This window comes from Mytilus trossulus, chromosome 12 (assembly GCF_036588685.1).
Source record: "Mytilus trossulus isolate FHL-02 chromosome 12, PNRI_Mtr1.1.1.hap1, whole genome shotgun sequence".
NCBI classification, from domain to species: domain Eukaryota; kingdom Metazoa; phylum Mollusca; class Bivalvia; order Mytilida; family Mytilidae; genus Mytilus; species Mytilus trossulus.
In genome coordinates, this window is record NC_086384.1 from 50,128,883 (window position 1) to 50,200,971 (window position 72,089).

At 31.9% G+C, this 72,089-nt stretch overlaps 4 protein-coding genes across 4 annotated transcripts; 1 reads left to right on the forward strand and 3 right to left on the reverse strand.

Annotated features, from left to right (window-relative positions):
* Positions 1-3,476: 3,476 nt before the first annotated feature.
* Positions 3,477-9,128, reverse strand: LOC134692539 (uncharacterized). The gene is made up of 2 exons (XM_063552996.1): positions 9,021-9,128; positions 3,477-5,437 (listed from the first exon to the last, which is right to left on the reverse strand). Exons 1-2 carry the CDS (start codon positions 9,025-9,027, stop codon positions 3,477-3,479), a joined length of 1,968 nt encoding a protein of 655 aa, XP_063409066.1. The 5' UTR covers positions 9,028-9,128.
* A 4,653-nt stretch (positions 9,129-13,781) lies between these two features.
* On the forward strand, positions 13,782-14,132 carry LOC134692540 (amphoterin-induced protein 1-like). The gene has a single exon (XM_063552997.1). The coding sequence runs from the start codon at positions 13,782-13,784 to the stop codon at positions 14,130-14,132; it is 351 nt and encodes a 116-aa protein (XP_063409067.1).
* A 7,375-nt stretch (positions 14,133-21,507) lies between these two features.
* LOC134692541 (toll-like receptor 13) lies at positions 21,508-21,981 on the reverse strand. Its single transcript, XM_063552998.1, has one exon. The coding sequence runs from the start codon at positions 21,979-21,981 to the stop codon at positions 21,508-21,510; it is 474 nt and encodes a 157-aa protein (XP_063409068.1).
* Positions 21,982-30,165: 8,184 nt separating this feature from the next.
* Positions 30,166-31,596, reverse strand: LOC134692542 (uncharacterized). Its single transcript, XM_063552999.1, has 2 exons — positions 31,380-31,596; positions 30,166-31,064 (listed from the first exon to the last, which is right to left on the reverse strand). Exons 1-2 carry the CDS (start codon positions 31,594-31,596, stop codon positions 30,166-30,168), a joined length of 1,116 nt encoding a protein of 371 aa, XP_063409069.1.
* Positions 31,597-72,089: the final 40,493 nt, after the last annotated feature.

The window sequence follows — 72,089 nt, forward strand, 5'->3', positions numbered from 1 at the left end:
CTGATCCTTAAAATCGCAATTCTTTTTCTTTGTCTATAAGCACGGTGATGCAGTCTGTATTTTCAATGCGTAGTCGAGACATCTTTAAACTACTGCAAATCATCCAAAATGATTTTCTTAAAGGAGCAACTACTTTATTTTTTAAAAAAGGGAGGGGGTCTGAGTCCGAAGTTTTTTTCTCTCGCGAAAGTTAATATTCATTTTTTTTCGATGGCACCAATTCAATATTTAATAGCATAATATATGGGGGAAACTTTGGATTCAGACTATTTTTTTCATTCTTATCATCTGTATAATCCGATTTTTTAATCAAATTTTGGAAAAAATCCATCCCCCCATTTTTTTTAAACTCAAATGGTCGTTCCCTTACTGCTAGAAAAGTTGTTCGAAAATTTGAGTTCGGTTCTACGTAATGAACATTTAAATGACATAAAGTTTACAAGTGTTAACTAATCTTATGTACAGGTAACAAAACAAGGTGTATAGATATGGACAAATCTTATGTGAAACTAGTGCAGATTACATTAAACCAAATGTAAACATGTTTAATGTACACGGCGTTTGGTGTGAACACGGCCAAAGGCCAAAGAAAACTAGAGAATAAACAACACGAACTCCACCAAAAAACTAGGGATGATCTCAGGTGCTTCGGACGGGTAAGCAGACCCTGCTCCACATATGGCACCCGTCGTGTTGTTTATGTGATAACAAATCCGGAAGGTAGTCTAATTCGGATTTATAACCTGCTGAAACATCGCATAAAACAAGGCATAAGATTATTAGGCATCCATACAGCTAGTGGTAGTTCTTCAGATATCCAGAAAATAAATGTTTTCAGGACAAAAGATCAAAACATTTAAAAAAAATATTCTATAACATCCTTTAAAATAATTTTTAAGAGAGAAAAACAGAGTAATTGAGTGTGAGTAAATGTGTTTATTAGAAATTTCTCAGCTACTGAAACAGATATTCGCCATTCTTTACCTTGTTTAGGCGGTACGTTAACTCCATTCCAGGGTTTAAGCTAGGATTTTGAGGGCTTTAGTCACTTTTGCGCGATATGAAAATCAACTTTTGTTTTTTCTGTAACAGCAAGGGATCAAGGGTATAGTTTACTAGCCTTATCTTTGACTTTGTCAGATTTAAAAGGACTAAGGCATGATTGGCAGTCAGTATTGTATGATTTGACTGTATTGGCCAAGTGGCGGATCCAGAAATTTATTCACTATTCACCATTTAAGGTGCGAATCATATTTTTGGATTAAATTTCATAGAGATTGATCCAATATCCACCCATTTAGGTGCGAATCATATCCCTGGCCTTCCATTGATACTGTGCTATGTACGCAATGTTTCGGGTTATTTTGGAAATGTTTTTATTCCAGGGAAACCTTCATCAGAGACCACCCCTTTTGTTTTTGTTTTGTTTTGATTTGTTTAGTTTTAATTTTTAATTATTTCTTTTTTATTACTATTTTACTTGAGTTTAGTTTTTTTTTAAATTTTATTTTAAATATTTCAAACAGTTTCTGAACTGTTTTTTTTTTAATAATTTCACTATATTTTTTTTATTTTTCTTAAATTTTTTAACCAATGTTAAATTAATTAATTACTCGTTTCAGAGTACGACTTTGTCCCCAGAAGAATATCAGTTCACATGTGTTGTTTACATGATGGTCATTATTTAGTTCCGCACAGTTAAATGTTTAGTAGGAACTGTGAGGTTTAGATAAATTATTGTATAGCTCGTTTAACTAATTCACCAGTGTTTCTGTTTCTTTTGAAACCTATTGATGGGTGGATATTGGATCAATTTCTATGAAATTATGTCTAGATCCCCCTACTCCGCCTCTGTGACCCTTTTATGAAATATTCTGACATGCGATGTGGAAACGTAGTTCACAATTTCTCTTCAGTTTGTTACAGAGGACATTCCTGATCAACAAAAGTTGGATTCAAGGAATAACAGCAGAAATTAACTTGCAATGAGTACATCACTGCGTAATCCGTATTCTTATAAAACGTTTAAATCGATATTTGGAAATCATTTCTAATAAGTTGGAACTGTATACAATCCTTTTTGGATAGAGTATAACAACTGATAGGAGGTTGTAATCAAATCAAGAAAAGTTCACATTTACTATTTTCGGTTTTAAAAGAAACGAAAACGGAGAGTGACAAGTGATTGATAAATTCAAAACTAGTCCGGATTTATCAGGAAATTAACATTGTTCGGTTTAATTTCTTTAAGTTAGAGATATATATTTGTATCTCTCGTTTAATTGATTCTAAACGATTTCGTATTTTACAATTTTAATGAGAGTCTATAAATAGTAATAAATACTTCCACGCATGCGTAGCACTCAGTACATGAAGTACTTGTTTAAATCGTGAAGACTTCCCTAAAGACGTTTGAATAAATTTTCTATTTTAAATGAAAATTGTCGAAAGTTTTTGATGGCAATTTATATCAATTATGACGCAAATGCATTCGAATGAAGAGTCTACGACAAACGAACTTCAAATTGTAATCGTTTGAGAAATATTGAAATTCAAATGCGAACTGTCCGGAGTAACAATTTCGATCAAATGACGAAAACTATAGTATACTCCTGGTTGTTGAAATTCCAACTGACTGATTTTCCTGGAATAATAATTAGGATGGTCAATTATGAGGTTTATTAATAATTAACGGATTAGTGACCCATCTGATGGCGATAATCGGATTAGTTGTAATCACAACTTGTAACACGTGTTAAAAATGTTAAATAACTGTGGTCTAAAACATGAAGACAGGTAAATTTATTGTTTTTAATGCGAAATTATTTTACACTTTTAAAATGTTAGTGATGAAAGGAGTTTGTCCAGTAAGACCCCTTTTTGGCCCCAAAATATAGCAGTTTTACAAAATTGTTTAAAGGTAAACTGTTAGTTACTTATTGGACAGTAGAATGCTTCTGCTACATAAATATGAGCTGGTTTTGACAATAGAATCCACATATATCGGATACTAGCACCATTAAGTCATGCTAAATTACTGAAATCTTCACAATCCCATCATTTTAGTTAAATTTTAGACGGTTTCCGTGTAAAACGAAAGTGGCCGCATTCGTGTTCATCCTAAATATTGAAAAGCAAGTTGTATTTGATGATAATACATAACATATATTATAATGGTTTAATGATGAACACGGATGCGGCCACTTTCAATTTTGATAAAAACTATCTGAAAAAGTGACATTTTTCGGCGCATTTGTAAGATTTGTCATATTTGAATTCAGATTGTTTTTAAGCACTAAGTTAGTTACAATCTTTCACATAAATTAAATGAATCGAATAAAATAGACACTTAAGTTTTTCAAAAGTGGTCAACATCTTTCGTCCGATGAACCTGGAATTTGAGGCAAAAATCGGTTCTTACCGGACCTTCTCCTTTACTTGAAATACTTTCCTCAATTCGAAAACCCTTTCGTAAATTACGTGTTCATCTTCACAATAATTGCGGCAGAATTCTCCGATTCATCCGGGTAGATTTTCAAAGACTGTAAGAAAGCTTGTCGTGCAGATTCCTTGTCGCCAAATAATTGTAAAGCAATTCCCAATAAAGTGTAGGCCTCCGCTGTACTCTTAAAATCTGCCATCAAATATCTTTCTCCTATAACAATTTTTAAATCTTGAATAGAATCCTGACAATGTCTAACATCATTGAGGTGATTATGACAAAGAAAACTAAGGAAATAAGCATACGCTGTGGATGGAATATAATATATGTCATTGCATCCCTCTATTAAAAGTTCTTCTGGTGTTAACGTTGAATTCTCTGTTAATTGTATCAGATCTACGAACAGTATTTTCCGAAGACAAGCCACACTCGTCTTAAAGAATGACAGCAGTTTAAGTGACTGGTAATGGATATGTGACAGAGTCAATCCCAGAAACAGTTTATCGGAAGAACATTTTGATATAGAATACCTAATGATGTGTAAAGCTTTCCTGTATTGCTTTGTTTTGTAAAAAAATGAAGCTACCATAAGCCATCCAGAAACAGCGTCATGATAGACATTTGTAAGAAGTGTACTCAAACAGGATTTGTACCGTTTGTATTGGTATTTATTATTGATAATTGCACCATAAAGTGGAAATCTTTGAGCTTGTTTACTGCATCGCTTTGATATGTAGTATGCATACAAGTGTTTTAATGAAAATTTATGACACCATATGCTGTGAAATAATCCGGGGTTGAATACATGTATATCTAACTCAGAATAAGTTTCGAAGATATCTATACCAACATGCAAAATTCTGGATTGCACTATTTTCTTAACGTCATTTACATATAATGTACATGGTTCAATTGGAATATTCCTTATCGATACAGTAAAGTTAGATATTTGATCTGAAAATAAAATGCATCGCCAACCATAGCTGTGTAACGTGTTTAATTTTTTTAAAAGTACATCACGAGCACGACCGTCTATTTTGTTCTCGAACATGTTGTTTTCTGGAATGAAGTAATGTGAACAAACCGAATGCTCAACACAATAGACTAACCTGCTGAAACATCGCATAAAACAAGTTATAAGATTATCAGGTTTCCATACAGATGATGGTAGTTCTTCAGATATCCAGAACATAATTGTTTTAAGGAAATATGAACAGAGTAAATCTTTACATTCAGAATCATTTGATATAACATCTTTCAAAATTATTTTCAAGAGAGCATAGCACATTAATTGGGTGTGAGTAAATGTATTAATTAGAAGTTTTTCAGCTACTGAAAAAGATACTCGCCATTCTAGATCTTCTTTCGGTGATCCGTGAACTCCGACCGGTACAAAAAGTACTCCGTGTTTTATAATACTTTGTATGACGTTATGACTCGGCCATGAGCTACCTGATCTTGTTATCCAATTTACAGCAGAAGATATCCACATTTTACCATGTAAAGAAAAGGCATGATCAAAAAATCCATTTCTGTCAGATATACACGGTCCATGAATTTGGTTGCCTTCTTTCAATACCAATAACATATTTCCCTTACATAATGCACTAGAAAAATAACGTTTACCATAATGTTCTTCACATAATTGAAAAAGACGAAACGAATCTCTGCTATAGTCTAGTCTTAATAAAGTATAACAAGGCTTTACATCGTCTGTATCCATGGACAAATAAGGTCTACGTATATCAAAGTCAGGTTGTACATTTTCAATAACCTCAACGAATTTGCTCACAAACATAATATCAAAATCACTTCCTCGCATGTCAAGTCCTTCTCCAATGCTTCCACTTGTTATTACTGTTTCCTTCTTGTTATTCGACAAATTGTCTCTCACCATGTTCATTAATCTGATTGTTTTAACATGCTTTTCCGTTCCTACGATATTTTGACATAAATGGCGGTAAAGAGCTTGTGATATGTTTGGTATTATAATATCTGTAATTAGAAAATTAAAACAAACATGGTAAGAACATAATTTTGTTCAAGGTATATATCATAAAAAACTGTACATTTATGATGCCTTCACTAGTTTTATTGACAGTTAAGTTCTCCAAAGTATAAACAATTATTTGTTTTGAACGTTAAACTTAAATCAAACGAGATATTAATATGCAGATGATGTATTATACACTTATTAGTAAAGTAAAGTTCAAAATAATTGAAATTGATCAGGGAAAAACTCTTAAATACATAAGAGGACTAATACATTGATATGAATTAATTAGAGACATGAATAAAACGGAATGTTTGAAAATTTATTTATTCTTTCGTACAGTAAAAAACGTTTTTGATTCATACTTTTCTCTTATATTGATTTTACCATTCTTTTTTTCAAAACTCCTATAAAAGTATTTATGACCCTTTTATTTTTCATACTTAAAGTCGTGCAAAATTGACCTACTTTGATTGAATTTTTTATAATATTTTGTTTTAAAGTAATCTCTCCCTGAATTGCTAAGTTGGAAAGATTGTTTTCTACAAAACCAAATATCTGTTTTTTTTTCAAATATACTAGTACTATAAAAGAAACGATACACGATTTTTTGTTCAAATCAAAGATACATTTTTCCTTTTATAGGACCAATATTGAAGGTAGACATATTTAATGACCATGGTAATACAAATATGTTTAAAGCAATTTTGTTTTGCTTTCATGACGTCACTTGGCGAAATTTAAACTTTTTGACAAAATTTTCATAAAACCACAATTTTAAAAACAGAAGTTCCAACTAATGATGACATTCTCATATTTAGAGGTAAAGACAACGTGTGCCATCTATTCTTTTTTCAAATAATACAGTTTCTTCGTTTATTTGTTTAGAAATCGTAAAAATGCATACATTATCAAATGATTTACCATAGACAGTATGTGTTAAGTGAAATTCAAAAAACGGTTTCAATCTTTAAACTAATCAGAATGGTTCCAAATTTATAGTGTGTTGTTTTCATATCTAAAGCGTTGATTTGAGACGAATTGTTTTTGGCATTTTTTGAGATTTCAAAAAAACTCTTTTTTTACCAAAAATTAAAAAAAAACATTATTTTAACCGATTTGTTACAACATGAACATGACTTGAATAGCATATTGAATATTTTTAAACAAATTAGAAAATTCATTTAGTACTTAGAACATTGTTTGTCGATTTTTTATCCAACTTTCTGCAAAAATAATTTGCACCCTATGTTCATTTACACGGAATTTAGTTACTTTCCGACAGGTTACAAGTTTCATTATCGTATGTGCATAAATAAAGGCAACAGTAGTATACCGATGTTCAAAACTCATAAATCGATAGAAAAAAAAACAAATCTGGGTCATAAACCAAAACCGAGGGAAACGCATTAAATACAAGAAAATGACGACACAACATTAAAATGTAACACACACAGAAACGAACTAAGCATTAGACAAAATCCGATGCAAATAACAAATATAAAATCAAAACTAAATACATGAATTTGGGATAAAAAAATTACCGTGACACGTTTTATAATAATGTGAATTCACACTCGAATACAAGAGGAAACAAACGACACAAAAGAAACACAACGTTAAAATGTTACACACACAGAAACGAACTATAATATAACAAAGACCATATTCCTGACTTGGTACAGGACATTTTTTAAAGAAAAAATGGTGGGTTGAACGTGATTTTTTGGCATGCCAAGCCTTGCAAATGAAAATACATTGCAAATGAAAGCTTTTTAAAATGGTGTGTCTCAATTTGTTTCATATTTTATACTTTTTGATAAATTTATTCCAAAGTCGTGTATCGTTTCTTTGTTAGTTAGTATACTAGTTTAAACATTGCATAAAAAAATTGTGTTTCAGTGTTTAAAAAACTGTGTCAAACATTGTTTGCCAATCTGTCAAAATATTTACAGATTTAAACAAAGAACTAAACCTTATTATGTAATGCTATCATACACCTAATCATCGTGATTAATAGTTAAATCATCTCAAAATAGCCTAACCTGTTAATATTTTGTTTACAATATAAATAAGTCATTTGTAAGCTATGGTGATGAAATTTCCTTTAAATTATATTTTTTATGTGAACACAGAATAGTATAAAATAAAAAGTTGCTCATACTCATTTCAAAGTTTGAAAGAATATACAAATTAACGTTGTTGCTAAACTACAATCTCGCAAGCCTGTTTTTATCTAGGTGCGATATGTGTTTTTCTGTAAAATCTATGTTCGTTCCTATTTTAAACAGACGTTCTAATGATTCCGAATACGCCATATACTTTAACTTTGTAATTTGGTTATAAATGGCAAGAAACATTGCAAATGGAGTATTTTTCAAACTACCTCAAGATATAAATAATTGTGTTTAAATACATGGTAATTCATATGTAAAGTTGTGGATATAAAATCGAGTTCTCTTTTATATGAAATAGAAAGTTCCATACACAATATCGTTCTGTATACAAAACCATTCGAAAGTGAAAAAAAATAGTTTAGATGTGCTAACATGTACATATAATACATTCACTGACCTATCTTGAACTCCAAGGGAAATTCAAAACGGAAAATCTATAATCAAAATGCAAAATCAAAACCGCAAACACATCAAATATATAGATATTAATTGTCATAGTCCTGACTTGGTACAGATATTTTCTTATGAAGAAAATGATGGATTGAAACTAGTTTTATAACTACCTAAACGTGTCACTTTTATGAAAGTTGCACAAAATGACCATATTTTGTCAACAATGTGTGAACAAAACAAAGAGACATATCAGCTGAAAATGTCAGAAATAGCGGTACATCAGTCAATAACAAATATGTCAACAAAGAAACACAAAAAGGCATATAGACAAAGCACATCAGCAACACTAAAAAAATAATCAAAGGAAGATGACGGGTTGTGATAATGATGTATTTGAGATAATTCATGTGTTTTAATCTATTCGTGGTTTTAAGATATTAGAACTTAAAAAGATTAATATATGATTTTTTTTTATATGAAATAAATTTAAAATGTTTACCTTTTATTCTCTTATTCTGTTATATACATATGGGGCTGATCCGTGGATATTCGTAATATTTGCTTTCGTTTCCAATTTTAATAATATGTAATGTACAACAAGTACACAAGATTTTACATTAAAAAAAAAAACAGCCGTTGGTAACTATTCTATCCCATTATTAATAAGATTGTCTATGTAAATTAAAGTTGAAATGTTTACCTTCCATTGTCTCAGCTTGTTGTAGGAATGTGTTTTCCCGTAATATCAACTTTCGTTTTTATTTGAATTACACGTAGTTATAGCACCTACGCAATACTTTATAATTTGCATTTAAAACCCCAGGTATATCAAACATGGTGAAAAGGAAAGCTAAGAAAAAAAAATGTGTACACACGTGGCAAATTAGGTATTAGTGTGTTTGTTTATCTTCATATTACACTTTAATATATGTCTGTTTACATGAACAGCAGACTGTTACTATTTTATCACATTATGTTTAAATTTGTTGTTTTAAATTAAAGGTAAATTGTTTACCTGCCATCCTTTCAGCCTGTTATAAGATTTTATATGAAATGTGTATTTCCGTTATACCAACTTTCGTTTCCATTTAACTTAAACCAACTGATAACACCTGTATGTAGACAAAACTATTTTGTAATTTGCATTCAAAAACTCAGGTACATTACACATTGTGACAAACTAAAATATCAATAAAAAATGTGTACACACGGGGAGAATTAGGTTGTATATAGATCTTGTTAACAGATCTGGTTTATATATCGGGTTTGTGTCGTTGTTCTCCTCTTATAGTTGATGTGTTTCCCTCAGTTATAGTTTGTAACCCGGATTTGTTTTTTTCAATCGATTTATGAACTTTGGGCAGCGGTATACTACTGTTTTTTTATTTATGTTACTGTTGATATTTAAGTTATTCAATATTTTGTAACATAGGCAGCAATTCATAATTAATAATAGTATATTAAAGATTAAAATGCCTTAATAGTTATCAAAAGTACCAGGATTATAATTTAGTACGCCAGACGTGCGTTTCGTCTACATAGGACTCATCAGTGACGCTCATATCAAAATAGTTATAAAGCCAAACAAGTACAAAGTTGAAGAGCATTGAGTATCTAAAATTCCAAAAAGTTTTGCCAAATACGTCTAAGGTAAAACCTACCTAAGAATGTGAATAAACACATTTAGAGTTGGAGTTACACATCTGCCTTATATTGATTCTAGATAGGTTCCTTATAAATAATTTATAAGTTTACAGTTTAGAGAAGGAAGTAGGTAAATTAGAACAGATCATTAATTATTTTGTCAAACCATTGATAACATGACAAGATATGTAAGTGATAATGTCAAACTTATGTGCACACATAATGTTTCTGGGAGGGATAAATGGAACTTTTTAAAACATCACTTCGTTAACATTCTATAAAATAAGATAAACGATGACAATATGTGCATTTCGACTATTAGTGTCTCGTCTAGGATGCTCAGTTAAATATTTAAATATTACTAAGTTTGCAAAGATTTAAGATTTAAAAGTGCCCAACTCATCAGATCACTTCAATGAAGAAAAAACATTTAACAAAAGCGCACACTGGTAGAGGAGTCCGGGCAGTTTAATGATTTTTATAGATTAATATACGCAAAAATAAACATTTCGAACACAACATTAAGGGTGGGGTGACACATATCAAAAGGGGAGAAAATAAAAAAAAACATGTAACAATTGACACAAAATATGTATAATACAACATAAAGGATGTTAATATCGAAGAACGGCAAAACTGAAAACCTTCTACTTTTTTCAGTGACCGCCTTCAACACGTTGAAGTTTATGTCACTTGACAACCTCATATGAGAATTGACAAGAAACAAGCAAATACAGTCTTCAAAGCATAAAATAGTACAAACGATGAAGCAAAACGGACTTGGTACTCGGAACTCAAATCTGACTTTACATGTCCAATCCCTTCTGAAGACACATATTTGATATTGACAAAAGTTAAGATTGATTGCACAATAACCAAAAACGTGTTTGTTTAAATTGAATACTTGAAATCTGCAGCTGGCATTTCAGTAACTGCTAGTAGTTTTTGTTGATTTATGTATTTTTATCAATTTGCTTAGCTTTTTTTGTTACCTTTTCTGACATCGGACTCGATCTCCCTTAAAACTGAGTTATACTGTGCGTATTGTTGTGTTTATGATTCTTATAAATTGACTAGAGGAATAGGGAGTTTAGATCTTACAAAACATGTTTAATCACGCCGCGTTATTGCGCCTGTCCAAAGTCAGGATCCTCTATCTCTTGTTAGTCTTGTATGTTCTTTAGTTATAGTTCATTTATGTTTGGAGTTTAATATGACGTCCATTTTCACTGAAGTAGAACATTTTTTTTATTTAGAAGGCAGCTAAATCCCGCCTCAAGGTGCAGAATGGTTTTCGCTGTGTTGAAGACCCATTGGTGGACTTCGGATGTTATGCATTAGAATCGGAATAACAGTACTGTAGCTGAAGTGTCGCCATCTGCAAATCGAAAATTGATGGTGGCAACTCTTCAACTACAGTTCTGTTATTCCTTAAAGATAAGCCTAACGAATCTTAATGTTAGTGTTCCAAAATATTCACACAAATGCAAAACAATGCAGTATCAAGTAAATTTTCAAATAAACACACTAAACATTTACAAAATATGAATGATGAACACAAAATAGAACATGTAAAACATTCCTTATCATGTTTGTGGTATATAGGTCATGCCAAAAACCATAACACAATGATAGGTAGCAGTACATGTATGAGGTCTACTGGAATTCAATAGCATTTGGTTTATAAATATGTCCACTGATTTTGGAGATTACTCTTACAAAAATCAAAACACAATATGTTCAATAAGATTACTATCAACTTCAGATGTCTGTTTTAATGTTCTTTTCAATACAAGGAAAATCATAATGTGTATATACTATTTTATATGAGTTATACTATCTGACGATAACCAAATATGGTTTAGCAATAAGGTTTATATTTGAATATGCGTGTTATTAAATTGAATCACTTCCTCTGCATACTCTTATACAGGTTAGTAGCAATATTCTGTAGTGTCGAGCTGTTTGAAAAAGCCATTAGTAGTACCGAAGCAAAATGAGGAATTTTGCAAACTTAGATCATTGATGCCTTCCGTAAAAACTCGTTTGACTTCTTATCGTCAATGTGGTTCATTATGTGCCATACTGTCTTGAATCAAAGTCCGTTGCGAAACCGGAAAGGCCGAAAGAATCCGATTAGTTCGTAATCATTTTACAACGTATTGAAACTCATAATTCAAAAATAAACACCATGGCGAAACAAATAAATGCAAAAACACTGACCAACCAAGCATATCAAAAACAGGAATCTCATGTGATGCTGCTCAACATAACGCACCATCGTATTGGTCATGTAGGTTAAATTGATCTGCAACGCAAATTTGTTTTTGAGGACCTCTAACTGCAGTTCATACATAAGAAGCTGTTAATAATAAAAAAAATAATATCAAGTATGTTGTCAGTTATTTCAAAATGAAATAACATTCACGAATAGTATTACGTTTACGTTTACGCATCGTTGTAAATATATGAATTTGATGAGACTGTCGTATAAGTGAGAGGTTTAGCACTATAAAACCAGTTTCAATCCACCATTTTCTACATTTGGAAATGCCTGTACCAAGTCAGGAAAATGACAGTTGTTGTCCATTCGTTTGATGTGTTTTGTCATTTGAATTTGCCATTTGATTAGGGACTTTCCGATTGAATTTTCCTCGAAGTTTAGTCTTTATGTGATTTTATTTTTAACACCTTCAATTTATCGTTGTTCACTATTTTAACGAAAGAACATATTTCAAACGAATATGAATAATATCTCTCTCTTTTTTTATAGCATTCTTATTACATGTATCTATTCGACATTTTACGTTGAATTTATCAAACCTTCAATTAAGTTTATAATTAATGCAATATATTCAGATCGTAATCTGCCTTGTTTTCTTTTTAAATTTGATGATTGTTTTAGTATTCAGATTTAAGCAAGTCTGTCAACGCAGATTGTTTCACATACCAATAGCGATTAATTTGTTTTTGTTATGCATTTATGGAATTTGCGATGGAACGTTGTAACAAGACTGCCGTTCGTCCTGTAGAGTTTGCGTTTCTCAACCGATCGTCACGTCACTTGTTGTATACATTAATTTTTTTTTGCAGGGGTAAAATCAAAATTGTTTTAAAATAAAGAGCAAAGGTCACATCGGTAATGTAGTAACGAGGGGATAATCCGCTTTAAGATATCATGTTAAAATTGAGATGCATCCTTAATGAACTAGAATCTTTTTGTTAAATTATAACTTTTAGTTTACTTATTAATATTTGACACTATGATTCGCTCTCTCAATTTTTACCTTTTTATTCGATCAAAGACAGTACATTTATTTCCTTTTATTTCCTTTTTTAGGGTTTGGTACTGTGGTCTTCAACCTGAATGAGATCATGCAATGACCCTGAATGTCTGTTTTATTTGTTGCCTTGTGTAATATTGTTTAGGAACAAAATAAAAAACAAACAACAACATAAGATTTAATCTTTATCTTAATCAGAAGAGACATCAAGTGCCTTTCAATTCTTTTATTAACTTGTTTGCACTAATTTGCTTCGAGTTTGTTTTGGCAGTGCAACTCATAGGGCGAGGCCATTCACCAGCTTCTTCATCTTTCTGGTCAGACAAGACATCCTGTTTTCGGGTCTAGCGACGTCTTAATAAACCGGAATTTAATAAAAGAAAATAGTAGAATTTTAATTGCATTGTCGCGTGTCGTAACGACAGGAAGCCTTACATGTTTGTTTTTCGTAATCTCAAATTTATGAAATGTAAATAGAACAAGTAGCTCGGGAAATTGCAATTGTTATCCTTTCCTTGTTTCCTTTCAGTGTATTAATTTTTTGTACAACAATTATTTTATTGTTTACTTCATCAATAAGAAACTTCAGTTACATGGATAATGTCAAAGGTTAATATTTGTTTTGTAATATTTTGCATGACTTGTTATATTTGTGTTAAAATCAACTTTATTAGTTTTATTATCTAACAGAGATATTCAGTAGTTTTATCGAAGTGTTTTTAGAAATGATTCTTTCTCAACTTTTGTCGTTTCTTTGGATTATATGTGTCAGTTCCCATTTTATGTGTTACCGAATCATTGTGATATTACATTAACTAAAAAAGGACATAAGATGTAACTGCAGCTCAATGGATTTAACACATATACCAGCAGATTGCCCATCAAACACAACAAGTTTATATTTGTCTAATAATAATCTGGACATTATATCAAGGAAAGCTTTCACTAAATATGCAGAGCTTAGATATCTGGATATAAGTGGTTGTCATATGACAACAATCGACCAATCAGCATTTGATAATTTATCACATTTAAAAGAACTGAGAATGTCACCACTAGATGATCTACAAGTACTTCATATATCACATGACTTGCTGTCAACGTCTTCAAAAGAGTCGTGGTCGGATTTTCATAATATAACAAAAGTGTTTAGTTATGGTGGACCGTCAAATGGGTCGTTTGCAGAGATATTTCTGTGATGAAAAATCTGAAGTATTTACATAGTCGTATTCAAATTCATGTTCTACGTAAATGTACGTTTCATGCCTTTGCAGAAACGCCATTAAAATATCTAGAGGTAAACGGCCATTTAATGACGATAGAAAAAGATACTTTTTAACCATTAACATTTCTTTCCAGTCTTGTAATTCCAATTGCACGTTTCCTAAAACTATCAAATACTTTGCCAGCTTTGCACGTGTTCAAAAAACGTCAAATGGATGAACTAAATTTAAACAATAATTTCAGAGTACACGGTGAATTCATTGTAACAACTGATTTATTTACATATATCGGTTACATTTGTGTGAAGAAATTATCTTTGACCTTCAATGGCATAAAAATTATCAATGCTGACGCAGTTCAGAAGATGAAATATAAACATTGTTTTGAGAGTTTAAACTTAAGTAACAATGACTTTGATTTTCACCAGTTGTTAACAATATGGTTTTTCAATTTGTTTACACATCTGAAGACATTAGACATGTCGGATAACAACATTCAATTTAATCAAAATAAAGTTAAGATAGATGGAATTAAACATACACGTGATAATTATGATCTATCTGATAATGAATCCTTTAACATCATTCCCTCATATTATCCTCCAGATATTGTATCATGGTTTCCTTCGACACTTGAAATCCTGAATATATCTTGTATCAACGTAGTAGGGAACCCAATCAACAGCCTTACATTTAAAGAAATCAAAGACCTGCAAATAATTGATTCATCATACTATTCATTGTTTGACTGCAATTACACATTTAACGGACTTCAGGACGTGTTAATACTTAATGTTTCACATTTCAAATGCGGACTTTTAAATCACAACCTTCTACAATCTGCCGTCAATTTGGAACAGTTGATAATGCAAAGCTCTTCACTATGTATCGGCCTAAACAATGATCACCACTGTCAATTCCTCCATGGACTCAAACGTTTACAGTATATAGACTTTTCAAGAAATGCATTTGAAGACCGATTTAGAATTTCAACATTTAAAAGTCAACTTGATAGTTTGCAATATTTGATACTTGAAGGAAATTTATTCACAAGTATTCCATTATGTCTGGAAGACTTTAACATATTAAGTTTTCTAAATATTAGAAACAACAAGATAGCCTACTTGACAACTGAGGAAATTGACGCCATTGAAGTGCTTTACAGAAAATCAAATAGAACAGTGAAAGTCTTATTAGATGGCAACCCTCTTGTATGTACTTGTGCTTCATTAGATTTTGTAGAATGGTTATTTACTACTAAAGTGAAACTTGACAGCAATGGTAGTTATTCGTGTGTCGGAAACGATGGAAATATTACAACAACAAATACAATTTACAATGACTTACGAATTATGCGAATAAGATGTATAACAACAGTTTGGTTAATTTTTTCTGCAACATTATTCTGTATGCTTCTATTGTTTATTCTAGTTGGATATCGTTACAAATTGCACCTACAATACTTTCGTCTATTCATCGGAATGGCCAATCCACTTTTCCGGAAGTCAAAAGGAGAGACACTTGAATATGATGTATATGTAGCTCATTGCGATGGCGACTATACATGGGTTTATGGACCTTTGCGCATATTTCTTGAAGAGAGACGAAATTATAAACTTCTACTATTAGAAAGAGGTGATGTTCTTGCTGGAGAACCTAGACATTTTACTTTATACAATGCCATTCCAAAATGCAAAAAGATAATCTTAGTAATTTCAAAAGAGTTTGTTAACAATGATTGGGCATACTATGAAGGTATTGTTGGAATTGAACATTTTCTAGGATTACAAGCAAAAATAATTGTTATAAACCTAGAAAATATAACCAAAACAGAAATACCGCAATGTGTTCTTCAAATGATGTCATTGAACGCCAACAACCACATTCGTAAAACAGACACATTAAATGAAAAAAAACATTTTCTGGCAATGTTTAGATCAAGCAATGAAACATTAATGAAAGACAGTGTTATTATGGCTCTTTTCAATTGATGCTATTAAACAATAGTTTGCATTGCACTCATGCTTTGTCAGTGTAAAGCATATGTAAATAACGTAGACATTAAAAACCTGCACGGTGGTACTGAAGATACGATGACAACTATATTTGTCAAAGGAACAAAATAAACCTTTGATATTAAAATACGGCTAGATGGGCTTGAAGGTATGAGCAACAACTTTCCCATAACAAAAATATACTACTAAAATTTGTTTTACCAAGATGATGTTATGTGTAAAATATCATTGTCGGTAAATCGCTTATATATATTTTGACTAAAAACGTTGCTTGAAACGACATTTTGGTCAATATACGTGAATTTTATTACTATTTTAGAGTATTTTACAACGTGTCATCACACGTAACTTTCTTTGCAAATGTATCGAGACTATGTTAAACTGTTTATTAAAATGTAACACAAAAGTAATCCTTGAATAAACTGACTATTTATGCAAAGACTAATTCCTTGATCTTATCTCATGTTTTACTTTTTTTTGGAATTTGGCGTCTATGATGCAGGTAATTCCAGACAAGTGCTTTAGACACAACCTATTTTTGAAGTTTTCCTTTCATTTATATAAATTCTATATAACTAGTTACAACAGTTATCAAGGGTACCAGGATTACAATGTAATACGCCATACGCGCGTTTCGTCTTCATTAGACTCATCAGTGACGCTCAGATCAAAATAGTTTTATAGCCAATTAAGCACAAAGTTGAAGAGCATTCCGGACCCAAAATTTCAAAATACGGCTAAGGTAATATATTCCTGGGATAATAAAGTCCTTAGTTTTTGAAAAAAAAATTGTTACAGGAAATTTATAAATATATACAAATAATTGTATTTAAATGAAAAAATACTATTTCACATAATTTTGTCAAACAGACATGCTTGATTGTATGCTTATCATGTGTATGATACGAACCATATCTGCTTTTTTAAAGATTTAATAATTTTACATTTGAAAAAAAAGTAGCTATATTGCATTCAATACAAGGTCAGAAATGTATGTGAAGTAAAGCGATTTTCTTTGTAATACCACTTCTGTATAGCAATATTCAAATAAAATATCTTACTCATTAAACATTACCTTATTCAACTGGTTAGAGAAGAAAGATTTAAGTAATACAGCAAATGCCTACACTTTGATTGGAATTGCTTACTTTGTTTCATGTTGAATGCTCGTTTACGTTTTTCAAAGCCCTCGAAACTTCCCGTATTGGTCCATCGCACTTTAGCGTGATATACTGCCGTACAGTATATTAGCAACCAAACAACCATCGAATTTTAGCGTGAGACTACGCCATACTTGAGTGTAGACCATTGCACTTCACCGTAGCCATCGCACCTTAGAGTCCTACATATACTAGTATAATATGTGTTGATGTAACTAATGTAATCTGTTGATGTATAGGGTAGCTTAATTTTGGAACCTTAAATCTTAAAATACCACTTAACAGATAGTCATTTTATATAAAATAAAATGTGTATTTCATTCTTTATTGAAAATTGTCTCACTGATGTACGAATTTATACTCCTTAAACTACAATTACTCAATCTTTTGTAAGCGAACTATTGGGCTATTCCAGAATTAGTCTGTCCCCCCCCTATGGAAGACATTGGAATTCCAGATTTTTTTTCCTTTATTTTTTCTAAAATTCCAAACAAATTTTCCATCTGGACAAAAAAAATCCAAACTTTTTGTCTATTGGTGCACAAGAAATTCCATGTAATTTTCAAAGGGGCGAATAATTTCCAGAAATTTTTTACTGATATTCATTAAGATTTTCCAGAACAGAAATATTTGGTGACCCATTATTTCCAGGTATATTACACAAGAGTATTGATCAATTCCCCATGTACATGTATAAACATGAAAAGACTTCAAAATAATGGGGGAGGGGCAAAGATCTGACACTGTCAGCAATAGTAGTTAAGAGAGCAGGAGCATTCAAAATATTGTACTGTTTTCAATTACGGTAGCTATTACACTGATAAAATTTAAATAAACCATGTATATGCCTCTTTTGGGGGTATACCGTATATAATATTCAAGATATAGATTGATAAAGTTATGCTTCCACTAGTATTATAACATGCGTATTGATTGATTAATATATTGTTTGAGAAATAAATAAACATCAATAGATAACATGAAGTATAGATAAAGAGAGACAATAGAAAACAAGAAGTAAAGATAAAAAGAAAGAATAGAAAACAAGAAGTATAGAAAAATAGCAAGTAAAATAGATCACATGGTGTCGGGCCCCTTATTAATATCAGTAATTTATATTATGAATATAAGTGTCAAGAATGGCTTGGGCTCCTGACGATGGACATGGCCATGGTCAATTAGTTGATTCTAATTGGTCTAAATAGATGTTCGAAACACCTAGTGATCTATGGAGTTGGGGTGCTGGGATAGGATATGATAACGATTTATTGAAATTTTAAAAAATCTACATATACATGTTATACATTACAGTAAAAATATAGAAAAGCGGGTCTTGGCCATTTTATGGTTTACTTTTAAATCAAAAGATGAAACCAACACGTTTCATAATTTAATGCGTCCGAAGCGCTTTTCTTGATTTACCTTTATAAGGAACGCTCAGAGCCAAATATTTGCCTTCCCATCCCTTTAAACAGAACAATGCAGTTTCATTGTAAATGCAAGTATAAAAACAGTAATGCCTATTTAGAATATTGCTTTAAATAATCCAAATGATATGTGGATTGTTATTTAAAGTACGTGCTCTTGGATCTAATAAAAAGACACAACAGTTACATTTTTAAATAGAAGAAGTTTTATTTATTTATGCATTTAAAGTGTGTCACTTATTCTTATCTTTATTTCGATTTATTCGAGTTCTTTTACCTGTTAAGATAGGTAATTTTATACGAAATAGATTTGGGTATATTGAAGTGGTTTTTAAAATGAAAGAAACCCATTATCGTTTAAATGCACATAAACTTTACTATTGCATGCAACGTTGTCACATTCTGTTAGAATATTTAATTTAATTTATATTGAACAAAATACACATGGGTTGCATGCGTCACGGTACAAGGAACTTATATCAAACACATATTTTACAAAATAGTTTCACATTTTTTCATGACAGTCACGTGATGTTTGTTTATTTTTTAACGTTGAGTACTTCAATATTGGTGATTGATGCGTTGAATTTTGGTACTTCCTATTTTCCTTTTTCGTTGGGTACTTGAATGTTGGTGATTGATGCGTTGAATTGTGGTACTTCCTCTTTTCCTTTTTCGTTAGGTACTTGGATGTTGGTGATTGATGCGTTGAATTTTGGTACTTCCTCTTTTCCTTTTTCGTTGGGTACTTTGATATTGGTGATTGATGCATTGAATTTTGGTACTTTCTCTTTCCTTTTTCGTGACTTGATAAATAATAGTTATACTTCCAAATAAATGTAAAATTTAATTAAAAATGATTTAAAAAATATTCGACATTTATTTTTGTTAGGGATTGGTGTTCCCCAGAGGTGAGGTGAAAGTACGACCATTTTGGCCATAGGGTCCACATGAACCTTAAACAAAAAAGTATGATAAATGTAATATATTAATGTCTTTTTCTTATTCTTTTCTAAAGCAAAGCTCACTCATTTAGATATCCCAGAATATTCAATGGAACAAGTTTAAATTTGAAAATTGTTTTAAATTATAATTTTATCATTTATCATTTATAAATGACACAGTTGTTATCACTACCGTTCCATGGCTTTATCCAAACATTTCCAGAAAATGTTATTTTCATTTAATGTGTCTGTTTTACGAATGTGGTCATTGGCATCCAATGCCATCATTTGAAGAACACATTGCGGTATTTCTGTTTTGGTTATATTTTCCAGGTTTATAACAATTATTCTTGCTTGTAATCCCAGGAAATGTTCAATTCCAACAGTAGCTTCATAGTATGCCCAATCATTGTTCACAAATTCTTTTGAAATCACTAAGATTATCTTTTTGCATTTTGGAATTGAATTGTTTAAAGCAAAAAGTCTATGTTCTCCAGCAAGGACATCTCCTCTATCTAACAAAAGAAGTTTATAATTCCGTCTCTCTTCGAGAAATAAGCGCAGAGGTCCATATACCCATTTATAGTCGCCATCGCAATAAGCTACATATGCATCATATTCAAGTGATTCATAATTTAATGCGTCCGAAGCGCTTTTCTTGATTTACCTTTATAAGGAACGCTCAGAGCCAAATATTTGCCTTCCCATCCCTTTAAACAGAACAATGCAGTTTCATTGTAAATGCAAGTATAAAAACAGTAATGCCTATTTAGAATATTGCTTTAAATAATCCAAATGATATGTGGATTGTTATTTAAAGTACGTGCTCTTGGATCTAATAAAAAGACACAACAGTTACATTTTTAAATAGAAGAAGTTTTATTTATTTATGCATTTAAAGTGTGTCACTTATTCTTATCTTTATTTCGATTTATTCGAGTTCTTTTACCTGTTAAGATAGGTAATTTTATACGAAATAGATTTGGGTATATTGAAGTGGTTTTTAAAATGAAAGAAACCCATTATCGTTTAAATGCACATAAACTTTACTATTGCATGCAACGTTGTCACATTCTGTTAGAATATTTAATTTAATTTATATTGAACAAAATACACACGGGTTGCATGCGTCACGGTACAAGGAACTTATATCAAACACATATTGTACAAAATAGTTTCACATTTTTTCATGACAGTCACGTGATGTTTGTTTATTTTTTAACGTTGAGTACTTCAATATTGGTGATTGATGCGTTGAATTTTGGTACTTCCTATTTTCCTTTTTCGTTGGGTACTTGAATGTTGGTGATTGATGCGTTGAATTGTGGTACTTCCTCTTTTCCTTTTTCGTTAGGTACTTGGATGTTGGTGATTGATGCGTTGAATTTTGGTACTTCCTCTTTTCCTTTTTCGTTGGGTACTTTGATATTGGTGATTGATGCATTGAATTTTGGTACTTTCTCTTTCCTTTTTCGTGACTTGATAAATAATAGTTATACTTCCAAATAAATGTAAAATTTAATTAAAAATGATTTAAAAAATATTCGACATTTATTTTTGTTAGGGATTGGTGTTCCCCAGAGGTGAGGTGAAAGTACGACCATTTTGGCCATAGGGTCCACATGAACCTTAAACAAAAAAGTATGATAAATGTAATATATTAATGTCTTTTTCTTATTCTTTTCTAAAGCAAAGCTCACTCATTTAGATATCCCAGAATATTCAATGGAACAAGTTTAAATTTGAAAATTGTTTTAAATTATAATTTTATCATTTATCATTTATAAATGACACAGTTGTTATCACTACCGTTCCATGGCTTTATCCAAACATTTCCAGAAAATGTTATTTTCATTTAATGTGTCTGTTTTACGAATGTGGTCATTGGCATCCAATGCCATCATTTGAAGAACACATTGCGGTATTTCTGTTTTGGTTATATTTTCCAGGTTTATAACAATTATTCTTGCTTGTAATCCCAGGAAATGTTCAATTCCAACAGTAGCTTCATAGTATGCCCAATCATTGTTCACAAATTCTTTTGAAATCACTAAGATTATCTTTTTGCATTTTGGAATTGAATTGTTTAAAGCAAAAAGTCTATGTTCTCCAGCAAGGACATCTCCTCTATCTAACAAAAGAAGTTTGTAATTCCGTCTCTCTTCGAGAAATAAGCGCAAAGGTCCATATACCCATTTATAGTCTCCATCGCAATAAGCTACATATGCATCATATTCAAGTGATTCTTCTTTTGACTTCCGGAAAAGTGGATTTGCCATTCCGATAAATAAACAAAAGTATTGTAGGTGCAATTTGTAACGATATCCAATTAGAATGAATAAAAGAAGAACACTGAATAAAGTTGCAGAAAAAATTAACCATACTGTAGTAATACATCTTATTCTCAAAATTCGCAAGTGATTGTAGACGATATTTGTTGTTGTAATATTTCCATCGTTTCCGACGCACGAATAACTACCATTGCTGTCAAGTTTTATTTTTGTAGTAAATAGCCATTCAACAAAATCTAATGAAGCACAAGTACAAACAAGGGGGTTTCCCTCTAATAAGACTGTCATTGTTTCATTTGATTTTTCAAATAGCACTTCAATCGCGTCAGTTTCTTCAGTTGTCAAATACGCTATTTTGTTGTTTCTGATGTTTAGGAAACTAAGACGGTTCAAGTCTTCTAGATTCAAGGGAATACTTGTGAACAAATTTCCTTCAAGTATCAAACATTGTAAACTGTCAAATTGACTTTTAAATGTTGAAGTTCTGAACTGGTCTTCGAATGCATTTCTTGAAAAGTCTATATACTGCAAATGTTTGAGTCCTTCGAGGAATTTACCTTGGTAATCCTCTTTAAAACCAACACTTAGTGAAGAACTTTGCATTATTAACTGTTCCAAATTGACGGCAGATTGCAGAAGGTTGTGATTTAAAAGTCCGCATTTGAAATGTGAAACATTAAGTACTACCACGTTCTGAAGTCCATTTAATGTGTAATTGCAGTCTGCAAGTGATGTGTACGTCAAATCTATTATTTTTAAATGTGGTATACCCTTGAATGTTATACTGTTGATCATGCCAAAATCATGGCCAATTAAAAAGGAGGCGTTAAAGAATTCGAGAGAAGAAGGAAGTCTTATTGAGTAATCTTTTGGCGTGTCAATTTTAAGACCATGGTATCTCGTTCTTCTAGAAATATCACGTTTTAGTTTTTGAATATTTTGTATATAGTTACTATTAATTAAAGACATGTCTATTCTCTTGATATTGATAAAGTAATTGAAATATAAAAAGATATATTCCTGGTGAAAATCAAATCTATTCCTACTTAAGTCTAAAGTCTCAAGACAGTTTCTGTATTTCATTTTCTGGAAAGCGGATGCATCTATGAGCCTGATACCGTTGTCTCCTAAAGATAATCTTTTTACGCATATGTTACCGATATATGCAAATAGATCAGCCGAAATAACGTACTCACCGAAAAATTTGAAATTGCTGCTCAAATCTAATTCATCCATCTGTCGATTTTTAAACACGTGTAAGGCTTGTAATGTATTTGATAGTTTCGAGAATCTTTGACCAAGCGTACTAAGACTAGAAAGTACTTCCAACGGTGCAAATGTATCGATTTCTATTTCTCGTATACCGCCATTGATACTTAAATACTTTAATGACGTCTTTTTAAATGAATCAAATGTATAGTTATGAATAACATAACCTTCATAATCGCCTTGGAAATAATGAAGATTTTTCATGACAGAAAATATATCTGCGAATGATCCGTTCGACGGTCCACCATAAGTAAACACCTTTCTTATGTTTAATACATCTAGCCAAGACTCTCTCGGATACGTTGACAGCAAGTCATGTGATATATGAAGTACTTGTAGGTCATCTAGTGGTGCAAATGTATTCCCTTGAAACGATTTCATTGGATTATCGAATAAATTGATTTCGGTTAAAAGTGTCAATTTTTCAAAAGCTGATATATCTATTGCACTTATATTACAACTGCTTATATCCAGATATCTAAGCTGTGTATATCTAGTAAATATGTCCTTACCTAGACTGTTAAGGTTATTATTCATTAGAAGTAAATCTGTTGTGTTTGATGGACATTCTGCCGGTATGAATGTTACATTCCTTGAACTACAGTCACATTTTATTTCATCCACACGTATTGTAATATCACATTGTCTTGAATAAACAAACGAAAGAATACAGTTAACACAAAGAAAGAATAAACGTTGTAGTATCACCATTTTTCAAATCAATTGTAAATCTTTTACTTTTAATATCTTTATTTTGGAGTGCATAACCACAAAATTTAGTAATATTCTCCTTTCATTAAACATTTAAATATCTAAATATAAACATGTATATAGCATTCAAAAACCGGAGCCACTCAAGCAATAATCAAAATAATAAATTATATATACAAAGGTAAATTTCATATCAGTCTAAATTTTATTGTTGATATGTTACCAAGTTGATAATTGTTTTGCGGAAGATAAACAGGAAGTACGGGCGGTTACATGAAATAGAAATCCAAACTACCTAGCTGATACATCCTCATTGTATCGTCGGTTCATTTAACATTTTTAAAAGTAACTAACATATCATGAACCCCCCAACGGATTTTAATCAAATCACGTGATACGATGTTTAAAGATTTCAGGTGTTTTTACTTTAATTCACATTATGAATTAAAAATATTTATTAGTCATCGTTAGTACGTGGATTATTGAATATCGTAAATTTAATTTTAAACTTATTATAAATCTATCGCTTATGTTTTTTTTTATATTATTTTCTATTCTTTTTTCATGTTATTTTTGTTAATTTGTTTTTTGTTTATTTAAATTCGTATTGCCACAAACTGTAAATATTTAATGTCAATAAGTTTGATGTGATTATACATTGTTCTATGATATTTTAATTATTGTGTGTGTCAATCACTTTATTTACTTCATATTTACATTTCTCATTTGCTTGAGCTCATTTGATAGTTTTTAAATTTGTCAGTTTTACTTTTTTGAAAGTACAACAGATTTTTCACACATGTTTGTGTAGAATAACAATTAATTAAAATTAACAATTCAATACCAGATCTTCCACGATCCAAGTGGAATGCTTGATCACCGCTATATATCGAAATTGATTATTTCGCGGCCGTTTTCGTCGATATATATGCCGAATGACTGCCATGGAAATAGTCCATTTACAAGTAGAAAATATTTCAATAAAAACTAGTGATACACAAAACTCATAAATACACCTTTTATTATTTGATAACCCTTTATTATAATAACAGTACTGTTGTTTTCATGTAATTTATCATTTTGCTCTAATTTTGAAAAATAAATCTGAATTAATATATAGGAATCGATAATCGTGACACACAGGATGCATCTTTCTCCGAAAATTACTTATCAACATATCGTGGTCGTTCACAGGAAGAACGAATTTGTATTTATAAACACAATAAACAAAACATGAGGTTAAGCATTACACAGGTAAAATTTATATTTTGTCATCCGTTTACCTTTGATGGGGATCGAGCTTAGTTATATTAGGGTGAGCTAGATATGAGTTCATTTGAGTTCTAATGGCTAATGTCATCATGTTTATAGAATATAGAGGTGAAAGATACCAAAGAGACATTCAAATTCATTAGTCGAAATTAAATTGACAAAGCCATCAAATTTCTAAACATGAAAAATACATGTAGACGAAGAACAGTACACCAAACACAACATAGAAAACTAAAGTCTGGGCAATACGAATCCAATTAAAAACTAGGAGTGATAAGGACGATAAGCAGTTTCGGTTCCGAATTGTAGCACCCCTCGTTTTGCTCATCATAGTGGAGATCCGGAAATAACTCGAATTCCGTAGTTCACACTACATGTACTTAGGAAAGAGGGAACGGGATATAATTAGATTTAAAGGTATTTGTATTAAAGACATATGCAATCTTTGTTTTTGTTTTCATATTCTAGCTGACAAAAATCATGAAATTGCTGATTACCGAAATTTCAAATGCCCATAAATATGCAACTGGTAATCTTAGTTTTGGATTGTAACATCTTATATGTTGTGTTAGAAAATAATCATAATATCCAAAATGCGATTTGATATTTCTGAAACTCAAAATGCTCTCAGTTTCATGGCCCATGTTTATGGAAAACTGCTTAAACTTATAACTTTCCCAAGTGCATCTGTTGTATACTACTTCCTGCATTGTCCAGCAAGTTTTGAATATTGTATTGCTTATATATACAGATCTGCAGGAGCGGATCCAGTCATTTAATAACAAAAGGGTTCCAATCCCAGCGCAACCGTATTTCCCTATTTAAATGAATTGATCGTAAAAAAGGGATTCCAACACCCGGAACCCCATCTCCCTTTAGATCCGCCACGAGCTGCAAATACTTTTTTCGGTGTAAATTGCTAACATTCTTCTTGTAGCAAATACAGATTGAATCTTATATAAAGGCAACAGTAGTATACTGCTGTTCGAAATTCATAAATCGATTGAGAAAAAAAACCAAATCTGGGTAACAACTAAAACTGAAGGAAACACATCAAATATAGGAGGAGAACTAAGACACAACATTAAAATGTAACACACAAAAACGAGCTATAACTATGGTCATTTCCCTAACTTGGTACAGGGGATTTAAATAACCAAAAAAAATGGTGGGTTGAACCTGGTATGCCAACCCTTTAGGTTTAACCCCTTCCTGTTCCCATCGGTACTCTGCTACCGATGGGCTATATTTTTGGGCAACTAGCTTGCGTAAAGTATTGAATCTTTGGCATTTGTTGACGTACAGAAGTGGTTGATGGCTCAAATCAATCCCCTATATCACAGCTGGGTGATTCGTGGGGCCTAAAACCTCTCGCGAGTATGGTTTGGTATCAAATCGCTCCTAACGGACAACGTTTTCTCCTGTGAAAACCGTGTTTTTTTTTTTAATTTTGAACACAATATTTCCGTAGAGTATGGGAAAATATACTGTTGATTTTGGGGGCAATATAACTTTTTTTTATTAACTTCGCTGTGTATTTTTGAGGAAAACTATTCATAGTATGATTTAAACTTGTTCGCAAGTGAAATAAGTGATTGTAAGTGTACCAACGCAATCCTTTACCTGAAACGCACTCTCAATTTGTGGTCACTAATTTCCAAATTAATTGAAAAAGAGACAAAAACAGACAAAAAGTCATGTTTTTTTTTTTGAGGTTGACATAGATGTAACAGAACATTGTTTCTGAAGTGCCTGGTTATGGTTATGCCGAAAACACTTTTGTTGAAATAAAGAAACTGGTAAAAGTTAAGAAAAAAATAGCAGACTAAAGTATGATATCATCCTATATTCGCTCAAAATGATGGGATTTACAACAATTATATGTTATATCGAGACTTAATTTCTATACGAAAACAGACTGATTATTTGTTTACTCTCACTTCGTTAATGGAACAGTTAACTACTAAAATTTCAATGTTTTAAACTGGAACTCCCGTGGTTCAGTGGGAAGCTGCACTAGCCCACAGCAGGAAGATTGCATGTTCGAACCTCAAAGCCGGAGGTAAAAAAATACTTTCCCATATTAAATGTAACTTAACTTAACTTTACTTTTAATTTAAAAAAGAGGGTCATGAATACATACAAAACTCAAATTAAAAACAATGTTTGTATGTTTTTAAATAATGTGTGTCCTAATTGCACCCCCCCCCCTTCAACTAATACATCATAGGCCCAAAACACCAAAGTAATTATTGGTAATTCATTGAATCTTACTTTTAAAGTAAAAATTATATGTGCTGCTTGAATAAACATAGTTTAACCTAAAATTTGTGTCAAGGATAAGATTTTTGACGAAAAAACGGCTGAAATCCGTTATTTTGCATATTGATGGCATCAACGTTTGGAAGGCATACATCACGTATTTCCTCCAACTATACCATAATTGTAACTTTCCTGTTTCTATCAGACTTAGGACATTGCTTTGACACCAAAACTATATCCTATTAGCCATTATAAAAGTCTTCAAACGACCTTTTTCGCACGATTTTTGTATTTTTTTTACTTTTTTTCCGCAAGTCACGTGACTTTTGGACAGATAACACGTGACTTCAGAAGACAAAATTTCTGATATATTTATTTCTTTCCAATATTTAATCAATTATCTCTCAAATGGACCCACAACCACCTTTGTGTAAGCTTCAGTGCGAATGCTATATGCGATTGAACTTTGATAGTGTCTTTTCATAAGTTTGCGTCAAATTTGGCGGAACGTGAAAGGGTTAAGGTAATTGCAATGAAAAAATGTTTTTATTAATTTATATATATAAGAAAAAGACGTCAAATATTTATAACAATGAATGTTCAATCTTTTATTATTTATGCACATAATGTGTGACCCATATTTGTGGTTTCCCAAACCAGTTATTTTCAGAATTGTAAACAAGGTACGAAGTTTTTGCAACAACTTGTCATCGGAACATGGGGAATGATTTATAAGTTGCGGGTTTTTTTTTATGACAATGAAACATGTTTTTTTTTCTTCTGTTTATAGACATCCCATTCGTCACAACTCGGCTGATTCCGTACCTTCTAGTAGGAGAGTAACGGATTCACCCGAGGATTGCCGATTGAGACATCATCATCAACAATGGAAATCAACAATCTTCCACCAGAAGTGATTGTAGGGATTTTCAGATATTTACCCACAGAGGAACTGATACAGTCTAAAGTTATATGCAAACTTTGGTAACAACTGAGCAAGTCAAAAATATTGTGGAAAAGTGTTACCGCTATATCGTATATCAATATTAAGGAAACAGCGCAAAACACATCGTCTTGAAAAACATGTTGATCAATAGTCACCAGATTCACAACTTAACAATTAGTCCACTAGGGTTAAAGGTAATTTTGCAACAAAGTCGTGAAGTTGAATTTGCTTACCTTTCCAATCTTGTTCTTGTGGCAGAACGAGTGTATAGCACATCTTTATTAAGTTTGATCAGTGAAAGATGCCCGAATCTAAAAACTTTGAAATTTAGTTGTTTCTATTGAAAAACATGGGAAACGACAGCTAGCTTTCTAAAGAAGCTGCCATTAGAAGAAATAGACATGGCTTTTGAAGACGATGATATAGACGTTTCTGTTTTCCCGTCCTTGTAAGTTGTTGGTTCGCCATTCTTGATGACACGTACTAATGCTTTACGAACCAAACCATCTGAACTTGGATAAACTTCAACTATAGTTCCTGTTAACCACTGATTCCTTTGCAGAGTATCATCAATCTTGAGCACAATATCATCCCTACATATATTGCGGCTTTCAACTTCCCACTTTTTCCTGAGTTGAAGATTGTGTAAGTATTCTGTTTTCCACCTTTTCCAAAACTGATTGGCTAATACTTGCACTTGTTTCCATTGAGCTTAATAAGTATCTTTAAGTGATAAATCTGGAATATATTCCGTATCATTGTCTGTTTTGTGAGTGAGGACATTTTGCGATAACACATGAGGTGACTCTGGATCACTAGATACTACAGTTATTGATCTGTTGTTCACAATACAACATCCTTCCGCCATTAAAGTGCATAGAATTTCATGTGTAATTTGTTTACCTTTTATATCGCACAACATTGAATTCAAGATCTTTCGAGCTAGTCCTATCATACGCTCCCAAGCACCGCTCATATTGGAGGCGTGTGGTGGGTTAAATTTCCATATGGTTCCATTCTTTTGGAGATGGTCTTTAATTGGTTGGTCTTCAACGTTGAAACTTGTAATGTCTAGTTCATTTATAGCTCCAATGAAATTTGTACCTTGATCTGACCGGAATTCCTTGACTGGTCCTAGAAGAGCTGTAAATCTGCGCAATGCATTGGTAAAGGAAGATGAAGTCATCTCCTCAACCACTTCTATGTGTATTGCTCGAGTTACTAGACAGGAAAACATAATCGCCCATCGCTTTGTATTTGCTGAACCTCCACGTGTGCGTCTTGTTAAGATGGACCAAGGACCAAAGGTGTCCACGCCCACATAGGTAAATGGAGGGCTTGGTGTGAGACGGTCAGAAGGGAGATCAGCCATATTCTTTTGTTCGTCACTTCCTGGCAATTTACGACATTTTATACAGTTGTGTAGGATGGAATTAATGAGGCGTTTACCTCCAGTAAACCATATTCCTCTTGAACGAATTGCTCCTTCCTTCAGTAAAATGTCTTCCTATGTGCTGAACAGCATTGTTACAGTGCTTGACTATTAATGTAGCAATGTAGCTTTTACCTGGTATAATTACAGGCATTTTTTCACAACTTTCTATGTCTGAGATTTTAAGTCTTCCTCCTACTCGAAGTAATCCATCGGAGTCTAATACTGGTGAAAGTGCAATTAAACTACTGTTAATTTGTAATGGTTTACTTTGCTTCAATCAGCTAATCTTATTATAGTATGTGTCTTGTTGTACCTCCTTTATAATCAACTCCTCAGACTCCTTCATAAAGGTGACGCAAGACTTACTGTTCTTTCCATCAGTCGCATCTTTGTGCCAAATTGAAGCTTTTCGTTTAAGAAATGCGATACCTCTAACAAGACTTGTCCATGTTGAAAAATGTTCAAATAAACTTATGTCTAGACCCGATGACTTAACAAATGTCTTTTTAACTTCCACTAATGATCTCACTTCTTTGTCGACTTCTGGTTCTATGACTTCAAACAGTGTGCTATCTGATAAATTCTGGGACTCAAAAAAGGCGTTTGGAACTTTTAACCATTCTGATTGTCTTAGACTGTTAACTTCCAATGGTCTTGTACCATGATCTGCTGGATTGTAGCTTGTTGGCACATAGTTCCATTGCAATTTTGTAGAAACCTTCAGAATTCGGTCAACTCGATTGCTGACATACACGTAAAATAGCCTAGTCTCATTATATAGATAACCTAGGACCACTTGACTGTCTGTATAAAAGTATGTGGCAGATGAAGGTATCTCAAAAGTCTTCTGAATGAAAGACGCAAGTTCTGTTGCTAGAACGGCTGCACACAACTCAAGTCTGGGTATGGTGTGACCATGGTTAGGTGCTAATTTTGATTTTCCTAATACGAATCCCAACTGAGAATGTCCATTGTCATTGAATGTGCGAATGTAAGCTACTGAGGCTATAGCATCTTTGGATGCATCTGAACAGATGTGGAGTTCACATTTTGAACAGTCGCCTAAAGATGTTTCAGTGAAAGATCTTCGGATTTCTAATGTTTCTAAGTCCTTTAAGGATTGTTTCCAGACCTGCCAATCATTCAGCAAATATTCTGGTAATGGATCATCCCATTCTACACTTGAGTTTTGTTAAGCTTGTCTCATTATCAGTCTCCCTTCTAGGATTACAGGCGCTACAAAACCTATAAGGTCAAAAATTCCATTTATGACTGATAGTACTCCTCTTTTTGTGTAAGATTTCTCATCTGCTGATAGCTGATATGTGAATATGTCTCGAATGACGTCCCAGCTTGAGCCTAAACTACGCTGTAAACAAGATGCGGCAGAATCGAAGTCTATTTCCGTAATATTCTTTGCTAAGTCTTTTTGTGGAAAGCTAGAAAGCACTTTGTTACTATTCGATAAGATTTTGTGTAATCGAATATTACCACCCGTCATTAGTCTCTCCTGTGTTCTTTTTATAAGACTAGCAATGTCTTTTTCACTGTCACTAGAAAGAAGTCCATCATCAACATAGAAGTGTTCTTTCACATATTTACATACGTTGTCACACTGTTCTTCTCCTTCATGATTACAAACCGCCTTTCGTAAACAATAATTTGCAACTGATGGAGACGGAGAGTTTCCGAACACATGGACTCGCATCCTATACTCTACAAGTGGCATTTCAATGTCATTGTCCTTAAACCAAATAAATCTGAGTTAGTTTCTGTGATTCTCCTGAACTTCAAAGCTGAAAAACGTTTGTTCGACATCAGCAATAGCTGCAAACTGACCTATTCTGAACTTTGATAATACACTAACTAGAATGTTTGTTAAGTTTGGTCCTTTAAGCAGTACATCATTTAGACAAATCCCATGGTACTTTGCCGACGAATCAAATACTTCTCTTATTTTAGACAGTTTCTTTGCATGGTAGACTCCAAAAATGGGCAAATACCATACTTCTTCTCCATCCTTGATAGGGGTGCCAATTCTGCATGGTTGTTCTTAAGTATCTTTTCCATGAACTGAAGACAATCCTCTAACTTTTTCGGGTCCCTCTTTAGACTCCTTTCTAAGTTTTCTGTTCTTTTTTGTACTTGTTCATAGTTATTACTTAGTGTTGTACCATCTTTGCGAAAAGGCAGAGGTGCACTGAAGTTGCCATTTGATTCCTTCCTTACTCCATTTTCCATAAAAGTTATAAACTCCTTATCTTCACGGGATAATCCCACTTCATTATCTTCTACAGTCTGTTTGAATATATCACTATATTCAGATTTTTGTTCTAGTTTTGTGTCCTTGACCTTAAAGTTATATTCACAAGGTTTTAGGGTTATTTCCGGATTTGGTAAAACTGATGTTTTGTTGGCAGTTATGACATCAGACGTATGCACTAGACCAAGACATGCTTTTCCAATAATAGTCCATCCTAACCGTAGGCGCTGAGCATATGGTTCATGATCTTTACCAATTATCTGGTCCAAAATGTGATGACAACTTATCATGTCCCTTCCTATAAGAAGTGAAATGTTGGCGTCATGGTCCAATTCAGGGATAAATTCTGCTATTGACTCTAGATGACTATACTGCTGGCTACAGAAGGTGTAGCTATTTTTTGTTTAGAATTTGGAATGTCATTACACTCTATTAGTGATGTGCACTCGAGTTGAGTATTTCTATCGAATGATTCAAGTATGAATCCTGTGGCACGACGCCCAGACTGTGCAAATTTTCCTGAACATGATGACAAGGTATACTATATAGTATCATAGTGTTCGCTAAAAGTATCAAAATTTTCAGAGGTAGCTAAAGACCTGTTACTTTGATCATCAATTATGGCATATGTTTTAACACGTTGTTCTGGTTTTCCCTTTGGATATAGGTTTATCAGTAATGTTTTTGCACATGACTTTCCATTAAACTGATTTGCGTTGCCACACATTTCTGTACATAATGATCCTACTTTTGGGATATCCTCATCTATCTTCTTTCGTTCCCCGCCATTATCTAACAATGGTTCCTGACGTTCGATGTGAAACGCTGTGCAGTGTGATGGGTTTCCACATTTTTCGCATTTAACCTTTGCTGAACAGTCTTTAGCCAGATGGTTGCCTTTTAAACATTTAAAGCAAATACCATGTTTCTTTATTATCTCCCTGCAAGGGGTTTGGTAGGAAATGATCGACATTCTACTAAACTATGTTTCCCTTCTTCGTGTACTGGACACTTAAGGTCATTTGAGTTCAGATTTTCTACTTTAGTCTTTTTTTTGTGTTGAATACTTATCTATTTAATGCATTTCTATTGTTAAACTTCTGCTTTTCAGGATCTTTTCGGTTACTACCAGATTCAGTCTGTTGAAACTTAAAACTTGGGTCGTTCATCTTTACTGCTGAAGAACGAATACATTCTGCAAAAGTTCTAAATGGTGGATACATCACTGAATTGTTGAGCTTGTACTTGCTGGCGTGGTCAATCCATCTAGTCTGCATGAAATATGACAGTTGTGTTACAATTTCATTCACTTCATATGAAGCGTCGAAGTACGCCAAAACTAATTTATATTTTTCATTCTGTTTAACTAAATCGATTTCAGACAAAAGGTCTGCGAGTTCATACAATTTATCGTATTCGTTGTTTTTAATTTTAGGAAATCTGTCCAAGCGTTCTTTGAGTGAGGCGGCCACCCTTTCAGGTGTTCCATACCTCTCATCGAGCCTCCCCCATATTTTCTCTAAGCTTCGAGTTTCATCAAGACCGTTTGCGACTCTTAAGCTGGATGCCTGTTTCTTTGATTGTGGGCCCAACCATTTGTTCAACAGATCTAATTCTTCTGGGCTTGTTGCGTCAAGTTCTGTCATAATGTTTTTGAAACTTGTCTTCCAACTACAGTAATTTTCTGGCTTGTCGTCAAATTTTGACATTCTTGACAACATAATGTCTTTTTTCATAATGTATTTTGTGAGGTCAATTATTCCAGGTGATGGTATTTCATTTGTATTAGTTTTTTTCAGAATCTAACCTATAGACTGGAGTTTCTGACACAAGCATACTCTGTTGCGGTTGAGATGTTTTGATTTCCTTTGGCAGTGTTGTTGAAGGCACAAATTCTGGCACATAAGGGTTTAATTTTGTTTCCTCAACTGGAACACAAACTTCCGGTCTATGACTGGCAACATAAGATTTTACTATTTCAGAAGTGCATATCCCATTGTCTGGTAATTTCCCGCTTTTATTGCTTATACTGTCACATTTATCTTTTAGTACCTCTTTAACCACACTTAACTCTGCTTCTGCCTCGGCCACTTCTCGTTTATGTTTTAAAACTGTTAAATTGGATTTCAAATCGGACCTTTTCTTCTGCACTTCTAATTCCAGTTTATTTTGTTCTCTTTTTAGCGTTTCTTCTTCTTTCTGCCTTTGACTTTTTATCTATATAAATGTCTTTGCTTGATCTGTGACTTGTCTTCGTCGAGTGACTTGACTGACTAGATTTGCTTTGGTGACTTGACTGACTTGTTTTACTGTGGTGAATTGACTGACTAGCTTGACTGTGGTGCCTTGACTGACTAGTTTTGCTATGATGGCTTGACTGACTAGCTTGACTATGGTGACTTGACTGACTAGTTTTACTATGGTGACTTTACTGACTAGCTTGACTATGGTGACTTGACTGACTAGTTTCACTATGGTGACTTGACTGACTAGCTTGACTATGGTTACTTGGCCGACTAGTTTTACTGTAGTGACTTGACTGACTAGCTTGACTATGGTGACTTGACTGACTAGCTCGACTATGGTGACTTGACTGACTAGTTTTACTGTGGTGACTTGACTGACTAGCTGGACTATGATGACTTGACTGACAAGTTTTACTATCATGACTGTCCTGAGTCAATTCTTTTAATTCAGCTGTCCTTTCGTCGATAAATCTTAGTCCGTATCTAACTTTATGTTCTGTAGCTAGATACACAACTTTAAATGCATAAAGTTCATTGATACTGTCTGTGTTTTTTTGCATTCAATTTAATAAATATTCTCTGAATTCCTTTAATTGTTCATGATATATCTCTAACCCTTCTAACAAAACCTGTCTCACTTCTTTCAAAACTTCAGCATTTTCAGAATATTGATTTAAGTATTTCAAACTTCCATCTATAATACTAGTTCTGATTTCTTTGAGTACTTTATAATATCCAGAGACGTTTTCCTAAAAAATATCCTTAGCTTTTGGAGTGTACTTCCGTATTCTTCCAGATACCAATGGTTCATCTGATTATTCCTGTTTGTCCATGTTGCAGACTTTCTACTGTAGTGTTCTGGGGTTCTATAACTTTATATGAAAGCCTAATGTTCTATAAATGTTCTTTATTTCCATACATTACATACGTCCCAGGGGAAGGTAGAAAGCTGAAATTAATAACATGTTCCTATTACAATATGTCTTAGTATAATAAACAAAAATACACAAATTAGGTAAGTATCAGTTAAGTACACATGCACTAACAGTATATGAAAACACACACCTTAATCAATCAATCAGTCAAAAGCTCACATATCGAAATCCTAGTTAAACACTTGCAAAGTGTCCTATAAACCTGTGCCTATAAATGTGTTACATGCTTATATATGCATGCCTAAACCATGACTACAAACTAGCATAGAAGCATTCCTGAGGTGTAAATAAACATAACCAACAATTCCTAGTGTGTAAGTTTGCCTATCACTACATGTAAGAAAGGATAATGATTGGTAACCTGGACAGAGAATTTTACTTTGTGTGTGTAATAAAATAGATGCAAAACACCTAAAAAATATATATGTCTATGAAGATAAGTATTTAAAATACTGTTATATCGGTTTACAAAGTGCGTATTGCCTGGACCAAGTTAGAAATTCAGTTCGTATGAACCAAACAATAGAACCCTTATTTATGGATTGAAAACACACAAATGTATACCTTGCACTATTTGTGCATACTTCTAAATACATAATAAAAATATAATCAGGCAGGGAAATAAACTTACTATGTGGGGGACTTCTATTGTTCTAATTTTGTTTTGATTGTACTGAAAACGTGTTCTATGGCTGAATTTTGAGAGCTATTAATGATGGGAACTACTCCAAAATGCGTTGACTCTAAACCTGTACAAAGAAGGATAACTCTATACCAAAAAAAATGAAACACCACAAATGTGCCGTTCACCTTATTTTTAATCATAACTGGAATTTCTTTTATTTATCATAACCATTTTTTAATATATAATAAAAATCTATGTCATTGTCATGCCCCTTGCTTATGTTATGACCCTTTAAAGCTCATAAATAAACAATCAAAGATACAATTAATTTTGCATGTATCATGTTTCATTGCTCTCCCCCTATGCCATTTTTTCTTTAGAATGCTTTGTTGAATGTCAGTTTCCTGGCTCTTTTCCTCAATTCAGTCCCGGACATGATGTGTCTATCTACATGTACAGTGGTAATTCAAGAGGACACTTTAGTTCTAATATGAGCTCATTCTGATCATTCACCTTTAATGTTTTGGTACTTGTACGAAACTCAGGATTCAATGGTTCATGATCAAATGTTGTTCTTCTTTCCTGATGAGAGCCATAGTGATACATCATTTTGTGTAAAGGTCTTCAATTTTCACATCGAACATTCCCATGTCTGATCCTGTCTCCATTGCTGTTAATCATTCTGAGGAAAGAAAATGAAATGAATTTATAAAGGCTAATATAACTTTTCTTATGTTAAAACTTTTCTCATTTCTGTGTTATGTAAAAATAAAAAAAAATGCATAATTATGGAAGGGAATGGTCTGACATCAACATTTATTTAAATTACTTTAAATACTACCAGAAGTCCAGTAATGGACTGAACTTTTGATACTACATCTATATAATATGAGGCAGGAATAACCTGTGAATGGGGATGAAGTCTGCGTGTATTTTTTTTTTAATTCAACAAGTTTCGACACAGATGAGTGTGGATAGTATGACGTATGGATGTTTGACAGTGTCTTATGACAAAATGAGTTCTATGTTTTTCCTATATGGTGTTATTTTTTATGTTGCACGATGACAACCAATCTGAGCATTACGAATGTTATGTATTAATTTTTTTATTAATTCAATCATGTTGATAAAAGAAACCGAAATACCGTACGTAACGTTCCCGATTTTGGTTCTGTTGTTATGGAATTAGCTGCGACGTTGTTTAAGTTATGACGTCATATTCGATGTAAACAACAGAAACGCTTTCATCAACGTTTTTTTTCATATAAAACAATTATTAAAATTGAATTTGTATTGAGATCCAATCTTGATCAATCTTTTATTTTACTTGACTAATAAGTATTTGTTTTTCAAAGTCTCATGCAAAGAACAGATATCTGCGCAAATGCGGGGAAAACCAGAACAGGAAGTAGATCTGAAATTTTTTTTTAACGATTTTGAGTTCATTAGTAGAATGAAAAATTCGGGAAATTTTCACGATTGTTTTTTTATTGATTTTTCTACCGTAATTGGGGACTTCGTCCCCATATTATAATCAATCGAAGTTGAAATTTGTTTCTAAATATTAAAAAAAAGAAAAATATGATAATTAAATTCATCATCATCATCATATTTCATACACGTTTAGCTTTTACCATTGGTCTATTAATGTGCTCTTTATAATAAGATTCGTGAAACAACCACAAAAGACATTGTCACTTAAATATATACCAATTACTTTATACAAAAGTACATTAATGTTTAATAGATTGAAGTGGAAATTCCATTTAATTGAAATTTTATCGTACACAGTCATATATGTAGCACCATAGATGTTATACATCTATCTATGGTAGCACACAGAAACGTGTCCGATTCCACCAAAACGCGTCAATGTGACATCAATGATTTGATAAACATGTCAAATTGCACTGGCGAAACCACTTCTGCGGGAAGTCGATCGAGCAGTACCCTAATAGACATACATTTTGTAAAAAGACATTTAGGCATCACCGGATAATATCAAAACAATAGAATTAACTGTTAAACGATGATTTCAACTTTACAAAACGGATTAAATGCAATTTTTATGGTTTTTTTTCTTCTAAATGCGCATGACATATTTGCCACTGGACATTAAGTATTCAATAGTTAATTATGTGTTGTAAACTTAGCCTGCAGTTTACTTGTTATGAATAACCTATGCTGAACAAACTCATGCTTATCAATGACATACAGTAAACATGGTCCAGCATCCGGAAAAAAATACAATATAAAATGTACGTTTTGTTTATATAGATTGGACCGTTGGTTTTCCCGTTTGAATGGTTTTACACTAGTAATTTTGGGGCCCTTTATAGCTTGTTGTTCGGTGTGAGCCAAGGCTCCGTGTTGAAGGCCGTACTTTAACCTATAATGGTTTAATTTTTAAATTTTTATTTGGATGGAGAGTTGTCTCATTGGCACTCACACCACATCTTCCTATATCTATGATGTATTAGTTTTCTTTATTGTGAAGTACCTCTGTCTGAACTTTATTATAATAATAATGATATTGATAAAGAAAATCATAAAGCACTTCAAATGAAAATTACTTTCTATTGTACAATCTTTTTTAAAACCAGATCTATAGTATATGTCTGCAAGCAGAAGAAAGCGTGCACAGTGTAGCATATCTAGGACATTTGTCTGTACGGATTACTAAACCTTTCCTCCATATGTTTTTGGCAGCTGCTTCGACTTTTATTTATAATAATTTATAATTCAACCGAACAATACGGGTTTTATCGTATCCCACACCATTAATATTGAATTGCGGTCAACGTTTCTTGCTTTACAGAGTATCAGTAGGGGAATATGAGTTTTGAAATATTCTGGCGTTTTTAACCGGACACATTCTTAAATTATCGGACACGTTTATGAGATGTGTAACAATACAAAAAAGTTATTGTCCTAAGTCAGGAATTTGGTATTCAGTAGATGGTTTTTCCGTTTGAATGTTTTTACACTAGTAAATTTTATCGAGAGCCTTCAATGGTTGTCTTCTGTTTATGTGGTTTATAAGTGTTTCTCGTTTCTCAAAAAAAAATCTAGATACCTAAAATCAATCTACAGGACATGCTTTTCAATTTGAGTAAACGCCTAAATAAAAATTCAGCAGTGAAAACCGTAAGCAATGAAAATTGTTATTAGTACGAAAACACATCACACGATGATAATTCAAAAAATGTATAAATGATCTTTCTTTCACACTTAACAGTCTGTTTACAACTATAATTGTACAATTTTCTGTAAACACACTTATGTTAACGTGTTGAATGTGACATCTGTGTATTTTGGTAACCTGAGAAATATTATAAGTCATTGTATTACAAGTGTCTATATGAGAAGAGGTCATATTGGTGCAGAAAGCATCAAAAGGTGTCAGTTACCGGAAGCAAACTTATCTTAGAATTGAGCTATCTTTACCTGAAGACATTTGGGTAACGTTGTTCTTCCTTCAGCGGGGTTTGAATTCTTGATTCTGTGACATCATGGCAACATATCCTGCATCGTACGTGACATGACGTCATAATACTATGTCACTTTAAAGCCACAAAAGAAGTTAAATCAAATACGATAAAGTAGCAGGCGCAGATCATACGTTTTCAAAACTTTTCGTGTTGTTTTCACGACGTTGTTAATCGGAACGTTGTTATATATCACCTTTAATAGGTACATACAAAATTTGAACGGCGTTTTTAGAATTTAACCAAATTTACATATATGTGTTTGAAGAAGAATTTTGAGTGATGTTGTTGTTGGAATAATTATATCATTTCCAAAGAACGATTTAGATAGTTGATTTGACATTCAACATTGTAGATTACCTAGAGAAGATATAAAACATAGATAGCGTGACGAACTAAATTTGGACATTAAACACCAATTAACTCTAGGTGTTTTGAGTTAAACTCAAACGAGTGTAGATATTTTTTTCGGAAACATATACTTTTAAACATCAACAGGTGGACACAGAATGTCAGGTAAATGATAATTTATATTTCCATCTCCTTACAAAGTCTCAAACATTGCATGTTAAAGGTCTCTGTCTTATATTGAAAATTCTAATTAAAAAATGTTATAGCAACCTTTCTCTAAATGAAAGCCAAAGAGAATTAGAAGATATCAAACGAAAAATTTAACACTTTAGTAGACATTACAAAATAATAAAGAATGACCATTAGACAGAAAAGTATTTGGTATATGATATCAAACACTTTATGCCTTTTTGAAGCTTACACCTTTTAATTGAGAACTTTTCCATGTAAGAGTTATATCATTAAACACTGTTTTTCTCTTTATTGCTTCTCCTTCGCAACCTTAAAATAAACCAACAAAAGAAGAAGCATACCACATTTAACAATTAGACTATCAACGACAAAGCTGTCACAAACGTTTAGGAATCATTTATTTAATTTATTTAATTGTTCTCTGTATTCTGTCATATTTGTCATATTTGTATATACCTTGTTTTATGCTAAAGCAATGTTGTTGCTAATGCAATAAAGATTCATTCATTCATTCATATTGAAAAAATTTTAGTTGAATCACACGAAAATAAAATAAATTGTGTTATGGCATAATGGTTACTATAAATTAGAAGATGTGGTTTAAGTGCCATCCAAGTCACAATGTTTGCAAAATTATAAATTTATTTCAAAGTATGGCCTTTAACACGGAGCTTTGGGTGACACCAAACAGCAAGCTATAATGGGCTCAAAATTTACTACTTGTAAATTATACACACAGGAACACGAGTGTAATCATTATAAAACGAAAACAATGAAAGACATTAATGAACCACACCAAATTATGAACTCTCCTGAACAACAGACTCCTGACTTTGAATAGGTCGTCAAAATGCAGCAGGTTAAACTTAACTATACGAATGCATTACAATTTATATGTAAATAGGTTTGATCTGTGTATCTAGTAAATGAATAATATTAAGAGCATATTCTATTCACAGCTTTCATAATATTTTTACAGAAGCTATAACACCAAACATATCAATAGAACTGTTTCGTTATCTATGTGAACGTATATTAGGTAGGAAAAGTCATGTTAAGACAATCAGAAGAATGAATGCTGTCAGAGACGATCTAGCAAGTGGCCAGGCGATGACAATTATAACTAGTGGAGGCTTTAGAGAAGGACTCGAAATGAGAAACAGTGCTTTAGATATGATGTTTGTATATAAAAGTATCGAAGTCTATGAAGATGAAAAATCATGTTTTAATCCAAATATATCAAGCGTTTCAATGGAAAGCTTTATTATTCAAGTGCTCTGTCAAAACAAACCATCATGTCTGATAATGGTTATTTATATGGACCTTGTTAAACAGCAAAAATTAATTAAGAGGTATGGCCATTTGTTTACATTGTAAATCTTGGATATTAGCTGCATTAGAGTGGATAATAAGATCAAGTATCTCATGGCCAAGTGATGGTGTTAAAAAAAGTATTATAAACCACGGAGTACTTTTTGTACCGATCGGAGTAAAGGGATCACCAAAAGAAGATCTAGAATGGCGAGTATCTTTTTCTGTTGGTAAAACACGTTTAATAAATACTTTCACGCACATCCAATTGCTATGCTATGCTCTTTGAAACATTATTTTGAAAGATGTAATAGCTTCTTATGCGTAATGTAAAGATTTACTCTGTTCATATTACCTGAAAACTATTTTTTCTGGATATCCGAGGAACTGCCACAATCTGTATGGAAACCTGATAGTTTAACATCTTGTTTTATGTGATGTTTAAAAAGGCTAATATATTGTGTTGAGTACTCAGTTTTTTAACATTACTTCATTCCAGAGAACAGCATGTTTGAAAACAAAATAGAGGGTCGTGTTCGTGAAATACTGTTCGAAAAACTAAATATATTGTTTAGATGTGGATGGCGATGCATCTTATTTTCAGTATATCATTGTGGAATTTCCCAATCAAACCACAGACATTTTATGTAAATGACGTTGAGAAAACACTCAAATCTATGTTGTTACTTTATGCAGATATTCACCTAGGTTTTCATCCTTTTTTAATAGAGAAATCGCACATATCCAGGAAAAAAATAATACAAAAGGTTTTGAGTCAGCAATCTTCAAAGCAATGCGTACTTTGTAAATACTACATGTCAATATACTTGCATGGATTAGCTCAGAACATGACACTGGAAAGAACATACAGAAATAATGTATAATCTTTACAAAAAATACAAATCTGCCATGTACTCTGCTACAGAATGTCTATCATGACGCTGTATATGGATGGCTGATGCAAGCTTCACTCTTCTACATGACAACACAATACATTAAGTCTTCATACATCATCCGGTATCCTGTATCGAAATGTACTCCTCATAAACTATATCGTGTTCTCGATGAACATGAATTGAAACGCAACATCGGTTATCAACTCGTTTAAAGAAATTGTGCATGATTTTAAACTTTGAATTTCGTGACGTTACGATACGATGCCACTTCTTATTTAGTATTCTCATTTCAAAACAAATTGTTTTCCAGTTTAAATCACAAACCTTTAAGATATTATTTTATAATTACATTTGAAATCGTTCATTTAAGTGAAATGCAAGTTATTATAAAATCTGGTAATATTTTTATTAATTGGTTTCCTCTCAGATCAAACAATTACTTTAACTCTTTAGAATTTTGCATATAGAATATGTTTAGGACGTCCTAACATAAGATGCGTCTGAGATAGCTTCGGGACACAAGAGTGTCCTGAATCGATCCTAAGTCAATCATAAAAAGTTGTCTTATCTATGACTTAGGAGGACACATAGGATACTTTCGAGAACACTACCCCAGCATTTTGTTTTATGACTTATGAATAGTTATATCTGCTAAACGATAAGTGAAATCTGTAATGGTCATATCTTATATACTATAAAGTATCTTGTAATTGGTATCGTTAATTTAATAACTAACACTGGTTCGATGCCTCTGTTGGTGGACTGTTAGTCTCCGAGCTGGTATCACCAGCCCAGTAGCCAGTACTTCGGTACTTGCATGACAATACGTTTTTTTGTGTTATTTAAACTAACTGCTACAAAATGTTAGAATTTATTATAAATTAAGTAATGTATCTCCCTCATGCAGAGCTCTGATTTCTTTAACGAATTTGGCTATTCTTTTTTTGACCTTTTGGATTATAGCTCTTTATCATTTATATAAGCTTTGGATTTCACATATTTTGGCCACGAGCATCACTGAAGAGACATGTAGTGTCGAAATGTGCATGTGTTGCAGAAAAATTGATACCTTTAATGTTATTAACAAAGTGTGTCTATTAAAATGCTAATCATTTGGCACTGTTATATTCAATATAATTTAATCTTTAAGATTCATGTTTTGAAATAAATAAAGTTTTATTGAATTTCACAGCTATTATGATATAATTTTTCATTTTTAAAAAGTAAGATTTATTACACCTTTGCATTCTTTGTTTTTTTCTCTTAATGTTAGAATTTTGATATTTTTAATTTTATAGACTATATGTGGTATTGTTACAGCTCCTATTGCATGATGTCTAATGAGTTGTTCTAAATGCTCACTTTCGTTCTGTGTGACCGACACAAAGGCTACTTCCTCATCAAAGGTATCAGATTTGTTAAAGCTTTGCTCCTCATCAATATCATATCACGACTGCACTATCTATTAACAAATTATGTAGATAATACTTGCTATTAAGTGTGTAAATTAATAGGCTAAAACAAAAATAACAACGGCCACGGATTCATCTTTTTTTAATCTATATCTAAGTTTCAGAGCTACTTTATTCTAAAAGGCGAGCGAAACGCGATATGCACACGGAAAGTAAGACCAAGTTTAAGCTTATATATGAAATTCAATGAAATTGGGAAAACAATTGACAAATGCGTTACCATTGTAACTGTTGAGGTTTACCGAAACTTTTACTCATTTGTTAAATAAGAACATCCAAACAAATAGAACGACCAAATAAAAAATAGAAAAAACTTTATGCCACTGATTTAGAAATTTTTCATCTGTTTGATTTTATGTGGTCCTCTGAAAATTGAATAATTAGGTACAGAAGAAACTGATATTAGTCAAATTAGTCCTTTATTGTTTACAATACAATATAGATTTTGTACGCTGTTGAAGGCCATACGATAACTGCAGATGTCTAGATCAGTGTTGTACTGCTTGTTCTCGAGGTTTTTACCAATAAACACACTTTTTGTTGATTTTAGAAAAGCCTTTGGCACAGTCCGTAGGAATTTTCTGTTTTCTAAAACTTTTGAGCAAGGTTTTACATGTATTAGTGGTAATATTTTCCATTTAATTAAAGATATGTACACATGTGTTAAATATTCAGTTAAACTAGATTCCGGACTGACTGATTCCATACTCTCAAATATTGGTGTTAAACAAGGGTGTATACTGAGTCCCCTACCTTTCAATTTATTTATGAATGACTTTTCAGGATACCTTGATAAAAAGTGTGATCCAGTAGATATAGGGAATATAAGCCTAAATTGTTTAATGTATGCAGACGACATAAATTTAATGTCTCAAACCGAAGGTGGGCTACAAAATTGATTATCCTAATTGGAACTTTATTGTAAAAAATGGCACTTACCATTGAATATAGAAAAAAACTCAAATCATAGTATTAAACAATCAGGTAAATTATTGAAAAACTGTAATTTTTATTTTGAGCAAAATCTTATCAAAAGTGTTCAAGAGTATAAATACCTAGGTATTGTAATGAGGGCATCTGGTTCTTTCAGTGCTGCAGTTGAAGATCTTAGTAAGAAAGCACTTGCAGTAATTTTCATGATTAAACGTAAATTTCACTGTACACATAATAGTACACCTTTACTTTTAAAACTTTTTGACTCCTGTGTAAAACCAGTCCTTCTCTATGGAAGTGAATTGTTGGGTCCGTACATTCTTAACCTGGACAATAGATTAACACAAGGATCAAATGATGATTTAGAATAAACTTTTTTAACTTTTGCTCCTGAAAAGGTTCACATTCGATAGTGTAAATATGTACTTGGTGCCACTAAATATGCTCCTAATTTTGCCAGTATGGCAGAACTTGGTCGTTATCACATCTCTATATTTGTTATTTTGCAATCTCTTAAATACTGGCTATATTTGTATAAAGTCCCTCTTTTGAATTTTTCAAAATTAGCATATAAGTCAATCGAAGAAGTTGATTGTACCTTTCCATGTACCTTCAATAAACACAATTTTATCTTTCTAAAATTAATTAATTTTGACCATGTTTGGAATAATAAAGGAACTATGTCAGAAGGAAAACTCATATCTGCAGTGAAAAAGATATTTCAAGAAAGATATGGAAATAATTTTTTCATGTTTGTCAGTTGAAAAGCAAAACAAACTACGCACATATTACAAGTTGAAAGAGGAATATAAACCTGAGACTTATATAAAGTTAAATATCCCAAAACAATATGTTAGACAATTATGTAAACTAACAAGTTGTAACCACAATTTAAACATTGACACAGGCAGTGATAATAAAACGCCTTTGGATAAAATAATATGTAAACATTGTATTGATAACAAAATCGAAGATGAGTTTCATTTAATATGTGAATGCAACCTCTTTCACGAGGAGAGGGAAAAGTTTTATGATGACATTGTTAATATTATACCATGTTTTGGCAATTTAGATAATTTTGATAAATTTAAATACTTAATGAACTGTTCGGAAACTGATGTTCTCACCAGATGTCTTATATATATGTAGACAAATGTATTTGGATTAGACATTCATCAATGGGAATAATTGCATAATATTGCAGTGTGAGTGTTGTCTCTTGCCTGTTATAAGTGTCAAAATTGTTAAATATTTTGTTTTGTTTTATTTTTTTTATGTTTTGTATATGTTTTTTTTTATATGTGTTTATATGTTTCAGCGATGATGCTTTTGTACTGGATTTTATACTGAATAAAATAAGTTTGTTAAAAAAACAAATTAAAAAAACATACAAACAAATATCACATTTCCTTGTTGTTGTTTTTTTATTGTTTTATATTGCTGTATAAACGGTGCAGGGAACCTATGAAGTATTATTATCATAAAAAGTAACACCAATTCCCATTTTGTGTGAATGATTTAGTGAAATATGAATTTATATACCATTTTTTTTTCGGCAGCTCTACTTCTGATGTTTCTTTCTTTTTTATTCTTAAATTTTCTTTTAATAATCATTCTAAATGTACTTACGTTCTTAAAAGCGTTAAAGGTTTCAGGTGTTGAATCCGAAACTGCATCTTTTTCATTTCTGAGTCCGTTTCAACTGTGACAATGACATTTTCTACTTTCATACTCAGGGAAGGCATTGGTCTAACATACTAAGTATTCTACCAGTATTTGATACGCTACAACACAAGATTTTTTATATCTTGGACTTAGACCTGCCAAAAATATATAATGTAAGCTTTCCTGTAAATCTTATACATTCATTTGAGGAATATTTTCGATTCATTTATAACCGTTCAGGAAGTATATGATTCTGATTTAAAACACATTGTGCATGTTTTGTCAGATTAAATTTTGGCCTCTTCTAATTATGATGTGTTTTGTGGGATTAATACATAAAATTTACGTACACCACACTTAATTTACAAAAAAAATTATGGGGATTAAAACAACTAAACATGATAAAAGAAACATTCAGAGAAAGCCGTCAACAAATCTCAACATTAAAAACTGTAAATTATTTTATAAAAAATGCGCCAAACCTAAGATTGTAGTTCCTCCTCTTATTAATGCACAAAACTCAAATATAATCAAAGTCGTATCACCGTAAAACGCCATTGAGGACTATTGTCAAACTCGAGATATACTTTCTGTTTGCAAGTCTTAATGTAGATCATAAGAATAGACTTTTTGATACAGAATTTTCTTATAATTTGCCAAAATGAAGATTTTACCATGCATTTTTCAAAAATATAATAAAAAAAGTATGGGCCACCGTGCTATTTTTCAAGAAATGAGTCGCTGAAAATTGCCTCTATTTGGTTAGATTGTTCATGAAAAAAAAACCAGTTATGTGCATAAAAGAAATAGGAGATAGAATTTTGAAATGGATTATTAGAAGATTTCTATTATATGTTTTAAGAAAATAAAGAGAAAACTTGTTTTCTTGCTACGCGTAAATATAAAAAAAATCCCTATTAGTACACTTTTTTTACTTGAAAAGTCATGTCCCATTAAATTGCTTATTTTAAAAAATCATTCTAAAAACACAAACAATTTTTTTTTTTAACATTTTTAATAATACAATACATCGCCAAGTTTTCTTTATATACATTAACAGTCTAACTACTAAATTAGGAATCTATCTCCAAATTTGCAGATTTATGCAAACAAGTAGACCAATTGTGTACTGTGATTGTACGATCCAAGATGGCGGTATACCATGAATCTAGCATAACACTTTATTTCATTTGGCTTCTCATACGAAACAATAGTGGATTACCATATGTCTTGTTTAAAGGTAAAGTTGAATAAATTTTCTTTTATTCATCAGAATGTTGCCGATAACCTGATACAGACACAGACAAAAATTACGGTTGATGCAACATAACGTTACGTTTACATAAGTATCACCAGGGGTGCGTTCACTATCATAACTGCCTCGTAAGGTAACACAGATTTCGACTACTGAAAAAATAGTTACCGTAACCGTTAAAGATATCTAGATAGCCTGAAACAATCCCTATAATACATGAGAATCTGAAATGACGTCGACGTTGCATATAGTTAAATAAAAGTAGATATCTATGACATAACATTGAACACAAACAAGTGCAGTAATAAGCACATGTATGTTCTTATAACATATGAATGATACGATTGTTTTCTTTTGTATTTGATGTGGTTTTGTTAATATTAGGCAAAGATAAAAAAGAACCAAATCATTCTTGCCTACAACCCCACCAACAACTAGGGGTGATCTGCGGTGCTTTGGAAGGATAAAAAGATCCTGCTCCACATGTGGCACCCGTCGTGTTGCTTATGTGATAACCAATCCGGTAAATAGTCTAATTCAGTAGGTCACATTCATAAAAGGGAAGGGGATTGTAGTTACGACGTAAGGAACATATCCGATATCATTTGTGAAACGGTTATTCCATAACGGTCAACCAACTCGTGATGGCGTCCGTAAAGTTTACGAAGGGATGATTTCAACTTCACCATTTGGAACTCTTTGTTTAATAGCTTCCTTGTGAGCAGCAGCCCTCTATCAAGAAAATCACGATAGGAAATGCAAGCACGGGAATATCGTATCAATTGGGAGATATATACCCCGTATGCACTTTTACAAAAATTGTCTCCTCTGAAACTACTAGGCCAAATCAAAACAAACTTGGCCACAATCATCATTGGGGTATCTAGTTTAAAAATGTGTCCGGTGACACGACCAACCAACCAAGATGTCCGCCATGGGACAATAGAACATTGGGGTTAAACGTAGATTTAAGAAAAAAATCATGGAAGCCATTTATTTTTGGAAATTTACACATGCCTGGGCCGTGATATTCGAATTTTATTTTGAGCGTTATTCTGATGAATTGGAAATAAGACAGGTTTTGTATATACTTCAGCTCTGTATTTTTTTTTATATAACATTTGGTGTATTATTAACTTAACAAATTAAAATATTTGTGCAATTTTGTTAATTTCTAGCTTTGATCACTACTGTTGTTTTAACATGTTCATAGTTCATTTGAATTTTTATAGGGTAAAACTAAATAGATAAAAGAATATGTGGTATGAAAACCAATGAGAAAACTTTCCATCCAAGTCACAGTCTGTGAAAGTCAACCATTATAGGTAAAATAAGAGTCTTTAACACGGAGCCTTTGCTCACACCGAACGGCAGTCGAAAAATTCAAAGAAATACATAACTCTGATGTGTATATATTTCTGAGTAAAGCTATATATAATGCCATCAAAACCACATTGTACAAACTTGATATCTGAAGCTTCCAAGGTTTATCACCCCTTTTTATATACACAAAATATAGCCTGGGGTCCTATCTTGTCAGTATAGCCAGGCGTGTATCAATGTACTGCCTGTCAATGCTTGGTTTATACTAATTGTGTCGCTCAATGTTTGTTTTACATCTGTATCCAATCAATTCTTTAAAGTTAGACTGTTATTATTTTTCTTTATGAATTGATGTATAGTGTTATCATATCTAATTATTAGTATGATGATAATTAGTAAGCAGAAAAGGGTTAATTCTTATCAGCAATCGCCTGGTAAGAAAGTCAAAAGATTAAGATTTCACATGTCCAAGGTGTCAATTGGATTTCAATTGTACTGATTTACATCAAACATCAAAATTTATGCAAATATTATTCAGCCTCACTTTAGATTCAGAGTCAACTGGCACTGAATCGATCACATGGTATTTGTTTCCCAACCTGGCCCTTGCGACGCGCAGCTAGATTGGGCAGGATACAAGGCTTACACAAAATATAGTGCCTTGATAATAACATTCTATATATCCTATCCATTGACATTTCAGACATTTATCAATAAAATATATGCCCAGATATTCAAGTTACAAAATGATGTTACATTTTTCAAGAAAGTTACATTATTGCAAGGTGCGGAAATCTAACATCTATTCTAAAATTATCAGATGGCATACTTCAGTATCTTTAAAAATTGGAGTTATCTTCCTTTTTCTAGAATTTAAGTTACATTGTAGATCAACTAATATCAATGCTTTATTCAGTGCAATATTTTAGTTTATTTCCCCTTGATAAATTAAAACAATGGTAATCATTCAGTACTTACAAGCTCTATGAAAATTTGCATGTATTTCATGAATTATAAACAAACCTTTCAAATCTTTGAAAATAAAAACACTTCTAAAATGGAAAATTAACAGTAGTATTAGAAAATATTGACGCAACTGAATTTTATTAATCTAATTTAACTGTACAACCCGTAAATTTGTTTAAACACCATTTAGTATGTAATAATATATATTGTAACAGTCTACTAAGAATTCAAAAAACAATGCGTTCATTTGTTGTGAGTCACAGAATATTGGTAAAAATGTGAATTCTAAATAAATGGGGTAACACAAACTTAATGAAAGCAAATCACGAATAAATCATTGTTCACATTGGAAAAAAAAACTTCGTTATGATGTCTTAATTTAATGTAATTGTTTACTTCTAGATGTCCTAAGGGAAATATAGGTTATTTTCAAATATTGTAAAATTATTACAAAAAAACAGGGACATGGCAACTGAGTTGTGACATACCTGTCGACTTTTGAAAAGACCGATTGGGTTTTTTTCACATCCAAAGAAGACCCGATATTAAGACTGTTTCTGTAACGACAACAATTTGTTAAGTTTTTGATAATTTCAATATAAGGGTAATCACGAATGATAAGTCCATGGTATTTTGTATGAAGTTGAAGTAGCCTTTAAACATGTTTAACCCCGCCGCAATTTTTCGCCTGTCCCAAGTCAGGAGCCTCTGGCCTTTGTTAGTCTTGTATGATTTTAAATTTTAGTTTCTTGTGTATAATTCGTAGTTTAGTATGACGTCCATTATCACTGTACTATTATGCATATTTTTAGGGGCCAGCTGAAGGACACCTACAATGTACGGGTGCGGGAATTCTCGCTACATTGAAGACCCATTGGTTGCCTTCAGATGTTATCTTCACTATGGTCGGGTGGTTGTCGCTTTGACATATTCACCATTTCCTTTCTCAATTTTATTGATACAGCTCGTTTCCATGATGTTGTTTTTTGGAAAATGTTTTATAGTCTGTGATTAGCTTAGTTTTTGAATACAACCTTATGTAAAACCGGAATTTTTGCACCAATCTTAAGTGCTATATTGAAGATAAAAAATAATAATTAAATTAGTTGAAATGCTCTCGACTCTGACATGTCTGATGAATATATAAATATGTTGGACTGAGCAACATGGTCCTGACTAAAAAGCAGGGTGGATCTCTTATACTACTGAAGGGTAAACATGAAACTTTGGGAATTTAAGGTGGCACATAACACTACAAGAAGTACATTCTGTAACATTCAGCTAAATGGTTCAATCACGTTCTATTGTAAAGGTTATATTTGGTTTCTCAATGATAAGAAGATAGTCCTGTACAGGTTTAACTGTTATATATCTAAATAATTTCCCGCTAGCATGTGAAGTTCAGTTCAAAATTTTGTGTATTTTTTCCACAGGGTAAAAGTAAATATCTTGTCAAAATTTAATCGTTACCAACGTTGCCAAATTAATTTATAATGTATTTGGTAACTCTTTAAAAACTTAAATTGCCTTTTTGAATTTGGTGGCCTTCGAAAAAGGTTCACTTATGGCCCAATATGGCCTCAAATATCAAAGACGCCTCCTGGTATGGGAATTTCTGGCTGCATTGGAGAGTTGTTGGTGACTTTCTGCTGTTGTTTGTTCTATTATCGGGTTATTGTCTCTTTTACACATTTCCTTTTTCAATTCACAATTTTATTTATCATAAAACACCAAAAGTTCACATATTGGTTCGTTTATTTCAAAAGTCGTAATGCTCAATAGATCAATTCTTTTCATAAAGGTGCATAATACTCTCCACTTTAGGCCCATTTTAAACATTATTACAAATTATAATGATTTCGGGCAATTTTCAAACCTACAAAATTTAGGATAATTTTGGCCGCCACCTACGATTCAAAATGTTTTGTAACCAAAAGATTCCAAATGTGATATAACATTCAACAATATAAAAATTTTGTGGATCCTGGATGGCGGCCAAGGTTAATTATGCCAAAACAATGAAAATTTTGGACAAAATTGATCTAAAAACAAATAGTGTATGCTAAAGGGGTCATAGCTTCAAACCTGTCAAAGGAAACATGTCAAAAAACGTATATTTAAGTCTTAAGAGTATTTTCACAAGTATTTCTATTTGATATTGTTATTGTTTGACCCGATTAAAAAAAAAAATAACAAAATAGGACCAATTTAAACGCTTCGTAAAAATTTACATTTCGTTCTTTTGCTTTTTATTTATTGTATGACATAGCAAATTCCATCACTACTTTAAGCATCCGATATTGATTGAAAAAACAGACTAACAGATATAGTTTGAGTGAGTGGAAACATTTTTCCTTGTTAAATGAGAGGCGTTTGACATTTGATTATAAACGGAGATAGCGTCATTGTTGATGTTAATTTTTCATCAAATTTCTTTCCTATGAAACTGAACAAGAGTATAATCAGATACTTTCGATCTATTGTTTTTCAAAATCATATTTTTTATACAGAAAGACATATTCCTTGCAAACTTTTAAAATTAGTCGGCTTTTGAGACAAGTTTTTCGTGTGCATTTTTAAGAAATGTTGAATATTTGTATCTGTACTATGCATTCGTATTATTCACATAAGAGGATTGATTGACCATATAAACATGATTTAATTCAGAATTAATTTGGAACATCCTTTGTTCATGTTTAACAACAGAGGTTTTGAAATGCAATAAAATTTGAATATAAAAAGTTAGTACAAATGTACCAAATGCACATCACAACGATAAATGCCACAATGCATGGAGCCAACATTTATTATATTGTTATCTTACTTAAGACATTAGTCACCTTTCAACAATAATACCATCTACTACATTTAATATACACCATATTTGTAAATGCCACTGAAATTTCATCGGAAGACTAAAGATCAATGTAATAACTGGATTTACTGCCGATCATTCCTTTCTTCAAAATTTGCAATGGACAGTATCACAGCCACTGCTTACTTGCTCAATCATGTTGCCCCTTGGTGGAGCATAGTCTACTAACGATATTTCTCCACCTTGTTCTGTTCTCTGCCAACCTCTCCGGACCATACCACTTGTACCCTTCTTTCTCGATTTCGGCTGCAACCTTCCTTCCCCAGGTATATCTTGGTCTGTCTCTGTCACGTTTACCTTGTTGTTTACACTGTAAGGCTTGTAAGTGTTAGTCTTTTGCCTCCTGAGTGTGTCCTATCCATTGCCAGTCTCTCTTTTTCAACTCTTCATCAACTCGGGATTTGTTGCTCTTTTCTCAAAGTTCTTTGTTTGATATCTTTTTAGACCATCTGATGTTTAGGATGCGCCTGAGGTAGTTGTTAAAAGAAGACTTGAAGTTTAGGATGATGTTTTTTTGTTGTTTTCCAAGTCTCAGCTCCAGATAAGAGTACGGCTTTGACGTTTGAATTGAAAAAGTGTTTTTGGTTTTGATTGTTATGTGTTTTGCTTTCCAAATTGACCCTATCATGTTAAATGCAGTTCTAGCTTTGTCAATTCTGATCCTTACATCTTTATCTGAGCCACCACGAGTATCCACTACTCTTCCAAGGTATTAAAATGATCCCACTTCTTCTAATGCTTGGGTGTTAACCATCATACTTGTTTGGGACTTTTTGTTTGACAGTAACACTTTGGTCTAATTGTGAATGATGGAATGGCCTGTTTCTGTTGCTCTCTTTCTAACCTTTTCTAGTTTGTCCTTCATTATTTGGTATTTGTTGGACAGCAAGGCAATGTCATCGGAAAAGTCAAGGACATCTTCCTCTTCCCAGATATTTCCAAACAGCTCATATAACATTTGAGTTGATGTTTCAATATCTGCTTTCAGTGCTTCTGGAGATATGTTGTCAGGACCTGAAGCTTTCTTGTTCTTCTGTATTTGTATGGCTTTCTTAATTTTTCATATTGACGTGTTTTTACATTCTACGGCCAGACGCTCTTCGGAGGGTGGAACGTTAGCTTAATTTCAAGTGGGTTCTGGTTTAGCACCATATTGAAATGCTCAACCCATCTTTGCAATTTCTCTTCATGTGTGTTGAGTGTTTTCCCATCTTCCCAAGTCAGGAATACTGTGGATTCATTTATTTTCGTGAATTATGGAAAACTTGCAAGATCGTGGATATTTAATTTCGTGGTTTTGCCGAAGTCTACATATAAGCCTATAGAAAATTTGTTATTCGTTGAACATTTAATTTCGTGGTTCGCCAGTACCCACGAAAGCCACGAAAATTGGTATCCCACGAATAATAATGAATCCACAGTATGTCAGTTGTTATCCAATCGTTTGCTGTATTTAAGTTTTTGACTTTAACATGACTTTTGTTCAATAATGGACTTTCTGTTTTGAATTTGTGTCGGAGCTCGTTTGTTTTGGTGATTTACTTTTTGCTCACTGATGATTGCAATCTTTTGAATCGTCTATTGTAGTTCTTAAATTTTCTATACTTCAAACATAATTCGTTGTCATTGGAGAAGTTGATTACTGTGCACTATAACTCATTGTTAAATTTATAAATATAAAAAAATATATATACAACTCTTCACAAAATACGTGGTAAAAACCTGATATGTATTTGTTAAATCAAACAGAACACAAAACGTAATAAACATCTAGTTCGGGTATTAAAACAGTAACTGATATACAAGTAAAAAATGTATAATATTCCAATATTGTTAAGTCGCGTTCGTCTATATGTAAATCGAATAAAAACATAAGATTGTGTGTACATCGAGTTATTAATCGAAGCAACAAAGATATCGTTTACAGTTATTATATTGTTCAATAACGAGCCTTCGTGTTACGTCTCCTTGTGCAGTCAAGTGAGAAAAATCTACAAAGGAGGGACGAAAGATACCAAAGGGACAGTCAAACTCATAAATCTAAAACAAACTGACAACGCCATGGCTAAAAATGAAAAAGACAAACGGAAAAACAATAGTACATATGACACAACATAGAAAACTAAAGAATAAACAACAAGAACCCTACCAAAAACTAGGGGTGATCTCAGGTGCTCCGGAAGGCTAAGCAGATCCTGCTCCACATGCGGCACCCGTCGTGTTGCTTATGTGATTACAAATCTGGTAAATAGTCTAAATCGGTAGGTCAAATTCATGAAAGGGAAGGGGATTGTAGTTACAACGCAAGGAACATATCCGATATCATTTGTGAAACGGTTATTCCATAACGGTCAACCAACTCGTGATGGCGTCCGTAAAATTTACGAAGGGATGATTTCAACTTCACCATTTGGAATTCTTGGTTAAATAGCTTCCTTGTGAGCAGTAACCCTCTATCAAGAAAATCATGATAGGAAATGCAAGCACGAGAATGTCGTATCAATTGGGACACATTCAAGTTCGTTTATTGTTTAACAATATTTAATAGTCTGAAGCTGTTACTTCGAGTTTATATATGAACTGAGTACATCGCCACTACGAACATGAGTAAATTCTTTGATATTAATCCCTTATCAGGCCGATACAAAGTAGACCATTTGCTTGTCACTGATTTTTTCCATGTGCAGTTTTAAGTACACATATCATGGTGTGGAACCTTAGGTGTGCCCCACTCCCCCTTCGATGGACTTTCCCTTCATTTTATAAAGTTGTCCTTTTATGAAGTGAAATATAGTAAAACAAGTAAAAATAAAAATAGAAACGAAAGTACATTGAGGAAATATCCATATTCATATATAAAAGGAGTGGTGACACAAATATTTATTTCCTAGAAAACCAGTGTTGGCAAATAATCTGAATAAGTAACTGAAGTTTCGGTGTAAATCGTTATAGACATAATTGTAAGTTATTATCAGCATTCATATATGATTATTCAGCTTTGAATTTAATAAATGCTTTTTTTACTAAATTTTTTAAATTGTTTTATTTTATTTTAGTGTTTTTTTCAAGGCTTATCCGAAAATTTCTTGTGGTTTCAGTTATTATAAAGATTATGAAGACAGTGGTTTCAATGTTGATAATAATCAAGTATATTGTAAAATTTCAAATATATATATGGAAGGAAATTCGAAAGCTTTATCTTATATATTCCAATATATATTGTATATTCCTTTTTTTATAATTGCACCATATATATCCACTCTTTGCAGTTGTCCTGCATGTATTGTGATCTGAGTTGAGACTTTCTGTCATAGACGTGCATCGTTTTGATTTTGAATACACTGTAATGATTGTAAATACGTTATGGAAAACGTGCCGTTTAAAATGTTTAACTGTACCGTGCACTGTATTTTATAAATGTTGGTAATCGACATCTAATATAAATTTGAGACTATCATATGCAATTGCAAATATTTTTTGCTTCTCGAAAATAAGAACTTCTCTCTAGATGTGTAATGGGTCACGTGGCGGGTTATTGATACAATATATGTTCCATTAACACTGACTCTCTTTCATTGTTGTTTGCACAGAGAACAATCCTTATCCTTTATAATGTAAGTTCTAAAAAATACGAAACTCCAACAAAGCAAAAAGTCCCTTAACAAATGGCATAATCAAAAGCTCAAGCACACCAAACTAAAGACAGCATTTGTCATACTTCCACTATTATACAATGGTTGTGAATTTAGTGGGGATACTAATCATGATAACCGTTATAACTTGCATGTTTGTTTTATGTTATAATGATCAGTCTTAACATGCAGTTTGTTTCTTTGTTTTAACTTGTATAAGTATTTGTCATTGAACTGACAGATGTGAACAACTGTTATCACTGGTGTAAGCATCAGACATACATTGAAAGAGGTAGACTATTATTAAACCCTGGTAAAAGCATATGATATCAAATCAAAAAACAAACTAACTAGAATTAAAGAGTGGGAAGATAGGGACTTTTACGCAAACGTGGAAAGTGAGATTTGTAATAAACAAAAGAAATAGCGTCACAGTAGATATACAATTTTCTAGAAGTTTAATCCCTATGTACTTGAAAAGTTGTTTTATCAGTTGATTTTCATCTATTGTATTTCATTCAGTAACATTTAGATATCATATCATATAAAAGTCGGCTTTTTTGATTTTGTATTTCTTCCGTGTCCATCTAGTGGGTTCTTCTCATCACAAGGACACAGTTGGTTTACCAAACTAATTCATAATATTTCTGACTTTAGTTTGATGTTATTTTTTATTCAGTAAAGTGGCAACCAGAGAATTTATAAATTTTAGCCCAAAAAACATGACAGCAATACAAATGTACTTAACATTAAGTATGTTTTAAGTGAATGTCAGTAAAGAAGGGGAAACAATAATTATGAAATAGGCTATACCAAAAGAATGGTGGTGTATTTAATGTCACTTTGAAATGTCGATGTTAAAGTTTGATCCTCAATTGTGTCTTTTCCATGTTGTTTATTGTTGCGCTTTACGTCATCCGTTAAAAAGGATTTAGCAAACTACATAAGTTTTTTGCTTTGGACAATGTTTTATTGGGTTGTTGTTTCTTTAATGTGTACCCTTATACACCTTCAAGTATTATTTTCAATGTGCTTGTTACATGCTGGTCGATCAATGTATGTTATGAATTAACTGATGTGAAAAATTATAGTAACGGGTATAAGAATCAGACATGTATTGACTGAGGAGAACATTTCTAATCATTGGTCTAAGAGACAGGCATTGACTGAGGATAACATTTATAATCATTGGTCTAAGAGACAGGCATTGACTGAGGAGAACATTTATAATCATTGGTATAAGAGACAGGCATTGACTGAGGAGAACATTTATAATCATTGGTCTAAGAGACAGGCAATGACTGAGGAGAACATTTATAATCATTGGTCTAAGAGACAGGCATTGACTGAGGGGAACATTTATAATCATTGGTCTAAGAGACAGGCATTGACTGAGGAGAATATTTATAATCATTGGTCTAAGAGACAGGCATTGACTGAGGGGAACATTTATAATCATTGGTCTAAGAGACAGGCATTGACTGAGGAGAACATTTATAATCATTGGTCTAAGAGACAGGCATTGACTGAGGGGAACATTTATAATCATTGGTCTAAGAGACAGGCATTGACTGAGGAGAACATTTATAATCATTGGTCTAAGAGATAGGCATTGACTGAGGGGAACATTTCAAATCATTCAGTATAATAATCAGACATGCATTGACTGTGGGAAACATTTCTGATCATTTGGTATAAGAATAGACATGCATTGAGGGGAACATTTCTTATCACTGGTATAAGAATCAGACATGCATTGACTGAGGGGAACATTTCTAATCACTGGTATAAGAGACATGCATTGACTGAGGGGAACATTTCTAATCATAAGTATAAGAATTAGACATGCATTGACTGAGGCAAACAATTTATTTATTGTGGGTATATGACAGTTCTTGTCCATTCGTTTTTGATGCGTATTTTCCGAATTGATTTTCCTCTAAGTTCAGTATTTTTTTATTTTACTTTCTTCTTATCATTGTTATAAGAATCAGACATGCATTGACTGAGGTGAACAATTATAATCACTGGTCTAATAATCAGACATAAATTGACTGAGGTTAACACTTCTCTTCACTGGTTTAAGAATCAGAAATTAACCATTGATTTGAATTATAGGTTAGACTGTACTTGGCCATGTTTTATGAAGCTTTAAGCCCAAGGCAAAGCCGAGGGCTTAAATCTTCATAAAACATGACCAAGTATTGTCTGACCAATTTAGAACATATTCACACTTTCGAGTGACCTTACAAAATTATCCTTTCCCATTGTAATATATTCCAACCTAAATAAGAGTTCACTTTTTATAAAGAACGAAATGTAAAACATAGGTAATCACCATTTCAATGGATGGAAAGATATAGCTCTGACATAGTTTGTCAGGACCAAATGGATAAATTGTTTTTCTTCTGCTTCAGGTAAAATTTAATACTTATTTATCTTGAGATATTTTTATTTTGAAAATCAACACAATATTATATAAATTCCCTTTTTGAAATTTGATTTTTTTTATAAATATAAAACTCTCTGTATAAATATTTAAATTCAGAGCATTCAACATTAAATGCTTACTTTTTATTGATAAATTTACATGTATTGTGTTGCTCTAAAAAAACCTTTGCTATATATATCAGCAGTCTGGGATTGTTTTCTTGAAAGAAAAAGAAAACAAATATATAAATTAAATAAATTCTAATTTTACCTATATCCTTACCCCAACTGTTTTTTGTTTATTCTATATATGTTTACCATTAGAAAATGTATAAACATTTGAAAAATTTAAACTGTTTTGTTTTAATCATTGCTCTTTCACCTTTAATCAGTAGACTTTTCCCCTATGGAAAATGCCCCAGGGAATTGTTCACTTCGTTAGTGCAGTTGTTAAGAGTTCACTTTCATAATTAACTGACAATGAAAAGTCATTCATGTATAGCATTTCATAGTGCATGAAAAACCATGTACTATGAACATTAGAGGGTAAAAAACTGACTTTTCATTGGACGAGAATGGGTGAGTATGTTCTAACAATTCTAATCATTTGAATAAGAATCAGACAAGAATTCACTGCTGTGAACAATTATAATCACTGGTATAAGAATCAGACATGAATTCACTGAGGTGAAAAAATATAATCACTTGTATAAGAATCAAACATGAATTAACTGACGTGAACAATTATAATTACTGGTTTTAGAATCAGACATGAATTCACTGAGGTGAAAAATTATAATCACTGGTATAAGCATTAGACATATATTCCCTTATGCAAAGCTCTGATTCCTTTCACGAATTTGGCTATACTTTTTTTCACGAGCATCACTGAAGAGACATATATTGTCAAAATGCGCATCTGGTGCAACAAAATTGGTACCGTTGATTTTATTACTACCACTGGGTCGACGCCTCTGCTGGTGGACTATTAGTCCCCGAGGATATCACTAGCCTAGTAGCCAGTACTTCGGTACTGGCATGAAAATAAGGATTTTTTGTGTTATTAAAATTTGCTGTTACAAAATATTAGAAATCATTATAAATTAAGGAATGTATCTCCCTCATGCAAAGCTCTGATTCCTTTCACGACTCGGCTATACTTTTTGGACCTTTTGGATTATAGCTCTTCATCTTTTATATAAGCTTTGGATTTCAAATATTTTGGCCACGAGCATCACTGAAGAGACATATATTGTCGAAATGCGCATCTGGTGCAACAAAAATGGTACCGTTGATTTTATTAACAGAGGTGTAAAATTCGTATCTCGGGTTAATGAACTGACTGAGGTGAACAATTATTATCACTGGTATAATATTCAGACATGGTAAACTGTTGTTTCAGATAGGGGTGAGTGTTGGTCCCTATGTTTACGTTTGCACCTGCATCTTTTCTGGGTCAGGAGTATAATGTTCGGTGGTAGTCGTTCTTTTATGTGATTCACAAGTGTTTCTAGTTTCTCGTATGATAGAGTTTAGACCGTTGGTGTTCCCGTTTGAATGTTTTTTCGCTATTAATTTGTTGGCGTCCGTAATAGCTCGCTGTTCTATGTAAGCAAAGACTGCTAGTTGGAGACTGTAATGATTTATAAGAGTTAACGTTGATACATTTTGACCTGGAAGGAGAGTGGTTTCATTGGTATTCATACCTTATTTTCTTTTATCACTGAATTAACTGAGATGAATAATTCTAATCACTAATTTAAGAATCAGACATGAATTATTGAGCTGAACAATACAGATCATTGGTATAACTTAGAATCAGATAAGAAGTCCCTGAGCTAATCAATTCTTATCACTGGTATACGTGACTGATATTAATGCAATAAAGAAACCAAACAAAATTATGTTTAACAAGAGGGAAGACAGAAAATTTCCCATAAGTACACATTTCCTTAAAAGAGATGCCAAATATACCAAAGGAAACTCTTAAGTGGATATAAAGATCTGTGATTGACAATGGAGATCGCATCACACTTGATGTAAGCAATTCTTGATTTGTTTCCCTATGCACTTGGAAAATAGTTTTATCATTTAGTATTTATCTAATGCTTTTCGTTTATTAAAATCTACATATCTGATCATATTTAAATCATCTTATGGATTGTTGTTCTTCTTTTGTTTGTCCTTAGTGTGTTGTTCTTATCATGCAGCCAGAGTTGGTCGACCAAAATAATTTTGAACTTATTTTCATTTGAAATTGTTATTAAATCAAATACCGGCCACAAAACTCTTAAACTTTAACAGTACATACATGTACTTCGAAGCTCCGTATTATGTTTGATGTTCACATCCTTACACATATGAAAATAGATATAATCTTTCTGTTACACTCTACATGATTCATTGAAAAGGATGAAACGAATCAAATATGTTTTTGGGCATTTTTGTTACATACTAGTGGATTATTTTCTTATGGTTTAATTGTACAGTTGTACGGGAACCAAACACAATATGTTAACAGGAGAGAATTCTGTAAAATGCAACTGAATTGTTCAACCACATTCTATTGTTAAGATTATATATAGCTATTTCTCGTTTTTATATATATAAAATCGTTAGTTTCCCTTTCGAATGTTTTACCATTACTAATTGTTGGGGCCTTTTATAGCTTGCTGGTCGGCGTGAGCCAATGCTTCGTGTTGAAGACCGTTCCTTGACTTATAATGGTTTACTTTTATAAATTGTAATGGGATTGAGTGTTGTCTCATTGGCACCCATACCACATTTACCTATATCTGTCAATGATTAAAAATAGTATTTGTCTAACTGCTATATATCAAATGATTTTATATCGATAACGTGTGTGGCTCAGTTTTTTTAAATATTTTTATATGTAAATATCTTGTCAAAGTTTATGAAGATAAAAGTTACCAAATTAATGTATGTCAAGGTGTTTGGTACCTCCTAAAAAGACTGTGTAGATTTATTTAACTTATTCAATAATCTTTTATGATTACAGACAGGTAAATTCTTAATTTCTTGATTCATCTATAACCTTATTTAAAAAACAAATTTACAGTTCCATTTTAAATTAGCTTTATATTTCACTATATGAAGTAGTGAATGATTTGTATCACTACTATGAGCATCCGGTATAGGTTGACTAAAGAGACACATAGATAAATTATGAATGAATGAAAACCTTTCTCTATATTTGACTGTCCCTTTGGTATCTTTCGTCCCTCTTTTAAAGACGATAGATAATGTTTTAATGGATGGACACATTTTCCTATATTAAAGAAGATAGATAACGTATGAATGGATGGAAACCTTTCCCTACATTCAAGAAGGGACGTTTGACATTTGATTATAAACGGAGAAATTAAGATTTTTCCAATTTTTTTCCCTATGAAACTAGACAAGAGTATTATCAAGTACTTTCCATCTATTTGTTTTTCAAAATCACAATTGCCATACGGAAAGAAATATTCCTAGAAAAGTGTTAACATTAGTCGACCTTTGAGACAGGTTTTTCGTGTGCTATTTGTGAAAGTCTTTAACCTTTTGTATCTGTCACATGCATGGTTGTTATATCATACACATAAGAGGATTGATCGACCAGATATATATGATTTGATTAAGAAATAATTTTAAACATCTTTTGTTCATGAACAACAACAGAGTTTTTGATATGCAATACATAAAACTATAAAAAGTTAGTATAAATATAGCAAATACACATGTTTATACCCCCAAAGATGGATGTCACATGTAGACAAAACACGCGTCTGGCGTATTTATAAAATTTAGTCCTGGTATCTATGATGAGTTTATTCACAATGCATGGAGCGAACATACAATATATTTTCATTTACTAAGGACATTATTCACCATACACTAATTATATCATCTATTACATTTTCTACATCCTATCTAAAAATGCCAGTGAAAGTTCGTCGTAAAAATAAAGATCAATGTAATTACAAGACTAAGTTCCTGTCATTCTTTTCTTCAATATTTGCACTGGACAGTATCACAGCCCTTTGTTTGTTGTTATTTTATTTCGTACAATAAAACCTATATGTTAAGGTATTTTTGAATGTTTTCGAACTAATAGGACCACAGCTAGATGAAATCTATATGTATATAGATTCCGTCAATAGCTGCGAGGAATATGCCTTTTATTTAATTTAATAAAGGAATTTCTGTTTTGAATTTTCGGTAATTTTGTGATTTTAGTTTTTTTGCTTATTGATGATGGCAATCTGTGTACTCATCCTTTGTAAATTTCCAATATTCCAATCATCATTCCTTGTCATTAAATATAGTGAATATATCTGCACTATAACACATTGCTAAATTTGTAAATATGAAAAACAAATAATGAGACCAATCTTTACAAAAACTGTGATAAAAATCTGATTTATTATTTGTTTAACCAACAGAACCCAAAACGTAATAAACATCCAGTTCATGTATTATAACAGTAACTGATATACAAGAACATCATGTATATTTCCCAATATTGTAAAGTCACGTTCGTATATATGTAAACCTAATAAAACATAACACTGTGTGTATATCGAGTTATTATTCGAAGCAACAAAGAGAACGTTTACAGTTATTTCATTGTTCAATAACGAGCCATCGTGTTATTCCTCCTTGTGCAGTCAAGTGAGAAACATCTACAATGTAGGACATTCAAGTTCGTTTATTGTTCAACAATATATAATAGTATGAAACTGTTTCTTCGAGTTTATATATGAATTGAGTACATCGCCACTAAAAACATGACGAAATGCTTTGATATTGTTCCCTTATAAGGCCGATACAAAAAAGACCATTTGCATGTCGTTGAATTTATCAATGTGTAAGTTTTAGTATAAATATCATGGTGTGGAACCTCAGGCGTGTCATTTAGTGTCATTTGAGGGGGAGTGGTATTTTTTTAAATTTTCATGAGCAAAAAGAAAAATAACGAATAAGAATAAGAATATATACACAGAAATAAAATAGTCTGTATGCTGGCATTTTATTGATGAAAACGCCCCAAAATGGACTTTCCCTTCATTTCTATATAGTTGTCTTTTTATTGAGTGAAATATAGTAAAACTAGTACACATAAAAATACAAGCGAAAGTGCATGGAGGAACTATCCATATTCATATATAAGAAGAGTGCTGACACAAATATTTACTTCCTAGAGATTAATTGTTGGCAAATACTCTGAAAAAGTAACTGAAGTTTCTGTTTAAATCGATTTAGACATATATGTACGTTATTATTATTTTAATCAGTTTTCATATATGACTATGAAGTTTTGATTGTAATGAATATAAAGAGAATGCTATAAATGCTTTTTCTACTCTTTTTTGCCTTATTGTTTTAATTTACTTTAATTGCTTTTTTCAAATGCGTATCCGAAAATTCCTTGTAATTTCAGTTACATTATAAGAATTATGGGAGTTGAATGATGATTATTTTTAAGTATTTTGAAAAAAATCAAATCTACATATGGAAGGAAAATTCAAAAGACTTATTTTATATTGATTTATGATTTATAACTTCACCATTTTTATTCACTGTACGCAATTGACCTACGTTATTGTGAACTGTATTGAAATGTTCTATCAAAGACGTGCATCGTTTTGATTTTTTATACCCTGTTATGACAGTAAATACGCTATGGCGAACGTGTCGTTTAAAATGTTTAACTGTACCGTGCACTGTATTTTATAAATGTTGATAATCGACATATAATAGAAATTTGAGACTATCATATGTAATTGCGAATTTTGCTTTGCTTTTCGAAAATAAGAACTTATCTCAAGATGTGTAATGGTTCAAGTGGCATGTTATTGATACACTGTATGTTCCAATTACGCTGACTCTTTTTCGTGTTAAAATAACAAGTATTTGTAATATTTCTAAACAATTATACCACCAGCCAAATTATGCTTAATATATAATCATTTGTTTTTGTGCATAGAAAACAATCCTTAGCCCATTCAATGTAAATTCTAAAAACTCCTGCAAAACGAAATGTCCCTAAACAAATGGCAAAATCAAAAACTCATACACATACATAAAAAGACATTATTTGTCATACGTTCGACTTAGTACAGGCATTTCATTATTATACAATGGTTGTGGATTAAACCTAAGTGGCGATCCTAATCATGAAAACCGTTATATCTTACATTGTTGTTTTCATTTTTTTTCATGCAATTTATTTCTTTGTTTTTACTTGTTTAAGTAATTGAAATGAATTGACTACCTTAACATTTTTAGATTTTCTTCCATACGTACTCGAAAAATTGTTTTATCAGTTATTTTTCATCTATATCATTTCATTCAGTAACATTTAGATATCTGATCATATAAATGTCAGCTTTTTTGATTGTATGTTTCTTCCGTGTTTCATCACGAAGACACAGATTGTTTATCAAACTCATTCATAATTTTTTTCAAACTTTTCAAATTTTTATTCAATAAAGTGTCAACCAGAGAATTTCGCTCAAAATGCATGAAAGCAGTACATCTGTATCTAACATCTAATATTCGTTAAGTTAATGTCAGTAAAGAAGGGGATACAATACAAATGAAATAGGCTATACCCAAAGAAAGGTGGTGTATGCTATGTCATTTTGAAATTTTGATGTTAAAATTAAATTCTTAATTGTGTCTTTAAGGCGACGAGTACGTAATTAAACAATTCAAATTAATTTATCATATAAACTATGACTTAATTTAGTATATACGCCAGACGCGCGTGTCTTCTACAAAAAACTCATCAGTGACGCTCGAATTCAAAAAGTTAAAAAGGCCAAATAAAGAACAAAGTTAAAGTGCATTGAGGACCAAAATTCCTAAAATTTTTGCCAAATACAGCTAAGGTAATCTATGCCTGAGGTAGAAAAGCCATAGTATTTTAAAAAAATCAAACATTTTAAAACAGTAAATTTATAAATATAATCATACCAATGACAAATCATGTCAGCACAAACAGTGCTGACTACTGGGCTTGTGATACCCTCGGGGAAATTAATCTCCACCAGCAGTGGCATCGACCCAGTGGTTGTAAATAAACTCATCATAGATACCAGGACTAAATTAAGTATATACGCCAGATGCGTGTTTCGTCTGCAAAAGACTCATAAGTGACAAAATTAGGTTTAATGAGAGGGAGGACAGAACATTTACCTTAAAGTACACCTTTCCTTAAAAGAGAGGCGAAATATACCAAAGGAAACTCTTAAGTGGAAATTATGATGTCTGATTGGCAATGGGGATAGCAACACAATCGATTTAAACATTTCTTAATTTGTTCCCAAGTGCAGTTAGAAAACAGTTTTATCATTTATCTAAAGTTCTTTATTCGTTAAAATTAAGTTATTTGATAATATCTTAATCAGCTTTCGTGGTTATTTAGTTTTTTTTTATGTTTACCTAGTGGGTTGTTCTTATCATGCAACAAGAGTTGGTTTGCCAAACTACTTTTGAACTTATTTTCAAACTTTAGTTTAATTAAAAATTGTCATTCTATCAAATATCAACCAGAAGGCTCTTACTATTCAGCAAATCAAGCTTCGAAGCGGAACATATATATCATACACTCATATGTCGAACGTTAGATATCTGATAAACAATGAGGATAACTTCACAGTCGATGTAAACTTTTCTTGATTTTCCTCCCGATACAATGTATGTACTTAGCAAAAAGGATTAAACCAAAAGATTTTTTTTTTTTTTTTGTCATTTTGAAATGTTGATGCTGAAATTACATCTTTGATTGTTGTTTTTTTAATCTATTCATATCATTTATATAATGACTCGAGCTGTCTTATGAGATTGCCATCCTTACTGTATAAACATATGCATACATCTCTGCTCTATGGTCGGTTTGTTGTCCCTTTGACACATTCTCCATTTCCAATCTCAATTTTATTTATACTGATAAAATCTTTATGTAAAATACTTCATTATTCAGCGAAAAGGACAAAAGAAATCAAAAACGCCCTGTTTATCCATTATTGTTACATAGACATGTCGATCAAATGAAAGTATGGCATTCAATATAGAAAAAGATAAACTTTTGATAAATTCTAGAGACATTGTATTGCATTAGCAATAGCTTTGTAATATAAGCAAATACTTTGTTGCCCTTTTGTAGGTGGGAAAGAATGACAAATAAATATTGTGACTTAAATGTAACCGAACGTTGTGCTTTAAACGCATGACATTAATATTACGTGTTGTTCTTTTTCATATGCCTGTTTTAAAATACATTTATTTTTTTAAGGAATTTTCGATTATTATTTTATTTTTTATTAAAAATATTTTTGAGGTAAAATAGAAAACAAAATTTGTTTTTATTACATGTTTTGTTCTGCTTTGTATCGATCTAATAAGTCAATTCCTTTTCAACATATTTATGTAAAATATATAATGCATTTGTTATCTTTATGCTTGCAAACAAACTGATTGCTGTGCAGTTCCCCTAATTTGCAAAATATTTTTTACTTGTATATTTGTGCAACCAAAAAAAAATATGTTTACACGTACAGCTTATCAAGTCAGTATCAACTTACATCATCGAATATAGATAAACTTCTTGTGTAAAATGCGAAGTTGTGTTGTTGTTTATTTGAAAATACATTGGTGCTTAGTTTGTTTTTTTCGATATTTTGTTTTATAAAGACGAAATTAATGATTGTATTGCAAAAATTATAACGAAATTACCGTATGGATATAAGTGAGGATCTTTTATCATTTCATGAAATATAAAAAAATATATTGTTAAGTATATGATCTCGAATGCAATGATTATGTTTTATCATTTTATACAATATGAACCAGCTATATACTATTCATCAGAAATACTTTTACATTTTAATCCTTTTTTTTCAGCCGCAATATGGCGATACTGATCCTTATGATTTTAATACCTACATGCACTGTTTTTGGAGTTACCGTCAATGGATGCCCTTTCTCATGTAGCTGCGAGGATACGACTGTTACTTGCATTAATAGAGGTCTAACGACAGTACCATCTAATGTTCCAAATTCAACAACGATAGTGTGAGTATTTCAAGTGTTTATATAACCACAACATAACAAACGATATGTTTTTCGGTGGTCATGAAGAATTTGAGTAATGAAAACAATTACAAAACTTATTCAATGAAATATTTGTGTTTTGTATAGATGATGTCATAAGGTCGTTACATGTTTAGATGAGTTTGTACTTGGAGATGTCTTAGGGTTAAAACATTCATGTACTGATGGTTTTGTATTTTGTGAAGTCTTGGGTTAGAAACTCAAGTGCATCGATGATTTTGTATCCATGATGTCATACGGTCAGAAAATGTACCGATGTTAAAAACAAAGAAAACAGTAGTATACCGCTGTACAAAGGGTTAAACAATTAACATGCATAAATGGTTGTTGTATTTGGTGATATCTTGTGTTAAAGCAAATCATTTGCAGATGAGTTTTTATTTTCCGGTTTCTTAAAGATAAAAAGTTAGATGTGTCGAGGGTTTTGTATTGATTTTTAATTTTAAAAGTGGCGATGCCTGTAATCCTGATAATTATAGACCAATAGCAGTTTTGTCTTGTCTCTCTAAAATCATAGAAATACATATAGCAAATAGTTTGTATATATTTTTAAATAGCAATGACCTTCTTAATACTACACAGTCAGGTTCCAGACCAAAACATTCTTGTACTACTGCACTTACTAAATTTGTAGATGAATGGTTAGCAAATATAGATAATGGAGAGATAAACGGAGTTATATTTTTAGATTTGAAGAAAGCTTCTGATCTGGTTAATCATATAATTTTATTAAAAAAACTTGAATATTATAATGTTTCAAATAATACACTAGACTGGTTTAAGTCATACTTGTTTGAACGAAGCCAACAAGTTAAGGTCAATAACGTCATGTCTAATACTAAATGCATAGAAACTGGTGTACCACAAGGTTCTATCCTGGGCCCTTTGTTATTCATTTTATATATTAATGATTTATCACTTAATATAGAGCATTCATTAATAGATTTTTATGCAGATGATTCTACATTACATTGCAGAGGTAATGATGTAATTCAGTTAGCTTCTAACCTACAAAATGATATTCATGTTATTGAAAACTGGTGTTTTCAAAATTGTATGAAATTGAATGCCAAAAAGTGTAAATCAATGATTATTGGTTCAAAACAAAGGCTTTGTTTAACTGGAAACAGTTTAGATATCAAACTTTCAAATGAACAAATAGAAAATGTAGATTGTGAAAAACTACTTGGCTTATATATTGACAAAAGCTTAAATTGGAATCAGCAAATAGATAAAATGTCAATTACTATATCAAATAGAATCAATTTATTACAAAAGATAAGAAAATATTTACCTATGCATATACGTATTATCTATTTTAATGCTTATAGTCTACCATTATTTGATTATTGTTGCAATATGTGGGGAAGTTGTTGTGAAAGTGGAATAAACAAACTTAATAAGTTATTAAAGAAATCTGTTAGGGTTATAGTAGAAGCTGACATTATGACATCATCCAGTCTATTGTTTAATAGTTTACACTGGTTAAATGTGGAAAAACGAATACAATACCAAAAGGCAATACTTGTATTTAAATCAATTAATGGCATGGTTCCTAACTATTTACAAGAAAATTTTTATTTAACTCATAATCAAAATTATAACTAACGTTCAGCTGATGGCAAACTATTAAATCGTCCAAAACCAAAAACATTTGTTTAAAGAAAACATTTACATATTCAGGTTCTCAAATAAGGAACAATTTACCAAATGAAATCAAAATGAGTGATACACTTGTATCTTTTAAAACTAAATGTTACAAATTTTTCATCAATTGTGCAAATTAAAATGCCTTTTCATTATTATTTCAATACATTTGTATATTGTGTATAATATAACTTTATAATACTGTGTGTACTTATAACTATGTTATTATTATTTTGAGGACTCTCAGGAAGATTAGTTTTAACTAATGGGATCATCCTCTTGAAATAAAGATTATTTATTTATTCATTTATTTATTTATTTATTTATTTATTTATTGATGATGTTATATGATGGAAATAAATACCATGGACTGCTGATTTTGTATTATGTAATGTCGTAAAGTATAGATCATTAGGGATGTCTGATTGTACTATGATATGATGATTTTGTATTTGTTTCTAAAAGAAACCCAGAGTTATTGTTTACACGTTTATTGTACTATTCGTTTTAGTTTCGGATAAGGTATCAGGGCCTTGTAAGTGTTGTGTTTATAGTTAGGATAAATCATTATTAAACGTTAAGGTAAACGAAAAACGTCTCAATAGTTCTGACACATGGGAATGATACATTTGAACACTTCCCCTTTTTTGACCTGTAAGGCAGTTTTTCTTACTTGTTTACTAGGAGATTATACATTACATCTAAACAAATCCTGATAACTGCTCAATAACGATAAATATTACACAAATTATATTTTGACCACAAAGGATTGAATGGCTTCACAAAGACAATTATGTAGCTGAGCTTAAAATTCATGACTGATACTGTGTTATGATATTGTAATGATTATGTTTATTTATGTTGGCCTAATTTGTGTTGAATGGCCTGATAGTTGTTTACCAAATTATTATATAACTGTGCAGTTTATGAATCACTGGAACAATCACAGAATGATTGGAACTTTCTAGAATGATCCTTATAAAAGATGCGTAATTTAAACTTTTACGTTATTCCAGAAACTTCCGTTATAACTTTCCAGGATTTTCCACAATGTTCCATTATAGAGTGTTCTAGAACTTTCCATGACAACACTATATATACAGACACTAAAGTTAAACTCTCATAATTAAACTTGGACATAGACTTTGATAGACATTAGTATTCACAGCATTTGGATTGACACTTTTATTCTACAAACAACATCATACTGGATTGTGACATTAGTAGTGAACGTAATATTCAAATTGGATTCCGAAAGATTTCTGGATACAGATAAAGATAACAGATTGGACTCATATTTTGACAGTTAAGTTAACAGTAATATTTGTCTAATACCTTTTGTAAACTTTTGTATATTAAATATTGTTAAATTTTACTATTGATTTGTGTCTTTTGTTGGCTACAATTTGAAGGCGATTTCTGGCCGTAACAGAAATTGGGGGCTCGTCCGGGAGATCTTAAAAATATTTTAATCAAAATTTGTTTAATATTTTTATTATAACTAGCCAACAAAATTCTACAAAATGGCATTTGATGCCGGTAAATTTTTGAAAACGCCAGACCTGGAGAGTTTTGATAATTTAAAGAAAGAGGAACTAGTGTTGCTTGCTAAACAACTGAAATTAGTTTTTAAAGTATCTATGAGAAAACAAATTATAAAAAATTTGGTTATAGTCAAATTAGTTGACGAAGAAATTTTAGGTGAAGAGGCTCTTGATCTTAAGGTTGAAAATGTTGACGCCTTTAAGTTAAAACAGCTTGAATTAGAACATGAACTTAAATTAAAAGAAATGGAAATGAAGGAGATGGAGAAAAGAAAAGAAGATGAATTTAAATTAAAACAGGCAGAACTGGAAATGAAGGAAAGGTTAGAAATGGAGAAAAAAGAAAAAGAAGATGAATTTAAATTAAAAGAACTGGAAATGAAGGAGAGGGAGAAATTAAAAGAACTTGAAATGAGGGAAAGGCTAGAGATGGAAAAACTGAAAATTGAAATGGTCAAAGAAGAAAGCAACACTAAAGTCCAGTCAAAATCAGATTATTTTGATGCAGCAAAAAACATACGTTTGGTTCCGAAATTTTGTGAAAAAACAGTTGATAAATATTTTCCACAGTTTGAGAAAATTGCTAACAATTTGAAATGGCCTATGCCGTATTGGACTACGATGCTGCAAAGTGTTTTTGAGGGGAAGGCCGCTGAAATATACTCCGCACTTCCATCAGAAAAAAGTTCCGATTATGACACGGTTAAACAGGAAGTTTTGAAAGCTTATGAGCTAGTACCAGAAGCATATAGACAGAAATTTAGATCTTATAAAAAGTTTGATTCGCAAACCTATGTGGAATTTGCTCGGGAAAAAGAAGATCTATTTGACAAATGGCTTACGTCAAAGAAAACAGATAACAATTTTGATAACCTAAGACAATTGATATTATTAGAAGAGTTCAAACTATGTGTTCATTTAGACTTAAAAACACATTTAGACGACAAAACTGTTGAGTCAATACATGATGCAGCTGTCATTTCAGATAATTATACTCTTTCACATAAAAGAAGTTTCAAGGGTCAAAATGTC

Excerpts from the sequence above, each read along its gene's own strand:
- LOC134692542 (XM_063552999.1), bottom strand. The coding sequence starts at position 31,596 with ATGCGAGTCCATGTGTTCGGAAACTCTCCGTCTCCATCAGTTGCAAAT. Across the intron at positions 31,065-31,379 it reads GGAGAGACTAATGACGGGTG|AATGGGATGATCCATTACCA; the intron begins GTAATATTCGAT and ends ACTCAAGTGTAG.
- LOC134692541 (XM_063552998.1), bottom strand. The coding sequence starts at position 21,981 with ATGGCAAATCCACTTTTCCGGAAGTCAAAAGAAGAATCACTTGAATAT.
- LOC134692540 (XM_063552997.1), top strand. The coding sequence starts at position 13,782 with ATGGATTTAACACATATACCAGCAGATTGCCCATCAAACACAACAAGT.